Source organism: Leucopleurus acutus (genome assembly GCF_964270905.1).
Source record: "Leucopleurus acutus genome assembly, chromosome: 8".
NCBI lineage: Eukaryota > Metazoa > Chordata > Mammalia > Artiodactyla > Delphinidae > Leucopleurus > Leucopleurus acutus.
This window is the reverse complement of record NC_139151.1, coordinates 99911220-99978660: the sequence shown is the minus strand read 5'-3', so window position 1 is coordinate 99978660 and position 67441 is coordinate 99911220. Positions and strand designations below refer to the sequence as shown.

Here is a 67441-nt window from a genome sequence, read left to right as displayed (position 1 = left end):
TAGCTATGTGTGGCTGCGGTATTGAACAGTGCAGGTCGAAGGGTTTCCAAGTAATTAGCATCAAAGGCAGCATCAGTGCCAGATCCTGGCTGACTTGGGAAACTCCCCCCTCAATCATCCAAGAGGGTCCTGAGTGAATCCACCAGCCTTGTCCCTCTGCCTCCACTCCACCCCTGTGAGTGCCCCCTCATCTCTCTTCTGCCCAACTGCACAGCCTCTCTCCCCACCCAATCTCCTCTATCATCCTCCCAAATTACTCTCTTTAAAATGTAAATCAGATCATTTCACTTCTTTGCCAAAACCTGTGGTTTCCCTTTGCACTCAAAACAATATCTAGGTCCATCCATGTTGCTGCAAATGGCATTATATATGTATAACTGATTCACTTTGCTGTACAGCAGAAACTAACACAACATTGTAAACCAACTATACTTCAATAAACATTTAAAAACCAATATCTAAGCTCCCGCCCTGGTTTCCAAGGCCTTGTATGACCTGCCCCTGCCTGGACCGCTGACCTCAGCTCCTAGTTTTCTCTCCATTGCTCACTAAGTCACAGCCACCAAAAGGCCTCCTTGCCATCACTCACATGTGCCAGACCCACACCTGCTGCGGGGCCTTGATTTTTTTTTTTTTTTTTTGTCCACACAGCATGCAGGATCTTATTTCCCTGACTAGGGATCGAACCCGTGTCCCCTGCAGTAGAAGCGCGGAGTCCTAATCACTGGACCACCAGGGACTTCCCTGCCGCAGGGCCTTGGGACATGCTGTTCCGTCTGTCTGCAGTGTTGATCCCACACGCCTGGTTCCTTTGTAGTAGTCAGGTCTCAGTTCACTCATCGCCTCACGGACCATCCCATTGAAAGCAATTCCCCCTGCCTAGGCCTTTCTTTCTCCCCACATAAAAGAGTTGAATCTACGCTTTGTTATCATCCTTCTCCTCGCTCGAGAATGGAAGCTCTGTGAGGGCAAGGGATTTTTCTGGCTTGGTGACTGCTCTAGCTTCAGCACCAAGAACACTACCTGGCACACGATAGGTGCTCAATAAATATGTGATGAATGAATGGATGGTGACAGCTTCACACTGCAGAATCCTAGACCTCTGAAACCTTGGAAGCAGAGAATTCTGGGATCCCGGACCCAGCGAATCATCTCACTACAGAGTGGCTCAGCTCGCAGCCTCCCTGGGTCCTCAGACACAGCAGGTTAGAGCTGGAAAAACCCATCCCACCCCAGAACTGTTTGACAGAAGACAAAACTGAAACTGAGGCCCTTGGGGGGTGGGAGGACTCACTGGCAGATCAAGATGCCAGCCTAGCCAGCCCAGAGCTCTCAACTCTGCCCACCAGTGGCCCCCCAGAGGAGAGTGGGGTACGAGTTGGGCTGTCTGGTAGGGGTGGGGGTGAGAGCCTGCAAAGCGGCTTCCTCCCAGGCCACCCTCCCCCTCCCCAGCGGCCAGCCACAGGGGAGGGACAGCCAGGGCCTGAGCCCCAGATGTGGCCCAGTCAGCAGGCTTGCGGTGGCCCGCCGAGGAGGGTCAATGCCACGACAGTTCTGGGGCTGGGGGAGGGGACGCCCAGGCCGGCGGGCGCCTCACAATGAGGTTTTGTGCCCCAGGGGCCGCTCTCCGAGCTGTTGCTCTTAGATATATAGAATGGGATTTTGCTGGAGGCCCCAGCTGTGTGCGCTGATCAGTGCTGCCCCGCAGGGGCCGGGCCAAGCGGGGGGAGAGGGCCACACTGAGACGCCTATTCTTTTCCAGCTGATACACCCCAGAGGTTTTTCCCCCTCTGCAGCCTCCCTTAAGACAATTGTTATTCTCTGCTCTGCCCCCTCCCACACCCGGGTCAGGCCTGCCTGTGGACACAGTAGACACCGCCTACGCTGTGTGATATTTAAAAATGAATTTATTTTAGCAGTTGCCCAGGACTGGCTGGAAAACCGGCTTCTTTATAACCCTCCCCCACGAGCAGGTCTTTCTGCCACATCCCACAGGGTACCAAAAAGTCCACCATCAGAGGGCCATCCCGATGAGCTCTGTGTTGCCCTTGCCACGGGTGGGTGGGCTATGCATATTTTGGTCCCAACACCCAACTTCGCAGGCTGCATTACTATGTCTCTGGGTCAGCCTTGAAGTTGTGCGGGGTGGGATGCAGCCTCCTGTTAATCCCGTGGCAGCTGGCCTTGCTCGGAGGTTCTAGTCCTGCCGTCTCCCGACTCCACTGGGCCACTGAGCAAAGGAGCAACAGTCCCCAGGGATCTTCATCTCTGGGCTGGGGGAGAACGGTGGCTGAAAGGTCCCAGACTCCAGGGCTCAGCTAAGAGTCGAGGCTGCCACCCCCAAATCCATAATGAAGGAGGTGAGCCTTGCACAATCAGGACCTTGAGGGGCTCATCCGTGGAGAGGGGTCCCCATTGGTACCCCCTCCCCACCAAGCCACATGAGTGAGGGACCGAGACTTCAGTCCTGGCCCGGCAGACGTGGCTGTCCCAGCCATTCTCCAAGCCCTGTCCTCTGGTCCTTGGAGACCTCATCTCTAAATCAGCCCATTATTGCTACCTCATGGTGTAGGTAAAGTACCAGGGAAGTGATTGATAAATGGTGTTTTCTCTGATTCCAGGTCAGTTTCCAGTGCCCAGTGCTGGCCTTTGAGTGCCAGTAGGGCCAGGAGGAGCTGGCAGCTCAGCAGGCAGACCTGGGGAAAGGGGGGCAGGGACTTGAGGGTTAATGAGTAACGGGCTGGAGGCCAGCCCAGGAGAGGGTGGGGTTCTGTGGACAGAACCCTCCCTAGCGCAGCACTCCAGGCCTCCCGTGGGCCCACGCAGCCCTGGCATCCGCCCATTTTGCAGAGGAAGAGAGGAGGGCCCAAAGGGTGGTGGGTGTGAACCCAGGGAGTCAGTGAGGCTGGGGACCCTGCAGGGTAGCCTCTCTCCCACCTCCCTCCCAGTGGAGACGGAAGGGGACATCCGAGGGTCTGGGAGGCAGAGCGCTGCTCCAGCCCTTCCTGGAATTGCTCCTCACGAGGGGCCCTTCCCATTCCTCGCTCTGGCTGTGTGACCTTAGGCAAGTCACAGAACCTCTCTGGTCCTCAGCTTCTTCTGCTCCACTAATTAGATAGGATGATATGCACACCAAATGAGACTACAGGGTGTGAAGAACCTCTGAAAACCATGAGGCGAGGGTGGAGGCCGGAGTCCTGGCCTGGAGGCCTGGATTCTGGTCCTAGATCTGTCCCCAGGCTTGAGTGACCTTGAGCAAGTTTCCACCCTTATGTAGCCTCCGTTTCTTCCATTCAAAGAGGCCTAGGTGAAGACAGAACTGTTCTATCATCCCCTCCAACTCCCCATTCTGGACTCAGGGCTGGGAAGGTGGGCAGTGTGGGGAGGGGACGGTCAAGGTCCGGTCACAACTTGGCTGGGTCAGTGCCTGGGCTGCACGCTGCAGGTCCCGTCGGGACTGGCTAGAGGAACAGCGCCATCTGCTGCGAGGAGGGGGCAGGCCAGGGCATGGGGCTGGCTGGAGGCCCAGCTGCCTGCCCACCGTGGCCTTGCAGCCACTCCCCAGGCCTCCCTGTCCCGGGGCCAGGCTGGGAGGGTGTCCCTGGGGTGCCCTGGGCCTGGCCAGGTCTTTCGCACCCTCCTAGAGAAGCCCTCAGCAAAGACTTCCAGTGGGCTCTGCATTCCACTGCGACCCAGCCAGGGAGTTTTAGTGCCCTCACCCCACCCTGGCTCTCAGCACTGGGGGGAAGGGGTGGGCACTGTCAGACCTGCCTGGTACCCCATCACTACCTCTGTGGTCTTGGGCAGTTTACTTACCCTCTCGGAGCCCCAGACCCCTCAGGGAGAAGGGGCTAAGAAGCCCCACCTTTCAAGGCCCTAGTGAGGTCAGACGGAGCCCCTGGCACGTACCTCATGCAGGTAGGGCTCAACAAGGAGCTGCCCCCCATTCAAATGGGGCTCTGAGGGTCTTCTGGTCTCTCACTGCGACTCAAAGTGTGGTCCTGGACCAGGGCATCGACAGCGGTGACAGCCAACCTCAGAGGTCCCCTCCCGCCACTCTGCCACTCAGACCCAGCCTCCACCCCACCTGCGGGGAAGAGAGGTCACTCAAGGCGGCCAGTGTGCTTCTCCATCCAGTTTATACACAGCTCTATACAATGTACAGAAAACTTTTATATACAGATATATTTATAGAATAAGCTATATTAATTTGTCTCTCCTTTTTACAGCAATATTAGTTTGCATCTTTCATACATTAAGTACAAAAAAAGTCATGGGAGAATGGCACGTACAGTGCATGAGTGTCTGCGGGGCCCAGGAGCTCACTACCGATTGCATATGGAGGTCGCCCGGGCCCCTGGGAGGACAGGCCAGCGTACGGCCGGGAAACCTTGTGCTGCAGGTCTGGGGGACGGAGTGGGGGTCGGTCTGAGCCGAGCTGGGCTGAGGGGGGTGGCTCAGACCCCCCAAGTGTGGTGTGCAGAGGAAGGGAGAGACACGCAGCAGGCCCACCCTGCAGGGGAGAGGGGGGAAGGGGGCGGGTGAGATGTGGGCTGACACTGGGGCATCCAGGGCTGAGTCCGAGCCTGCCCCAGCCCCAAGACTGTAACCCTATGCGGCTGCAGCCCTGGGGGTGGGGGGGTCTGTCCCTGATGGCTCAGTCCTGGGCATGGGTGGGCACCACGCCCCCTCAGAGATCCCAGGCCCACCCTGGTGGAGGGGGAGTTAAAAGGCCAGACCCCTGGGCTTCTCTGGTGGCGCAGTGGTTGAGAGTCCGCCTGCCGATGCAGGGGACACGGGTTCGTGCCCCGGTCCGGGAAGATCCCACATGCCGCAGAGCGGCTGGGCCCGTGAGCCATGGCCGCTGAGCCTGCGCGTCCCGAGCCTGTGCTCCGCAACGGGAGAGGCCACAGCAGTGAGAGGCCCGCGTACCGCCAAAAAAAAAAAAAAAAAAAAGGCCAGACCCCAAGTCTCCCTGCTACGGGCTGGGGTGCTTGTTGGAACTTTACTCTGATTTATGATTTGTCTTTTTTTTTTAAAACTTTAAGAGACACTGTTTCCGTCTTGATTCTGCGGGAAAAGCGGGTGGGCCCAGCAGGGGCAGAAGCCTGATGGGGCTGATGAGGTTTGGGAGTCGCAGAGGGTGAGGGAGGCCCAGCTCCCAGGTCTCTGTCCCTATGGGTCAGGGTGGGCAGGGGTCCCAGGTACCAGTAATCACGAGACGGGGGTCTTGGTCAGGGGAGCCTAGCCAACCCAGGGAGGCCATGGGCGGGCCCAGAGTCGTGGGACCTTGCCTCCAAGGAAATGAAGGCACAAGCGGGCGGTCAACGCCTCGGCACACACCAGGTTTCCAAACCAGGGGTCAGAGCAGCCGGCGAGACGAGGGGGACGGCGAAGCCGAGCTCGCCCCGCGGCCCCCGCCGCGCGGTGCCCGTCATGTTTGCTGCCTGTTTTCTTGGCAGGCTGGGAGGGGCAGCAGGCAGGCAGAGCGGGCGGGGCGGGGAGGGTGCCCCAGCAGCCCCTTCCTCGGCACACACTCATGCACATGCACACACACTCCCTGCGCTGGCATGCGCCCCCTCCCCGCTCTGCCTCTGCGGACAGGCAGGGGCTCCACTTCCCCGCTGCTTCTCCAAGCCAGCAGGGAAGGAACCCTCCCAAGTGTGGGCTGTGGAGGCCTCAGGCTAAACTGGGATGGCCCCAGGGCCCCTGGCCCTCCTGGGTCTCTAGCCGGCTCCCACAATACCCCACGCCTGGCTCCACTTAGTGCCAACAGGACATTGTGGGTGGGAGGGAAGAGAGGCCCGCTCCCAGCAGAGAGCCCAGGCCAGCGGGGAGGGGCAGCTGTGCAGAGTGGAGGCGTGTTTGGCTGCAGAGCCCAGGGCCTGGCATGCCTAGGCCTGGGGGGAGGTGATTAAAAGGGGGTTTGGTGGGGCCCTCCTTCCCTCCAGGGCACTGACTCTGCAGGCAGGGGTGGTCACACCTGTGCCCTCCACCCTTTGAGTGGCCAGGATCCCCGGGGGTAGAAGGCAGGCCAGGAAGTAATGGGGTGCGCCTGGGCACCCAGGACCCATCGACAGAGGGATCAGCATGAGGGATATCAGGCAGAGAAGGGGCGGCCCTGACCACACCCTCCTGGAGGCCCCTCCAGGTCCCATGGCTGCCTTGGGCCCTGTGGAGGCTGGTGCCTGCCTGCCCAGAAGGGGGCTACTGAACACGTGATTGCAGCGGGGGTCAGGGGGCCTGCAAGCCCAGGACACATCCTGAGCCCAGCCCAGCAGCTTCTGTAAACATACACAGCACTGCGGGCCACCTTGGTGGGGGGGTCACCCCAGGGGGCTGGCCAGCAGGCACCAGATCTGGGGGTGGCCAGGGCAGATGCCAGCCTGGACCACAGATGAGAATACGTGGGGAGGGGGCCGCTCTCCATTTCCACCCTGGGAGAGCAGCCAGAGGGCAGTGACGGGGAGTCAGCGTACTCATGGCCTGTCCCGGAATGGGAGGTACCAGGATGGCCCTGTGGGGGGCACTCAGGCTGAGAGGGCGGAGTGTTGCCCTGTCCACCTGGCAGGCTGCCCCAGGCTTCTCCCTGCTCCATGCCCCTCCCCGTCATTCCCTATCTGGAGGGCCCAGATCCCAGCTGCCTTGGCTCTGGGGGTTCCAAAGCTGAGGTAGGGATGCGGACCCCCAGCTCAGCAGCAATGCCCAATGCCTGAGGCTACACTGGCCCCGTGGGGGCCTCTCCTCAAAGCTGCCCGGCCTGGGGGGCAGCCACCAGAAGCCTGAGGAGCCGCCTGCTCTGGCCCGGGCCTCAGCGGGCAGCAACTCCTGGGGTGCTAGCGTGCCGAGATGACCAGGTCATCCTGCTTGGCGGGGCTGGCCCCATGGCCGGTGGGGGTGGAAGTCCGGATCTTGTCCACTGCCAGACACTCCTGGCTGCTGAGGCCCGTGGGTGTCAGGTCCATGAGCTCGCCCGAGGAGCTGAGTGGGAAGGAGGGCGACAACGAGATGCCCGAGGAAGGGTCGGCCGAGCCAGCGAAGAGCCTTGGGGGCTTGGGCACCAGGTTGGGCTCGAACTGGGCGCGGAGCAGGATCTCTTGCTGGCTGGGGGACTTTGGGCCCTCGGCGTAGTCGCTGGTGGGGCTCTCGGGCACCACCATGCAGTAGAGGTCCTGGAAAGAGCTGCTCTTGCTGTCCAGGTTGAAGAGGCTGTCGATGAACTCGGCGAACTCCAGCACCTGAGGGCTGGGCGAGTCCCCCAGGCGCCCGTCGTGCAGCACCAGCTCCCCGCTGCGGGGGGCTGCCCCGCCACCACCCCCTTCTTCCAGCTCGTCGTGGGCGGCTGCGCTGGGGGGCCGCTCGGGGGTGATGCCCCCGCTGCCCAGGGTGGCCTCCAGGGGCTGCGTGTCCTGCGAGTGCTTGGACAGGCTGTCGGCCGCCAGCAGCTCGGTGCGCGAGCTCAGGGATGGGTTCTCCTCGGGGATGGCGGGGTCGATGTAGAAGAGGTGGCCCTCGTCGCGCTCCAGCACGGCGTGGAGGCTGGGCGAGCCGCGGATGCTGCGGAAGCCGGAGGAGCGGCGCGAGTCGAAGCTGTACAGCGACTCCGTGTCCGAGAGGCTCTCCATGGTGGCCAGCGGCGCCCGCCGCGCCTGCAGCTCGGCCGCCAGCCGCTCCTGGGTGGACAGCAGCAGCAGCTCCACTGGGTCCTGGCGGGCTGCCGCGGCCACAGGGGACAGCAGCTGCCCCTCCGAGAAGCCCTCCAGGCTCATCTCAGACTGGGACTTGCTCCTGAGGGGGCAGGGAGGGGTGAGACTCAGCGGGGCGGGGGCCCACCCCTAGTTCCCCAGCGGGAGGGAGCTTGGGGACGGGAGGAGGGGAAAGTGGTGGAGCAGTCTGGGGACAGGGAGCCCTCCTTTTTAAAAACCAGACCCCAAGATAGAAGACAAGAGAGTCGATGCAGGGCTGAGCTGGGGAGGGGGGCCCGGGGGCCTGCACTGGTGCCCATCACTGCACCGACGTCGCTGTACCCACCTGGAGACTGAGGCCCAGAGAGATTGGCTGCCCCAGGTCACTGGAGGCAGAGGTGGAAGGGTAGAGAGGGAAGGAGGGAAGGTAGGGAGGGAGAGAGCATGGCCCAGAGCCGCCCCCGCTGGGTTCAACCCCACCCCCGGGCCAGCACCCCCCTGGGCCCCTTCCTGAGCTCCTATCACTTCCTTCCTCACCCGGGGGTTCCTCCCACCTCTCCCATGGGGTGTAGCCCTCTGCTGGATGGGGCCCTGGAGCCCCTTGTCTCCGCACACCGGCCTGCAGGGAGTGAGTGAAGGGCCAGGGTGGGGGACGCAGCAGCCACTGCAGCTGCGAACGGACACTGGCTCCCCCATCTGGTCATGCAGCCGCTATGGGAAATGCTTGTGAGATAGGGAGAGAAGTCCGGGTGTCCCCACCAAGGGCCAAGAAGCAGCCACCGCCTTCTTTAGCAGGCTCTAGGCCAGATCTGTAACCTGGACCCAGGACCTGGGCGGGAAGGGTCCCAGAGAGGCAGGAGGATCCCCACCCACCCCAGGAGCCACGGCCTCAGAGCCCAACCCCCAAAGGAGTGCGTGTGAATGTGGGGTGTGTTTGCGTCTGGAAGCGTGTACACGTCTGTGTTTCTGCGTGCAGCACGCATATTAGGCGTCTGTATGTCAGTCGGCCCATGTATCTGAGAGGCTGGGTCTGGGTACAGGTGCATCCACCATTTACACACATGGCTGCCCACACAAGCGTGTCCTTGTGTCCAAGCGTCTTGGCCTCTGTCTTGGTGTGTGTTCTATATGTGAGTCTGTCTGTATGGGGCTCTGTGCACTTAGAGCTACTGTTTGTGAACACATGTATATACACGTGTCAGCTTTAATACGTGCGTGCGTGTAAGTGCCTGGGTGTCCATCTGCTTGGGTCTAAACAGCTATGAGTGAATCTGTGTGTTTGTGGTCCCTAGATGCCTGCTAGCCCACATGAGCTTCAGTGGTGGCGGGCTGGGGACAGTGGGGGCAGAGCAGGAGAGACCCCGAGCAGCGGAGGCAAGTTCAGTCCCTCCCGTGCACGTGTACAGAGTGGTGTGAACATACGAGGGCCCGGCGCGTACACAGAATGCACACGTGCACAGGCATTCGCGCTGGAAGCACGCGCGTGGCCACCGCACACACCCTCTGGGGCGGGGCTGCGGGGCGACGGCGCTCACCTGACACTGCTGTTTCGGTGGTCTGCGGCGGGCAGCTCCAGGGCCAGCCCGGCGGGCACAGGTGGTCCCGTGGGCAGCGGCTGCTGCTGGAAAATGAGCTCCGGAGTCAGGTCCACCTCTGTGGGGCTCACCATGACCTTCGCAGCAGAGAGCAGGGCCGTCTTCCCCTTGTTGTAGTTCTCCAGCACCTGGGGACGGGACGGGGAAGCTGGTGGCGGTGGAGGGGTGACAATCACGTGTGGAGGCAGGGCAGCAGGCCAGGCCTCTCAGGCCCAGCAGAGCTTCATGGGGTCAGCCGGGCCTGCTCTCCTCCCCACACGGGGCCCGGCTCCTCCGGGTAGGTCGGGGCCAGGCCCTGTGATCGTGCCTCACCCACCGCACAGATGGGACAGGTTGGACTTTTCCTACCCTGTGGTCGGCCCTTCCATGGCCGGGCAATGGCCAAGGCTGCCTCTGCTTGGCCATGCGTCCGCCAAGTGCCAGGTGGCCTTCAGGGTTTGAGCTCAGCCTGCCTCAGGGACAGGTTCCTGGGTGTCTCCTAGCCCCTACCCACCATGGGACCACACGGTGGTGTGGACAGAGGCGGGTGTGGAGCCCAGGAAATGAGTGGGCTCCCTGGCCCACTGAGTGTCCAGGGAGCGTCGCACCCTTGTGAGTAACATGGGGACGGAGACCCAGCCAGCCAGGCGCCCTGGGGCTCACCTTGTTGAGCCCCTCCATGACCACGTAGGGGAGGTGCTCGTGCAGCATGGCCGGTGAGATGATCACCTCGTTGAAGGCCTTGTTGTCGCCCCAGATGGCAAAGTACGTGGGCTCCTCTTGCTCGCAGCAGCTGAGGGGCACAGGGGCCAGAGGGAAGCTGGCGGGTGGGGGGCAGCTTGGCCTTGGCCCCCAGGCCCCTGGCCCTGCTCTCTGCCCTGGCTTGGTGGGGGTGGGGGGCCTTGGAGACGCCCTGCCCGGCTGGACCAGCAGGACTGTGTCCCCGGGCTCCTTGCTTCTGCCTTACCTCAGCCCTCGCCCCCAGCCCTCCGCAGCCAGGAACGTTTATGCCACGTGGAGCTGGAAAGCCTGACCTTGAGCTGTCACCTGCCTGTGGCCTGGGCCACACCTGCTCCACCCCAGGGAGGGTCCCGGCTCGCAAGCCGTTTGTCGAGGAGGCAGCCCAACCCTCTGAGAGTGCGGGAAGGGGTCGGGGGTGAGGTGGGAGAGGTCGCCGTACCCGCCCTCTCCCGGTCTCTCTCCTGCCCCCGCCAGCTGTCTACCAGCTCATCCCAGCCGTGATGCCAAGTGACAACTGAGGCGTGAGCTTCGCCAGGGCTTTAGGGTGACCCTCCCGGGTGTCCGCTTTTAAACGGATGCGAGTGGGGACAGCTGTCCTGGGGGACACTAGGGAAGGGTGACACTGGGGACGAAGACCGGGACCATCAAGAGAGGAGCCTGGAGTCCTGCTCTGGACTGGCCTGTCGTTGCACTTCCAGGGCCCGAGGCTGGGGCAACTCTGCTGTGGGCGCCCTGGGCCACCGTCAGCAGCCTCTGCACCTACGCCCCAAGGGTGACAGAATGAAGGCTGGCCCCACCCTCCACTCCCCTGCCCTGGCTGCCGCCACGTCCCAGCTGACCGGGCGCGGGCAGCACCTACCAGCACTGTTCCGCTGGGTGGTTGTGGACAACGTGGATGATACGGCCGGGGGGGTAGAGAGGGGTGCTGGCGGACAGGGCGATGGTCAGGTCACTGGGGTGGGTCCAGAGCCGCGTGCTGGCCAGGGTGGTCACCTCCAGCTCCTCGGGCAGCTCCGACTTGGGGATGCATTTTGTGGCCCCTACAATGATTCGCCACTGTGGGGACAGGGAGAAGAGGGGGATGGAGCTGAGTGGCGCTGCCCGGGTGGGCAGGGGGTGCTCAGGGGAGCTCACAGGGGACGGTGGGGAGCTGGGATGGCCGCGGGGCAGAGGGAAGGGCAGCGCCCAGTGGAGAGGCGGGGGCTGAGGTGTCCAGCGGCCACGATGGCCAAAAAGGTGCCGAGGACAGATGACGTGGAAGGGCTGAACTTCAGGGCTGCAACACCAGTCAGCCGCTCATCTAGCAGAGGGGAAACAGGCCCCTTGCTCTAGGTCGTCTCATAAGTCAGAGGCAGAACAGACCCCGAAGCTCAGTCCAGCTGCACCCACCAGGCCCGGCCACATGGGGGCGGCTCCCCGCCACTTGCCTCCTGGGCCTGACAAGCACCCAGGACTGGGTCTGAGTGGAGCAGTTCCATGTCCTTAGGCTCCTCCTGTGCCTTCGTTGCCCGCTCACCCCGGCACTTGGTGCCCTGCCTGCCAGATGGTCACGGGCACCGAGGCTGGGAACAGTCCCAACTGGGCTGAGAGGGTGAATGGGGTGGGGGCGGGCCTGGGGGCACAGAGGCCCTGCTGGGCCTGGCCGGCCACCCCCTGCCCGCCTCGGGGCGCCTGGCTGCAGCGTGCCCACCCCCAGCCTGGAACGCTGAAGGCCATGTTACAGGAAGAGCCCCCAGTGTCCTCTGCAGGCCTGAGGAGGGGTTAGGGAGGGCTGGTCCTCTCCTCTCAGCCGCAGGGAAAACCGGAACCAACTGCCCCCAGAGCCCCTCCCCCGGCGACCTCCAGCCTCCCCGAGCCTGGGGATCGCGGTGGGCTTTGGAGGAGGCCTTCCCGTCACACTCGGAGCACTGACCTCGGGACTGCTCTGTCCCGACTGCAGGCAGCTCTGTGCCGCAGGAGTCAGGACTCAGGAGCCCTCGGTTCCAGTCCTGACTGCGTTACGACTTGCTGTGTGAGCAAAAGCAAGTCCCTTGCCCACCCCGGGCCTCCGTTCCCCCCGTCTGCACAAGGACAGGTAGGGGGCGGATGGCGTGAGCTCGGAGATGCTGAGGGCCTGATGGCTTGAGGTCCCCAAGACATCAACCGTACTCCAGCCTGGCCTCACGTGGCGAGGGGGCCGAGGGACAGGTGGGGCAGAAGAGCAACGGGGAGCCCAGAGCCCAGGGCGCCCCGGTGGCAGGGAGGGGAGTGAGCTCACTTTGGGCTTCGTGCTTCGCTGCAGGACGTCCAGGAGCTGTCTGCGGAAGCCTTCCAGCTGGGAGAGGCCGATCCTGGAGAAGGAAGCCGTCGGGCCGTCAGCCTGAGCTGGCCCAGGACGGGGAGACGAGCGGGGTGAGGGGCAGCAGGGCTCCCGGGAACAAGACGACCAGGCCGTCAGGGTCACGGGGCGGGTGAGGAGCCTGCAGCTCGGCAGGGCCCAGCCAGGAAGGGGAGGCCAGGCAGGGCGGGCCGACCTTGCCCTCTCATCCTGGACACCTGAGTTGGGGGGGTTCTGGGGGTCCCTCGAGGAGGTGGGAATTTGAGTGAGAGAGACGGGGCACCTGGGTGAGGCCCCGAGGTGGCAGAACAGCCCAGGTCAGGCAGGTGGAGCGAGGGAGCGACTTGCCTGGGGACAAGGTCTTTGCCCAGGACCACAGCTGTCACAAACTCCTTGGAATACTCCATGGCGTCCTCGCTGCAAGGGAAGCCGAGGGGGTGCCAGGGCAGGGGAGGGGCGCGGTGTTCCCGAGCGGGCTCGGCTCCAGCACTCCAAGACCCTCTGGGGAGCGGGGCTGCCTGCTCCCTGCCTGCCTATCCCGTCGGCAAGGCTTTGCTGGGGCTAGATCCCAGGGTCCACCTGGCTTTTGCCAGAACCCCCGCCTCCACTCTCTAGGCCGTTCCCGGGTTCCCTTATGATTGGAACCCAGACTGCCCAGTCTAGCCCCCTGACCAAGCCAGCTCCCAGCGCTGTCCACCAGTCGCCCCCAGCCAAGTCTGAGGCCCCAGACTGCTCACCTCAGCAGGCCCCCTGGCGGGGAGTAGGCAAAGCACTTGAGGGTCGGGTACTGGGGTCGCAGGAGGAAGGAGAGGATGGCAGCGGTGCCTGCACCCAGGGAGTGGCCCACCACTATCAGGCCGTAGTGTTTGGTTCCGCGGCCCTGGGGACCGAAAGAAGCCCTGAGAGTCCTGCCCCGCTGCCTGCCAAGCTGACACCAGGGAGGCAGAGGGGGCTTCCCAGAGTCCTGGGATCATGTCTGTGCTGTGTGGCTGCTGGGGCAGAGGAAGGGCCAAGCTAGGCCCCCACAGAGCAACTTCTTGGGGAGACTATATAACAAACTCCTATTCATCCTTCAAAACCTTGCACAGAGGTTACCTCCTTGGAGAAGCCCTTCCTGATTTTCCAGAGAGGCTTGCTCCCTCCTAGATACTGCATCTGCACCTGGGATAGACCTTTAACTATAATGATTACACTCTATTATAATCATTTGGTCACCTGCTCCCATCCCTGTGCCCCAACCACTAGACTGGGGTCTCCTGAGGCCAGGGACTGCTTGGCTTTGGGAAGGGCAGTTAGGAGCACCTCAGGAGCTGCCTGCCTGCACAGGGAGGAATGGGCAGTGGGCAGGCCCAGATCGCCCTCAACCAGAGCAGCACCCCTTCTATCTGTTCTGCAATTATCTTCTGTGTTCATTCTGCTCAACATTTTAGAAGCCCCAGAACTGAGCCATCTTTAGCCTCCAGTGCCTGGCACCGAGCGGGTGCTCACAACTGCGTGGGGCTGAGCAGGGGTGTTCAGGAGGAGCTGGTACAAAAGAAGAAAGGGCCAGAGGGGGTGGGAGGGACTGAGCAAGTGAGGAGGGGGCTGGGAGCCAGGGATGGAAGGAGAGTGTAGGAGCCTGGCCTGCAGGGAAGGCTCCATCATTCACCTGTCCTGTCCCCAGTCTGTTGCCCTGGGGGAGGGCGCGCTGGGTGTGGCAAGGGCTCATGGCATGGAAAACGCCTCACCAGGTCTCGCCCGAAGGCCTGGGACAGGACCATCTCCTGCTCCAGCTTCTTTTTGATGTACTCAGCGGAGAGGACCATTCCCTGGGTGAGGAGGAACAGAAGTGGGCGTCACAGGGAGGGAGGGAGGCCTGTCAGGGACCAGCAAAACCACAGGGGTGTGAAGCTCACTAACCCTGTCCCTCCCATTTCCCCCTTTGGTCCTCACGACAAGCTGGCTGGGGGCGCTGGTGGACACTTAAATCACATCATTTCCATTTCACAGATGAGAAAACTGAGGCTCACGGGGATGGTGTGCCTAATAGGAACCAGGGAGATCTCTTCCCAGTTGCCTCCTTGAGCTCTTGTGGGACAGGATCTGCGCCGGGCAGGGCTGTGGGGGTCCTGGCAAGTGGGGGGCAGTGGACTTTCCAGACGAATCCGCACCTCTCTGACCAGTCTCTCCTGGTGAGCCCAGTGACCCCGGAGGAGCCCCCACCCCAACAGGACAGGCCTGCGTGCTGGCAGCGGAGAGGAGAAGGCCAGGGGCCGCCGGGGGAGCCCACGGGGAGGGGTACCTTGTGTCCCAGCCAGGTGCCATGGTGCCCCTCCACAGGGAGGCGCTCGGCGTCACCGGTCAGGTCCGTCAGGGCGTCCTTGTGGGGAGAGAGGACGGTGAGGGGTGGGACTGAGAACAGGAAAAAGGAGGCGGGCACCCTCGGGGGCTGTGAGGGGGTCCACGGGGTGGGCTGGGCCACTGGGCAGCGTACCTTGGGGGACAGGGTTCCCCGGATACTGATCACCACCTTCTTCTTGTCGTGGTCCACGGCCACGTAGAAGGGGGTTTCATAGACCTAGGAGAAGGGCGGCGCATGAGCCTGAACGGCCCCCAGGGTGGAGGCAGATTTGGGCAAGTGACGGAAGCCGGTCTCCTTCAGGGCCCGGGAATCTGGCTCCACTGGCCACTGGGCCCCTGACGCCTGCAAGGGCCACAGTAGGTCCCTCCCAACCCGGCCCACAGCCTACCCGGCCTTCCTAATTCCGCCGAGCCGGGTGCCCTGAGTGCTGCCGTCCTGCCTGCTCAGTCCTGAGGGGCTGCCCCCTCCCCAGTGCCTCCGGCTTCTTCCCTCTCAATTCCTTCCCCCAAAGGCTGGGGCCAGGAAGCCCCAGTGCCGGGTGCGGGGTTGGGGTCCACGTCCTAGCCCCGGAGCGGATGCAGGCCAGGACGTGGGGAGAAGGAGGCGGCCCATCTCTGGTCTGCCCAGCGAGGGGAGGCCTGGGGGCTTCGACCAGCCGTGCCAGCCAAGCCCAGGGCTCCTGCCGCTGAGGGGGACGGCGTACACTCTCCAGGCCGCAGCGCTGCCTGCCTCCTGTGGCCTGTGGAGGACCGAGGCTGGGGGGACGCTGCACCCGCCTGGCAAGCCCGCCCCAGTCCCTCACCGCATCATGGCAGGAGGTGTAGACGATGTCCACCGCGGTCATGTTCTCGTCCAGGAAGTGGCGCCGGATTGCGATGGCGTTGCAGCCGCAGCAGTTGTCTTCCTCGATGGTCACTCCAGGGGCAAACCGGGGCCGTGTGGGACACAAGCAGCACCTGGGCGGGTGGCAGAGGGCTCAGAGCCAGGGACCCCGACGGAGCAGCGGTCTCCCCCATCCTCTCTGGAACTGGTTCTTGCAGCCGTACCTCCTCTCCAAGGCCTCCCCTGCAAAGCTCCACCGGCCCGGGCCGGGCCCAGCCCTCATCTTACTTGGCCTCTCGGCAGCACAAGACCCAGTGGGACTCGCCCTCCCCCTTGAAACGCTCTCCCCATTCGGCTGGAGGCACCCTCTCTCCTGGGCTGCTTCTCCCTCGGGGCACCCTCCTTGCACTCGTCCTCTCACTGAGGACCCAGAGGTCAGCCCTGCAGCTCCTCTTCTCTCCAGCAACACTCGCTCCTGGGGCCTCATCCAGTCTTGGGCTTTAAATACCACCTACGCGCCAATAAGCCCCAGAGACCTGCTCACATTCAACTGCCTGTGCAACACCTCCTCCCAGATGTCCCACAGGATTGCAACCTTTCCAGGCCCCAGTCCCCGAGGCCCCGCCCCCTGTGCTCCGCAGCTCAGCCCCACGCTCGGCACCATCGCCATCGGGTCCTCACCCCACCCCACGTCCCACACCAGTCCGTCAGCACGTCCGCTGGCTCTGCCTTCAAATTCAGATCTGGACTCCGAACGCTTGCCCTCGCTGCCACCCCCTCCCCTGCTCCAAGCCACCTTATCCCTGCCTTGGAGTGTCACAGGGGCCTCCTGACTGGTCTCCCTCATTTATACTCGCCCCTACATTCTCAACATGGCTGCCAGAGTGACCCTTTAAGATATACGTCAAGCCACGTCACTGCACTCAACACCCTCAGATGCTGCCCTTCCTGTCCAGCATAAAGGCCAGAGTCCTTGCAAGGGCCAAGGGCCCTGCCCCATCTGGCCCTGGTCCTCTGGCCTGTTGCCTCCGACTCCCCTCGGATGCGTTGGCCATATTCCTGCCTCAGCCTCTTTGCACCGTGGTTCCCTCTGCCTGGAACATTCTTCTCGTGGTTTCTGTGTGGCCAGATCCCTCAGTCCTTCAGGCCTCTGCTCAAATGTTATGCTATGGGAGGTCCGCCGCCTGGGCCACCTCATCTGACATCGCTTGCCCCTGCCAAGCTTGACAGCACAGACAGCCTAATTTTTCTCCAAAACGCTGACGTGCTCCAATGGGCTGCATTTCCTTGTCTGTGCCTTGCCACCAGGCGGTGGGCTCCACAGGGCAGGGTTTGCTCTGCCGGGTTCACAGTTACGTCCCCAGCACCAAAAACAGCACCAGGGGCATAGCAGGATTCCCCAAAATGAACGGCTGAGCGGCTGAGCTGGGCACCCAGCTCGCGTGCAGCGGCTCCTCGGGCCACCAGAGGGGGCCGGCAACCAACAGATGGGGCCCTGGAGCCCCGAGAGCATGTGACCTGTGTCTGCCTGCTTTCTTGGCTTGACGGCTGAGATTTTATTGATACTAAGAATCCTAGATCTTGGTGATGCACAGAGGTTTGTCTTCACTCGAGCAGCGCCTGAGGGACTGATACACACCCCTCAGTGGGAAGAGGCCTCGCTGAGAAAACCCAGGGTCGAGCCAAGTCTCGGAAGCGACCGGGCTTGGGGTGGGCGACCATCTCCATTGACTCTGGGAGACCCCCACGCCCCTCGCCCGCCACTGCTGGGCCAAGTGGGGACAGGGCTGGGCCTGTGGGCCAGGCTCCCGTTTTCAGGCAGCTGTGGCCCCTCTCCAACCTCGGCACCGCCCTCTAGCACCGAGCAGGTGGCTGCCGAAGTGTGCGCAGTCTTCCGAGACAGAGACCTGGGCTTGAATCCTTGCTCTGGTGGCCCTTCCTGACCGCGAGGGCCTGGTGGGCAGGTGCTGATAGCTACTCTACAAGGCTGGGGTGGGATCAAAGGCCCAAGATGCAGGAAGCACCTGGCGTACAATAGGGACCCAACCTCTCTCCAGGGAGAAGGCTGCCCCTGAGTCAGTGATCTGAGGGCCAGGGGAACCGACGAGAGCAGCGGGGCCGGCAGCCTGGAAGGGAGGGGCCTGCGGCACCGTCGAGGCCAGCACTCCCGCCTAGAGGAGGCTGGGGCGCGGAGGGGCTCAAAGGTCCCGGGAGCCTGAGGACCCGCTTGGCCCATGGCAGGGCCTCTCCTGCCCACAGGAGACTGACCACACGTCCAGGGCAGGGCTGGAGCCGAGTGGGGTGTCCCCAGGGTGGCGGGGCCATAGACAGGCATGGCCTGCCATGCTCTCTGTGGGACGGCAGGACCACTCCAGGTGAAGGGCCTGGGCCTGAGGCAGGTGGGCTGCCCTCCTTCCTCCAGCCAGTGCTGGGACTCTGGGCTGCTGTGGACAGGCTGGGACTCAGAAAAGGGAGCCCGGCCCTCTGGCCTCCATCCTGACACCCTTGGCTGTAGGCCGGGACGCCAGGCCTGCCTCTTCTCCGCCCCCCAGGGCACTGGGCTCTCACGGAGCCCTCACGGGGTCTGAGGTCCTTCTGCTTCCTCTCCCTGCAGCCTTGAGAAGCTGCTGCAAGTGCAGCCTCGCTCCTGTCTGCAGAGCCCCTCAAGTGCCCAGGCTGCCAGTGACTCCCCGGCTTCTGAAATACCCCACAGCTGGGCAGGACGAACACTGCCTGTACAAATGACGTCCCCACTCTGCCAGTGAGAAATGGAGCAGGGCTGTCGGAGCCCAGGTCTCAGGACTCCTGGCCCAGGGCTCATTTGGAGAAGCCTCTCAGCCGCTGCAGGGGCTCCAAGGATGCTGGGGGGGAGAAGCAGTGTGCGGGCTGGCAAAGACGGGGAGGGGCGTGGGGATGCCCTGGTCGGCTGTGTCAGTCGCCGGGGGATGGTGAGGACAAGCCTGAGAGCCGTCCAGCTTTCTGGGAAAAGGACGCTGAAGGAGGGCGTGGCTACTTGTGCCCCAAGGGCGGTAGTGTCGTGGAACAGAAGCTGCCCGCCCAGCGTGCCAGCCTTTCCCGGATCAGGGAGCCCAGGGAGCTGTCCTCCTTCTGCCCGGCCCGGGCAGAGCATGGAGACACCAAAGAAGGGGAGGGGCCCTCGTGGAGCCGAGCCCTCCTCTGGCCCACTTAGGAAAGCAGAGCCCACCCCGGCCCCCGGCGGTGGGCTAAGGGCGGCACCCGGCTGAGGCCTTGCCAACTCCTTGTGAAGAGGGCTGGAGCCTTTCACAAAGGGCCTTCTGGCTGCCCTTCCAGAGGCTTCTATGGATTGGGGCTCAACCGGGAAAGGCCTTTCTTCCAGAAAGGCAGAGCACAGGAAGGGAGCCGGGAGAAGGAAGATGCGGGCAGAGGGGAGTAGTTGAGGGGGCAGGGAGAGAGACGGGACAGGGGTAAGCTGCACAGCCAGATGCTGGGCGACGTCTCATTTCGTCCTCTCAAACATCCCCATTTTACAGATAAGGAAACTGAGGCTTGCAGGGGTAGACTGACTTGCCCAAGGCTGCCAGTGACAAAGCGTGGATTCAAACCTGATACCGTGTGATTCCAAAGCCCACACCATTCCCCAACCAGGGATAACACCGAACTAGAAAGGCTGAGGCCCAGAGATGGTGCGGGACAGAAGCAACGCGGGCCGCGGCGGGCAGGGTAGCAGGTACAGTCCGTTTAGGGAGAGCCCCCCATGGGCAGGCCCGGCATCGTGACCACAGCCCCTCTGCACATGCCGCTAGCTAGGGGGACGGGCCGGTATACTCACGAGCAGGACCGGGCCAGCTGGCAGAGGCCACAGGCCGGCTTCCGCATCAGGTACATGGGCCACCCGTAGGCAGCCAGGGCAAAGAGCATGTAGTAGCAGACCTCTTTGTAGCGGAGCATCTCTTGCTGGAAGAGAAGAGGCAGAGGGCGGTCACCTCCTGCCCTTCCTGCCTGTAGCCTCAGGGCCCATGGGCTCCCCTCGATGGAGGATGGAGGCAGGAGCTGCCCTCCCAACGGGCTGCAGACCATCCCCACCCCCACCTTGGAGGACCAGCTCCTCCAGATAATTGCATTTCCCTAATTATCTCCATGCAACCAGGGCACGAATCCTCCTAAGACCTGTCCCATTGCACCAATCTCAGAAATTAATGATTTGGGGACAGAAAAGCACTCAGAGCACTGGATCGATTTCCTCGCCCGTTTTCCCGAAAAGGGAAGAGAGGGGGAGGTTACCGCGACCATCGCCCACCTCGGCAATCAGGCCCCCGGGAAGGGTGATTTAACCCTGAGAGGTCCGGACCCTCCAGAGGGGCTTGCCCAGGCCACAGAGCAGCAGGGCGGGCCCTGGAGACATGGACATGCTGGGGACCAGACCAGTGGCCCCCCGTCAGGGCGTCTGGGCAGATTGGGATCTCTGAGAAAGGCGCCCGTTTGAAAGCTGGTGTCTGAGGCCGGTGGCGGTTATCAGCCTGACCGGCTGCAGGAAGCTAAGGAGGCCCAGGTATCCCAGCAAAGCGGCTTCCGGTGTCCCGGGTGCCCCAGGCACTGGGGACTCCTGCACTTAGAGGGAATTAGTCACCTTGTAAAAGGTGAAGAGGGTGATTAGTCATCTTGTGAAGTGAGATAAACAGCACCTTCATCAGGGCCCCGAGGTGTCTGCTCTCCAGGAAAGCACTGGAGGAGGGAGGTATCCTCTTCGGCTCAGGAAGGAGGGCGGGGCGCTGGCACCTGGAGGCTCAGCTGCCCCTCCCCTGCCCCCCACAGGCGAGAGAGGGCGTGGTGAGAGCGGGCCTGGGAAGCCCTGGGAGGCTGCTCTGGGCACACGCTACGGACAGGCTCTTTTTTTTTTTTTTTTTTGCAGTACGCGGGCCTCTCACTGTTGCGGCCTCTCCCACTGCGGAGCACAGGCTCCGGACGCACAGGCTCAGCGGCCATGGCTCACGGGCCCAGCCGCTCTGCAGCATGTGGGATCTTCCCGGACCGGGGCACGAACCCACGTCCCCTGCATCAGCAGGCGGACTCTCAACCACTGCGCCACCAGGGAGGACAGGCTATTTTAAGAAAGGATACAAATGCCCATTTTGGGGAGTGGGGGCAAACGGAGAACAGGCTTTTCCAGGGGATTCAGATTGTGAAGGATGAATCCTTTCTAACGCTGTCCCGACTGGCACCACTGGCGCCGTGCAGGGAACGGGGCTCAGGATGGCTCATCCCCTCCCCACCAGGGCTCTGGGTGAAAGGCAGGCCCGGCACCGTTTAGGCTGCTGCAGGAACAGACTCAGAGGGGTCAGGGACTTGCTCAAGGTCACAGCCCCCGGCTACACTAAATCGGTTTGCTTCTGGGGCAGGGCCAGCCCTCCGGCTGCAGCTTCAGCCCTGGGTGAGGCGCTCCTTTACTGGGACACACACACCGGATGTCTCCTAAAGGCGCTTAAGAGGTTCTGCTACTCAAAAAAGCTGGGAAACCGAAGTGCTGTGTCCTGCTGCCTTTTGTAACAGTAACAACCACGGCAATAATAGTAACAGCTCACCCTCCCGAAGCCCTTTATCATCTCAGGAGGCCAGGACCAAGCATTCTGAGCACCGAGAGGCCGATTCAGGGGCCTTTTCTGCAGAACCAGCGTGACGCAGGGGTGGGGGTGGGGCCGCTGGGGGGGACTCGGGAGGAAGGGGGCGTGAACTGAGAAGGGGGGCCGCCTGGAGGGCTGAGGGGGGACCCGCACAGAGCAGGTGTGCCCAATGCTGCCAGGGCAGGTGGTCTGCTCGGGTCGTCCCGGCAGAGGGAGAGGAGCCGGCACGGGGTGGAGGCGGGTGGCTCGGACTCACCGAGTTCTTGAGGTCGAGGTACTTGGTGTTTCTGGTCACCGGCATCCCAGACAGGAAGGCCAGGATGTCATTGTTGGCCTGGAAGATAGGCGCGTTAGGGTGACTGCCCCGGGCCCAGCTGCACGGCTGAGAAAGGGGTCCAGGCCCCCAGCTCTGCACCCTGCCTGCCTCCCCAGGGCCTGAGAGCCCAAAGGGGCGTGTGGTTTCTAGCTCTTCCGTGACCTGGCCAGTTTTCCGAAATCTGAGGTCTCCTCATATCTCCAGTTGCTCGCCTTCCACCCAAAGCATCAATCCCCTGGGACGTCGCTAGCCCAGGCCGGGAGAAAACGTATTTTGCATGCGATGCCGGGAGATCCCAGCTAGGACTGGTGTGTTGGCTGGGGTAGGGCGGAGAGGCAAGCGCAGAGGCTGGAACGTGGGGCTGGATGCTTCATTGGGCCCCTGTGACTAGACGTCCCCTGGGGCCCTGGAGGCAGCCTTGCGGCCCCGCAGAGGGAAGCCACTCAAACAAGAGCCATGAGTGGTGAAGGGTGAGCTGGGGAAGGGAGGGGAGTGAACGTCAAAGGGTGGCCTCCTGGGCCAAGAGGGTGGGCGGAACCCGGGGGGCAGCAGGGGTGGCAGGGAGGGCCCGGCAGGAGGGCGGTGCGGGGAGGTGGCCTGAGCATGGCCGCGTGCTCACCTCGTCCAGCACGGCGTTGCGCTTGGCTCGCTGCCGCTGCCGGAGCAACACCAGGCCAGCGATGATGTCGGAGGGCACGATGTCCAGGTCTCGGAAAAACTCGGCAAAGAGGTAGGCGATTTCCGAGTAGGCGTCCTACGAGGTCCAGGGAGGCAGGAGGCGGCGGCAGGGGAGCAGAAGAGAGGACGAGACACGGGGCGTGAATGTCCGGGGCTGGGTGTCTGCTCGGGGTCCCCTGTGCAAGTTCCCCCCAGCCCCCCACATGCGGCCCTCTGCAGCCGTGACCCTGAGGGCCCTGTCCTGGGCTCCGGGCCCCTGTAGACCCGGCAGAGGCTGTCCCAGACACGGCTGACCCTTCTCCTTCGGCGCTCACCGGGCACCGTCTACCCCGCACAGATGCCCCCGGGAGCCGTTTCCTGTTCTTTCCCCAGGACTAGGAATCAAGGCCTGGGCCTGGCCTGTTTCTCCTTCAGCCTTTCTCTCTAGCAGAGGAGCCAAAACTAAGCTCCTGGCTGCTTTCCCCACACTGAGTTTCTTCCCACCTCCCACCAGCTGTGACCTTGAATGCCCTGCTAAGGGCTGTACGGAGCCCTGGGTCTCAGGCCCCCTCCCCGACCTGTCCACAGTTGTAGGCTCAGGGACCCCCACCATGTGCCTGCAGAAGGGGCACGTGACCTGGGGCCACTGGCCCCCCTAGCTGTCCTGCCAGCTCTGTTCTCAGGACAGCCATGCCTGCGGCCTGGGGGCGGGAGGCAAGGCAGACAGACGCAGCCCTTCCAGCAGAGTGCAGTCTGCCCTGCCCCACGACAAGCTGAAGTCTGGAACCCCTTCCCTAACTGGTCAGGAGAGGCTGCGATGGGAAGAAGCTCATGGCAACTGGTTTCCTCTCGCTGGGTTTCACCCTTGAGTGTGTGGCGCGTGCAAGAGGGAAAAAATCAAGGGCTGCAAACTCAGAAGCCTAACGGGGCCAAACAGCCTGCTGCCGCTCTGAGAGGCCCGCCTTGGGCAACTCTCGGAAGACTGCACTTTCCCTACCCTCTCCTGATTTTTAAAGGTTGGCCACCAATTCAAATTTTTAAGCAACACAGCATGAGGTGATCAAAACGTTCTCTGGGCTGGACCTGACCTGACCTGACCCCCAGGCCGTCAGTGTTTGATGGGACCTAGGTTCCGGGGAGCCCCGGCCTTTTTGAGAAAAGACGTTCTGCTTTTTCCCCAGGCTCCAACGCCAGCCCTGAAGCTGTCTGCCAGGAGGGGTGGGTGTGTCCTCTGCACGCCCTGAGCTGAGACCCCTCAGACTCCCCCAAGAGCCCCGGGGTAGGGGGGGGTGCTTCCCACCCACCAGGGAACCTCTGGGGGTGGGAGGGACTTTCTTACGCTTGATCACTCACTCCACGGCTCACCAGGGGCTGCTAGTGGGTAGGAGCCACTCAAGGCTTCCGGGGGCTGCCATGCAGGGCACCTGCTGTCTGGCTTGGGGAGGAGTGGTCTCCTGACCTCACTTGCTCTGCCACTAACTAGCTGTGCAATGCTGAGTAAGTCACTCCACCTCTCTGGGCCTCAGCGGCCTGATCTGCAAAACGAAGGGTGGGACTAGATGACCCCTAAGGGCCCTGCCTCCCCTCCCCAACCCGGGGGCCACCCACCACTGACCCGCAGCGCCCTGGCGGGTGCGGAAGGCTAACAGTGCGCATCGAGGGACGGATCTTCCAGAGGGACCTGCAGCTGCTGAGATGCTGCTTTTCTGTCTTCGGGTTGCCCTGATATTTGAGTATCTCTTCTCCTAAACTAAACTCTTGAGTTCCAAGGGGGTGGATAAAAGGTCTTCACATGTTTCTGTCTCCTTGACAAAGCAAGGGGTTGGCTGTCTCACATGCTGGAGGGAGTCCTTCAGTGAATAGTAACAGGTCCTCTTAGGAGCAGGCTGTCACCTCACTCCTGCCCCACCCGGCAGGGCTGCGGAGGGAAGCCTCCTGAGTCGCCGACAGCAGGATGTGAGCCCCAGGACGGCGACTTCCCAGTACTTACTGACTGGGAGTCCTTCGTCCGAGTACAGCAGAGGAACACTTTGAGCCGGCGCGACCAGCTGGTGGCCTGACCCTCTTCTAAGCGGTGCCTGCAGTGGGGGAGAGTTGGTATGTGTGAGGTCAGGGGGCCCGGCCAGAAGAGCTGGGCCTGCATTACAGAAACAGGACAGCCTGTTCCCAGGACCCCAGCAAAGGGCTCCCCAGTAGGAGGGTCTAGGGGAGAATAGGCCTGGGTCCGGCCAAGGCTGGCTGGCCAGTGACCTGGCTATCAGCCAGCAGGACTCTCCCTGGGGGGCTCCTGATGGCCTGAGATGGTGCACTGTTGGCCGAGGCCAGGGCCTACGCTCCCAACTTCTGGCAGACTGACAACAGCACACTCTGGGGTTTTCAGAGCTGGCAGCCCGAACTGGGGGCTGCCCTGCGGTCCACTCCAAAAGCTCAAATCAAGAGCCCTGGGAGATGGTGGCAGGGTGCTGGCCTCTCTGCCGCCTTGTTTCCTGGCCTGGAGCAGACCTGCCGGAGAGACCTGTTTCCCCTCTCAGAAAGGATTTCTCACATTGTCTGCTTGGGGAAGTTTAAGGGGCTGAATGAGGCTCTGCATTCAACTCCTTGGATCTGTTGCATTAGAGGGGAGAGGGCCCCTGCCTTTCAACTGCATGGCTGGCCCCTGTCTGTTCCACCCTCAACCCCAGCCCCAATGGGTCTGGCTGCTCTGATGGGGAGTCAGGGTACCCAGGAGTCTGCACACGGAGACCCTTCCAATGCTGGGTGCCCAGAAGTCAGTGTGTTTTGAGCATAAAGATAACAGATCCAATATTAAAAATGTAAATTTCCAGGGCTTCCCTGGTGGCACAGTGGTTGGGAGTCTGCCCGCCGGTGCAGGGACGCAGGTCCGTGCCCGGTCCGGGAAGATCCCACATGCCGCGGAGCGGCTGGGCCCGTGAGCCATGGCTGCTGGGCCTGCGCGTCCGGAGCCTGTGCTCCGCAGCGGGAGAGGCCACAACAGTGAGAGGCCCGCGTACCGGAAAAAAAAAAAAAAAAGTAAATTTCCAGACTGAGCACGAGGGGCTGGCTTGCTTTCGTGACATGTGCCCTCCCCTCAGCTCCTTCAGAGCCTGGCGCTGGGTGGTCAGGAAGGGCAGACACGGGTGGCCCTGGGTGCCTGCAAGGCACTTAGCATCCATCAGGAGTGACAGACCGGGTCCCCACTCCCCTGCCTCTCGGATCTTCTTTGCAACTAAGGGCCGCTTCCTGCGCCCAACCCTGGTTCCACAGGCCATGGGCCACAAGGACAGGGAAAGCCACAGAGCCTTCCAGGGCTACAGGAGGGGTTAGGAAACGGTGCAAGGGATTTGCTATTTCTGGGACCTGCCAGCCCTAAGGGACTTGGGCAGTCTCACATCCTAAGCCAACGTCCCCCCTACTGGGGACTTGATGAAAGGACAGCATGCTGGCCAAGCTGAGTTCCCAGAGCATCACGTTCTTTAACCCTTTCTAACCAAATTGGCTTTTAAACATTCGAAGAGAATTTCCTCCCTTCCCTCCGGCAGATGTTAAGTGCTGTATACTCTACTGCAGTACCCTTTATGCCCACCAGGGGGCAGATGGAGCCAATGACACATTTGGCATAAAGCATCAGTTAGGCTACATAGACCAAGACAGGGAGAGACACACTCAATCTGCACAGAAAGTGGGCTTCTCTGGTGGCACAGTGGTTAAGAATCCGCCTGCCAATGCAGGGCATACGGGTTCAAACCCTGGTCCGGGAAGATCCCACATGCTGTGGAGCAACTAAGCCCGTGCACCACAACTACTGAGCCCGTGCTCTAGGACCCGTGAACCACAACTACTGAGCCTGTGCTCTAGGACCCGTGAACCACAACTACTGAGCCCGCATGCCACAACTATTGAAGCCTGCGCACCTAGAGCCGTGCTCTGAAACGAGAAGCCACTGCAATAAGAAGCCTGTGCACCGCAATGAAGAGTAGCCCCCGCTCACTGCAAATACAGAAAGCCCACGCGCAGCAACGAAGACCCAACGCAGCCAAAAATAAATAAATAAATTAAAAAAAAAGTCTGGACAGAAAGTTCATGGATCCAGCATCCCCCACCCTGGGGCTCACTAAAGCGAAGGGAGGGCAGACACTCCTTCCGCAAAGATCCAAGGTCAGGCTTCCAGGAAGTAGTGGTGGGAAGAACCCACCCCAAACCCCAGCAGATTTCACTGGAAGGAGAAAGAGCAAAGGACTTAAACAGCTCCCTGACTCCCAGAGACTAAAATAACCCGTTGGTGTGAGGCCGTAGGGCTTGTGCACAGCCCCAAACCTGGAAGCGGATGAAGGGTCAGCAGGCTTGAAAACGGCCCTGTTAGAAAAACTGTCTGTTGGTTTCAGAGCAGAGGGAGGGCGAGTGGGGAAGAGCCTGAGAGGTGGTCACAGCCACCCAGCTGTGGCCTGGGCTGCCCTCCCAAGCCCGCTCGAGAGCTGGACAGACCACAACAGGTGGGGACCTGTGAGCTTGAGGACTCTCACTACCCGCACAGGGCCCGGCACCGCTGGAAAACGTTCTAATTCAGATGACAGCCACCGACAACTCCCAACGGCAAAGGCTTTGGCTGCCCTGGGCCCCAAAGGCAATTACCCAGAGTTGGGGAGGGGAGAGTTTTTTCCCCAGGGCCCCAGGAGCCCAGAAACCAGGCCAGGTGGGGGCATGTGATTGGAATGAGCAGAATGGTACTGGTGGTCGTGGCCAGCTGCACCCGGAGGAACGACAGGCTCCGGGGCCTTGGCTCCAAAACCTGGCATTTGGGGCTGGGAGGTGGCCAGCCCAGGCACGGGTGAGGCTCTGGCTACAGTGCCAAGCTGACGCGGAGGGCCCAGGGGAGCTGGGACACAGAGGTGCGCGAGGGTGGGGTGGGGGCCTGGGCAGCACACTCCCCTGGCTGAGGGCTCCTGACCCTGCTGCCCTGGGCTGGGGATGGAGTGCCAGTTCCACTCCCCACCAGCCTGGCCTGGGGCAAGTGACCTGCCCGCTCTGGGACTTGGACCCCTCATCTGTAGAATGGGTGTCACAACCGCACCAGGGTTGGCAAAAGGGTTAAACAGACGGATGGCGGAAGGGGCTCCGTGCAGGGCCTGATGCAGAACAGAAGCTCGATACATAGGAGTCACTGTGACCCACCCTGGAAGCACCCCCTCTCTTTTTCTTTCAATAAACAGAAACCCTGTGAATGTGCCTGGACGTCCTCCCGCATTTTCTCTGCCATGGCACGGCCTCCCCCGCTTCTCCAAAACACTGTGCAAAACATCTCCCCTCCAGGAAGCCTTCCTTGGTTAACCTCCTCCAGCCCCCTTAACCCTAGAGGCAGCCTCGCCGAGTGCTTAAGAGCAAGGGCTCTAAAGCCAGGCTGCCTAGGCTTGACCCCAGCCCCACCATTTACCGGCTGTGTCACCTCAGACAACTCACATAAGCTCTCTGTGCCTCTGTTTCTTCCTCTATATTACGGGGATGACGCTAACAGCTACCTCGGCGAGCTACTGTAAGTTAATACATGCAATGCTTGGCTCGCCGTCCGAGCGCTTCCTACCATTACTCTCGTGTTGTTAGCGCTGAAGATGATGACAGTGGCTACCATTTACTGAGCACGAACCTCCCATGAGCACGGTGTTAATCACTCCGTTAAACCTCACAGCGGAGCACGAGGCAGGAATTACTGCGGTTCCCACTTTACAGACCAGGAACCTGAGGTAAGACTTTGGCCGGCACCCGGGGCTCACACAAGTTTAGACCCCAGGAGAGAGGCGTGGGGCCGGCCTCTGTCCACCATCAGCAAACCCCGCGGGGGATGCCCGCCCGCCCGGCCCACTGACCGCAGGTTGTAGGTCCGCAGGTTGCGCTGCCTCCTCTTGGTGGCCCTCAGCTTGACGAAGGTGCGGCCCGTGGGGTCGAAGACGCAGAGGACGGTGATACAGACGCTCAGGATGACCACCCAGTTGCAGACAACCATCCCTGTGGAGGCGGCCGTGGGAAGCCAAGGGTCATGGTGCTGGGGACACCTCTCTGGCTCTGAAGAAGGGGCGCTGCAGCCTCCCTACCCCCAACTGCTTCTGGGGCCCAAGAGCAAGGCTCCGAAGGCCCTGGCCCTAGCCTCTGGCCACACAGCCGTCCCCCCTGGCTGAGCCGTGACCCCAAGGCCCATCCTTGGCACGAGCAGACAGCTGTGTGGGTTTCTGGAGCCCTGGGCAGCGCTGTGCCTGCTGCTGCCCCCGAAACCCAGGGTTCCCCAAGGGGGTATGGCAGACTGCCTGGCGTCCTCATGGAAACTGTCTCCCTCTCACAGTGCCTGAGCTTCCTATTCTCTAACCTGACCTGTTCCCTCCACCCCAGGGCTGCCCTGTCTAACCTGGCCCTGTGCCCTCCACGCCAGGGTTAGGGTTAGGGTTAGGGTTAGGGTTAGGGCTGACCCCGTCCCCTCCATCCCGGGGCTGCCCTGTCTAACCTGGTCCTGTGCCCTCCACGCCAGGGTTAGGGTTAGGGTTAGGGTTAGGGCTGACCCCGGCCCCTCCATCCCGGGGCTGCCCTGTCTAACCTGGCCCTGTGCCCTCCATGCCAGGGTTAGGGTTAGGGTTAGGGTTAGGGCTGACCCCGGCCCCTCCATCCCGGGGCTGCCCTGTCTAACCTGGCCCTGTGCCCTCCATGCCAGGGTTAGGGTTAGGGTTAGGGTTAGGGCTGACCCCGTCCCCTCCATCCCGGGGCTGCCCTGTCTAACCTGGTCCTGTGCCCTCCATGCCAGGGTTAGGGTTAGGGTTAGGGTTAGGGCTGACCCCGTCCCCTCCATCCTGGGGCTGCCCTGTCTAACCTGGCCCTGTGCCCTCCACGCCAGGGTTAGGGTTAGGGTTAGGGTTAGGGTTAGGGTTAGGGTTAGGGTTAGGGCTGGCCCCGGCCCCTCCACCCCAGGGCTGCCCTGTCTAACCTGGCCCTGTGCCCTCCACGCCAGGGTTAGGGTTAGGGTTAGGGTTAGGGTTAGGGTTAGGGCTGACCCCGTCCCCTCCATCCCGGGGCTGCCCTGTCTAACCTGGTCCTGTGCCCTCCATGCCAGGGTTAGGGTTAGGGCTGGCCCCGGCCCCTCCACCCCCGGGCCGACCAACGTACCGAGCGTGACGTTTTTGGCAGTGAGGTCATTGCAGGAGGTGTAGTACTGGGTGAGCCAGACGATGCCCACGATGGCGTAGATGAACTCGATCACCAGGATGGCTGCAAGGAGAGGAGGGCCCCAGCTGAAGGAGGGGAGGCCCTGGAACCTGGGCCCGGCTCCCCGTCACAGGATGCCTGGCCAGCTCGGCAGCAGACTGCCCGCCGCCCCTGCCACACAGGCCTCGTGGCGCAGAGGGCCCAGGGGGTGTGGCTGTCCCACCACCGGTTCTACTCATGTGCCCTCAGGCCCCGACGTCCCCCTGAGAAGGTGACTGCAAAGGTGCATGACGAAGAGGCGTTTCTCTGTTCGTTCAGGAATGAGGACTATATCCATGAACTCTGGGATCAGACGCATCTTAGGCAAGTTACCTAATCTCTCTGAGCCTCCGTTTCCTCGTCTGTAAAATGGGGGTGACAAGGTCCGTGGTACAGGGCTGTGAGAACTGGGTGACGGGGTGTTCATTTCATGGAAACTGCTATTCCCAGGAGGAGGCCTCTGGCACTTGAGGCAGGAGAGGGAAAGGGCCCCAGCAGCCAGCTGCCCAAGGTGCCCTGCCCAGACCAGAGCAGTGGGCCCAGGGCTGAGATGGGGTTAGGGGGGCAGGTGGGAGAATTGACGGCCCCCCAGGGGGCAGCATCGGAAGCCCCAGCTCTACAGCCATCCCAGTGTGGCAGCCGAGAGCCCAGGCTTTAGAGCCAGACAACTTGGGCTCAAATCTCAGCTCTGACACTCATATGCTTACTAGCCACGTGACCTTAAGCAAGCAAGGTAACCTCCCTGGGCCCCAGATTCCTCATCTGCAAAACGAGGCCAACAGTGGCTCCTCCCTGAGTTAACACGCGAAGAGGACTTAGCAGAGGCCACAGGAGCACAAGAGTATCCACCAGGAGTGACTGGGAGAGGCGGCTGGGACCCGAGCCCAAGGAAGAGGAGACAGGCGGGTCCTCCGGGAGCTGGTCCAGGCCCCTGAGGGGCTTCGCCGGGAGGGTGGGGGGCTGTTTGGGGAAGGGTCACAAAGCAGCTGAAGGATATGCACAGCCTAGACGGAGCAGCGGTCGGCAACCTTTTTCTGTAAAGGGCCACAGAGTAAATAATATTTTTAGATGTTGTGGGTCATAACATCCGTCACAACTTCTCGGCTCTGCTGTGGTCATGCAAAAGCAGCCAGAGGCAATAAGTACTAAATGAATGAGTGTGGCTGGGTTCCAATAAAACTTTATTTAAAAAACAGACGGCGGGCTGCGCTTGGCCCTCAGGCCGCAGTCTGCCCACCCCCGGTCCAGAACCGGGCCCAGTAAGTCTGCCTGTTCGCTGCTGGCCCTGGTGCTGGCACAGGGCCCAGCCCATCGCGTGTGGCCGAAAGAACGCTGGGCCCAGGAGGAGGGAGGGGGTGGGGGTGGGCCGGAGCGGCCCCCTCACCCACGGCAGGGGGCCCTTACCCAGGCGCACGTAGAGCACGTACTGCATGGATTCGCGGGGCTCCGTGTAGAGGATGCCGCCGCGCATGCTCAGCCAGATGATGGCCATCTCAGCGATCATGCAGCTCAGCAAAATGCCCAGGTAACCGCGGCCGTGGTCCACCAGGTTCAGGGAGCAGGCCTCGTTCGGGTTGTAGACCAGGCCGAAGAGCACCACGGACAGGATCACAAACCTGGGGGAACGTGCACATGAGAGGGGCCGGGCGGCCCACGCACCCCCCACGGCCTCCGGCGGGCAGCCGCACGCAGCCTAGACGCGGGGTGGAGGGCTTCACTGCTCCGGGAGCAGGACCCCTGTCTACCTGGCGGCAAGTCCCTCTGAGGACACGGGCATCCAGGGACAGGGGAGCGAGAGCAGGGAGCCCAGCCGCCAGCCGTGGGCAGACAGCACAGCGGCTCCGCCCAGTGCTGGGGTCAGGTCCGGTGGTGGCCAGGCGGGGTCTCTGGGCTCCACGGGGGTATTGCCCTAAAGGCGTAGCCGTTTCAGCACCAACTCCGGGGAGCTGGGAACACAACAGGGTTGGGACAGATGGCCAGCAGGCCTCCTTCCAGGCCTGTGGCGTGGCCCCGAGACTCACCAGGTGGTATGGAGGAGGAAGAGGAAGATGGCTGGCAGGACGAGGTCATCGCTGCCCACAGACCAGCGCCGCCGGAACACCACGATCCCGGGCATGGCTGGCAGCTCTGCAGAGGCTCAGCGGGCCTGGCGCTCACCTCCTGAAACAGAGCAGAGGACCCTGAGGCTGCCCGGACTGCTGCGGCACCCAGGGCCACCACGCTCCTGGTCAGGTGTGACCAGCAGCAGAGGCATCTCTCCCAGGCCCTACAGCCCCAGGGCTTTCAGGCCCATCCCTGGGCAGGATCCACCTCCCACAGTATCCACCCCCTGGAGCCGATATCTAAAACTGTAGCAGCCAGACACTGGCTTCAGTCTTACCCGTGAGGACTCTCCTCCCCGCAAGACTGGCACAGACCCCTTGGGATCAGCTCTGCCTGGGGTCATCCCAACAGGAACTGCTCAGCTCCCTTAAAGACCTGGGCTCACCCCTGCCTCCCTTTCCATGGGATCAGGGAGCCCCCTCACCCACCACCTGCTGCCCAGTTCATTCTGTCCTTGGGGTTGGGTGAGGGCTTCCCAGGCCAAGCCTGAGCCTGTCTCCCGGCATGCGCCGAGCCGGGCAGGTGGAAGGCTGAAGGCCTTGGGGAAGGTGGGGGTGAGGGCATGCGTGGGGCTGGCACACATGGAGGATGGGAGCGCCCAACACATAGTAGGTGTTCAGTAAATATCTGCGGAATGATGTCTTCCGTTTCGTGCTTTGCTGGAATGCTGGGAGCACGCTCCATGACTTGATTTTGCACCCGTCAGACAGAATTCCCAATCACAGCTATGCCTCTTGGCAGGGAAGGACGTGGTTGAGACAGGGGGTCAGGAGTGTAGCTGGGGTGCCCAGCCCCTCTGCCGGAAGGGCAGTGGGCAAGCCCTGCGGGTATCCCATCCTCCTGGCGACCACCGCTCCCACACCCACCCTGGGCCATGCAGCCTTTACCGCCCAGATCTCAACTCCCTGAAGTAGCTGAATTCAAGTTAGCTACAGGCAAGCTCAGGGAGGAGGGCCCAGGAATCCGGGCCTCCCCCGCTCCCTAGAGCCCTAGGAACCAGGGCAGGGGCGCCGGCTGGTTGGCTCCCCACAGTGGGGGGGCCCGGGAGACACGGGTGAGGGGCTCCGGGGCAGCCCTGCGCTCAGCTGTGCGGAGGAACCCCTGCTGCGGGAGGCTGGGTGCTGGTGGGCAGCTGCCCCCAGGCTGGCAGAGGCTTACATGGCACCTGGTCCAGAGGTGGGCGGCAAGTCCTCCTCTCCCCGGTGACGGCTCCAGGGAAAAAGAGTGTCTGCGGAGACCGGCATCACTCGGGAAGTGGCCAAGTCTCCCCGGCCGGTGGGCGCGGCCCTCAGGGTGGGCGACGGGGTATGCAGCCAGGTGGCCGGCCAGCACGTCCAGCCCAGCCCGTCTCGGTCGCCCTCTCCCTGGTGCAGCCGCTTCATCCAGCCGCTGCCCGGCTGCTCCCAGAGAGGTGGCGGCCTGGCGGGCAGGCTGGCGGGCTAGCCTGCTGGGGTCGTGCCTACTCCTCCCCCCACCCTCAGGAAGTGACATCATCCCACTCTCTCCAAGGAGGAGTCGGAGCACGGATTCTGGGAAGCAGGAGAAGGATGGAGAGCGCGGAGCTGCGTGGCGGGGTGTCCGGGGGGTGGGGGTCTGGGACTGCAGGAGGCTGGGGCTCCAGTCCTGTGTCTGTGACAAGCGGCTGACCGCAACGGCTCCGGTTTGAAAGGACGGACGGGATGGGAGGGGCTGGGACTCCATGGGTGGCAGCAGGGCTGGGAAGGGCAGAGCTGCCAACAGCTGGTATTTCAGCCGCCAGCTCTCTACAGCCCTTCCCTGATCCCAGGTGGCCCACGGAGGGTGAGCTGGAGCGTGGGGTTGGGCTCAGGGGCCCCTCACACAAATGAAGTGACTGAGAGGTCCCAGCAGGTGCTGCAGCACCGCTCTAATCAGGCCAGACCCCGGCAGAGGAAGGGGAGGGCTGTCCCAGAGGGGCTGGCGGGTGAGGGCTGCCCTGCCAGGAGCCTAGAACATCTCGTGCTCAGGGATGCAGGGTGAACCCTTCCCAATCGCCTGCTCTCACCCCCGCCCTTCACCTCTTGGAGTCTAGAATGGCTAGAACTCCCTCAACTCACACGTATCATTCACTTAACAACCTCAGGTGCACGCGGTCCCGCCCTACCTGCTCTCAGGCAGGAGAGGTGGGGTGAGCCTGGCTCCCCTGCAGAAGTGGCCGAAGATCTGTCAAGACCCTGGAGTGATACGGCCAGTGGCAGCCTCTGTCCCCCGGCTCAGGGAGTGCCCAGCCGACAGCTGTGGTCAGTGCCAGTCCCACCTAGGTCACGTGGCAGGGCTGCTGCGGGCTGACCCCACCGGGTGCCCCATTACAGGCCTGGGGACCACACCCCGCGCCCTCCAGCCTGCACCCGGGCCCAGCCCCCAGCTGGGCAGAATCCTAGGCCCAGCGCTGCCTGGCTTCCGACCCGGGCTCCATCACCCGCTAAAGGTATGACTTACTAGTTGTGCCTCAGTTTCCTCATCTGTAAAGTGTCGATTATCCCCACCTGCTAAGGGTCTAGTGCGGACCATACGAGAGGGCCCAGCAGTGCTGGACAAAGCCAGCGACGGTCTTAGCTCAGGCGGGCGAAGCAGAGGGAGAGTGCGTGAAGCCGGTGAACTAGCGGCCTGGGCTAGTGGATTCTCCAGCTGGTCACCACCAGGTCACGGTGTGGGCTGGGGGGCGACAGCGCCTGTGCTGCTGCTGGGGGAGGATGGGCCACTCTACTCCATGCAGATTCATACATCCCAGGGCTGCTATTTTTAAGGGCCTGAAAGACGCCCTTTCTCTCGAGACCCCAGCCCTTCACAATGGGGGCCTGTTCCCCTGCTGGGGATGTGAGTTCATCCGGAGGAAATGTCTCAGGATGGGGGAGGGCAGAGGCTACTTCCTGGTCCGGGGCTGCCACAAAGCACCACCTCTGGCTCTCCTCCCCTAGGGCACAGGGTCCGTGCCCTTCAGAAACCTCAGTGGGGGCAGCGCACAGCCTCCCTTCCTTACCCAGACCAGGGGCACTTCCAGGGGAGGTGTGGCGCCCCCGCCGGTGGGCGGGGGAGAACAGGGGCACTGCTGGGCACCTCCCATGCCCCTGGCTGGACACCCCCCCAACAGAGGCAGGTGTGAGGGGAGGCACCAGGACAACCCCACACGTGGATGGAATGACTTGAGTGGCACTCCGAGGCCCCCTTCTTCCTCCACCCACAAAGCCCAATTTCCTTGATGGAGGTTCAGGCCCCCGAGTTAAGTATTAACCATTCTCAGAGTTCCTCTCTCTAAAAATGCAGAACTGTTTTCTAAGATGCACATGCTGATCCCTACTTTAAAAACCTTCCATGGCTCCAGTGGTCTGCAGGATAAAGCCCAAGCCTCTCAGGCAGCAGCTAATGGCCCCAGTAACTGGCAGGCAGGCTGTGCAACCTTGGGCAGGTGCCTTGCCCTCTCTGAATCCTGGAGCAGGAAGATACTCCCCAAGCCCTAAGGATCCCAGGCATAGACAGGCACAGGGCCGCCTTCTGGCTGGGGAGGCACTCCAGCCCCTTCTCACACTGCCTCACCCTCCTTTCCTGACCCCCCAAACTTGCTGCTCCCTAAAACACCTCACTGGAACCTGTGCTTTGTTTACCCCAGTTCCTTGGGCAAAATCCTACTCATCTTTCTCGGGCCGACCGAAAGTCGGCCCCCTTTGAAACCCTCCCTGGCAGCACCCCGCACTCCTCTCATTCAGAACAGGCTGCACCCTTATGGGATCCCTCATCCCAGCGTAGCCCCGGGCACCTGCTGATTCCTTGCTGCCCGTCCCTGTCCCAGCTCACCCGAGAGTCCCGGAGGGCGGGGGCCTTGCAGCATTGCTCTCCTTCACACCCCCTCTCCCCCTGGGCAGCCCTGGCCCCTCCAAACCACCGCTCCATCCCCCTGAAGCAGCTGCCGTAAGCGCTGGGGGCATGGCTCCTTCCGTCTTCGCTCAAATCCTTCAGTTTTTGGGGAAATGTCGCTCCCCAGCGCTCTCCCTGACCATCCTCTCCCCTGGCTGTCTTAACTGTGCTAGGGCTTTGGTTTCTTCAGCTGCAAAACGGGGACAACAGCACCCCCCACGGAAGGCTGCAGCGAGAGCTGGCTGGGATGAGGTCACAGAGGTCTGCATAGGTCCTGGCGGAGCCCAGGGCTCCATTCACAGTAGGTGGGTGGGGGGCATCACATCAACAGGGCTCCTGAGGGGCTTCTGGGGACTTCGTGGCAGGGTGATCTGCGACAGGTGCTGGGGTTTGGGCAGGTGCTGTGGATGCCCATGATTGGCTCCAGCTGACCAGCAAGGGCCAGACTGAGCACATGCGAGCCCTGACAGGGGCCTTGAGCAGGGGCGCTGCTATTTCAAGTGCCCTGGGCTGGGCCTCACCCCTGATCCTAAGGTCCCCTTGGGCTTGGTCCAGGGAGCAGGTTTCAGGGAGAAGTGCCCCTTGGCGGTGGGTCCCAGCTGGTGGGGTGCTGAGAGCTCCCAGGGAAGGGAGGAGGGCACGGGCTGCCTCCGGGACAGAGAGTTCCAGCTCGGGGCGGGTGGGACATGGGAGTTCACCTCGTTTGCCTGCAGGGGGGCCAGGACACCAGAGTCAGTGTGAACCACAGAGGACAGGATGATGCTGTAGGAGGCCCGTCCAGTGTCACCAGCAGCCTCTAGGTCAGCCCATGAGATTTCCCACCTGGCAGAGGTGGCTTCAGGCATCCGGGCCAAAAATGGGCTAGAAGTTGAGCCTGAAGGAAGGGATGACAGCCAGGTCCAGGCCACCGGGATACATCTGACATCAGCTGAGCACCTCCCATGTCCCGGACTAATCACCTGCCATCCTCACAGCAGTGATGCAGGGTGACAGCCTCGCTCTCACTCCACATGCTCTAAAAACAGGCTGTGTCTGAGTCCTGGCTCTGCACTTACTGGCGCTGTGACCTTGGGCAAGTGACTTAACCTCTCTGTGCCATGGTTCCTTATTTCTAAAGTGGGGCTAAGAACAGTAGCTGCCTCAGAATTGTCACAAGGGTTAAGTGAGTCGTACACTTAGGCCAGCACCCGTCACAGACTAGGTGCTCAGGGCATCTGGCTCTTCCGCTAAATATTTCTATTGAAGAACGAGGAGGCTGAGGCTCAGAGACTCTGCCCCACACCTTCAGAGGAGCAACAGGCTGAGCAGGCAAGGGGCACGGGTCCTTCCCTCTGCCGTCCAAAGCCCACACCCACTGCAGGAACGCCAGGTTAGAAGGGGCCTTGGAAACAGTCCTGGGGCCCCCTTTTACGGGTGAGCAAGTCAAGGCTCAGAGAGGCCCCAGAGGCTCCCAGCTTTCCCACCTGGTGCTGAACACACAGTCAGGGTCCCCAAGGTGGCCCATCCCTTCCCCTTCCTTACAGCACGCCCTTCTCGAACTCCCCGAGAGGCACTCCCATTAGCAGTGTCACCCCAGGGAGCCTGGGCTGAGATCCTCTCTTTTGCACTCTTGATACATAACTCTCTTGGAAGCCAGCAAAATCCACACGAGCTCCCTCGCTGGAGATCAACCCGAAAGAAGGCATCAATCATTTGTACGGATTCACGCAGAGTCATCAGTGGCTAGCTCTCCACCTTCTCGGCGGGTGGGGTCCCCATCACTCTGCAGCTCAGCTGGTGAAGAAGAGGACACCTCAGCCTCAAGCCCACCTTCCCTAGACCCCGTTTAGCCCTACCTGCTGAGGCCTGGTGACTGGGCCAGAGCTGCCAGTCCCAGACCAAGGGCAGCACCCCCGGGCCAGAAAGTCACCACCCCTCCCGACCTCAGTTACGTCTTCTGAAGAATAAGGAGCCTGGACTAAGGGGAGCCTTGTACTTTTGTATTTGTTAATATTTATTTACATCCACAGCTAAGGCTGCAGGTGCCTATACAGGAACCACAAACAATGAAAAGGTGGAATATAAATGTAGACACAAACCTCAGAACAAAAAGTAAGTAGATTAAAATAGAAGGTTGGGGAAATTGTTGTACGTGTGTAAGGCATAAAGGCCCTCACAGGAGCTACATGCAGAACTATCATTAGACTCGACGCTTCCTGGTGGCCAAAGTTAAAAGGGAAATTGGGTAAGGACCCTTCTAGCTTTTAGTAAGGTGTTGCAATCCTTGGGGCCCTGAGGGGAGGGCCCAGGACTCCCATTCCCATAATGAATGGGATGCCCCATGTGACAGGGCTTTGAAATGAGAAGATGCTTCAAAAACAGTGAAAGGGGCAGGTACCTGCTGCCTGCTAAACCCTCTGGGGCTGTGTCGGGCGCTGGAGCTTGTCTAGTCTTGAGGGGTGCATCTGACTGCAGGGAGACTGGACCCCGGGCAGCCTGCAGGGCAAGTGGTGGCCCCCAGAGGTTCTGTCCCAGCTGGGGCGGGCTCACCAGGGGCTGCCCTCTGGCCTACGTGGGCTGGCAGACGGCTCCTGCACTCTTTAGCCGTGTCCAGAGCACGGGCTCCAGGGAGGGTCAAATCCCAGCACCTCCACTTCTCAGCTGTGTGGCTAGTTAAGAGAGCTAGTTCATCTCTCTGCTGGCTTGTGAGGCTTAAATGAGGGAGCACCTGCAGAGAGAGGGGATCCGCACGTATTAACTAGAATCATTTCACGAGGGTGCAGGGCGGTTCCAGGGCGATGGAGGAGAGCTCAGCCCACCTGAAGTTGGGGACCCAGGTGTTCTGCTCCCTCCAGCATTTGTCAGTTGCCTACCATGTCTTGGGTCTTGTCTAAGCCCTTTGCAAACATAACTCACTTAATGCTCATAGTAACTGTGAGGTAGGCACTGCTATTACCATGTTTTACAGATGAGATGAAGTGACTTGCTCCAGGTCACACAGCCTAGTTCCAGAGCCCATGTTTTAACTGCTGCTTCTGAGGAGCAGAATTCAGCTAAAGGCCTGTTTCTGAACCCAGGAGCAGGCGTCCCGTGTCCCCCACGGAGTGAGGGGCCATGGCCTCGGGGACCACAAAGAGCTCTCCGGGTCTTCCTGTGGCTCCAGACTCCTGGTCACACCACCACGGGGAGACTGTGGGCATTGGCCCCACTCTGCAGATAAGGAAAACTGAGCCCGGGGGTCGGGGGTGGGTCCACGGGCTGCCTGGAGGTGCGTGGGTGGTGGGCCCAGAGCTAGAAACTTTATGTGTCCTCTTATTCCAGCCTCGTCAGACAGTAGGGGTACCACCGCAGCTTTACAGATGGAGAAACCGAGGTCACAGAGGGGCGATGGCTTGCCCGAAGATCCCATGACAAAGACGAGGCAGGGCTGGGATTTCAAAGTAGCCTCCTTGAGTTACTTAAAAGGAAAACTCTCTGCCCCTCAGTGCGATTCCTTATTCCCACATGTTCCTTCGGCCCTTCGAGTCCCTCTCCCTCCCAGGTGTGGGGTCCCACACAGAAGCTGGGCTCTGGGAGGCACGGCGAGGGGCAGGGCAGTGAAGGAGGCGACAGAGAAGGAGCGCGCGTGGGCCGGGGGCCACGTGCACAGCCAGCCTGGGCCTGGGTGTGTGCAACCCAAGTTAGGGGCCGGAAAGCTGCTGCTTTTCACACGTCAGCTGTGCCGAAGCAGAAGGTAGAGCCGAGCCAGCCCGGGGCTGAGGCCGGATTTCGGCAAGAGGTGGGTCCTCACACGCCCAGGCCCTGGGACTGAAACGGTGGGGGCGGGGGGGGGGATGCTGCCGCCTCTGCTCCCCTCCCCCCGCAGAGTCTCAGACTCGCAAGCCCCTTCCTGGCCCTCCCCACCAGGGCAGGCTGGAAGGACCAGGGGAAGCACCTCCTGTGCCCCTCACCACGAGCCCATGGGTGGGTATAGCTGTTCTCATGTCACAGATAGGGAAACCGAGGCTCCAAGGTTAAATAACCCGGGGAGTGGGAGGCCAAGTCAGGCTTTGAAGCCAGGCCTCCCTGCTGAGTTCTCTCCACATCCACGTGCTTGCTGGCCACAGCCCCTCCCCACGAAAGAGCAATCTGGGAGCTGGGCACAGAGTTCAGGGAAGAGGATGAAAAGGAGGGGCCCCAACTACCGGGGGCCACGGCTACGGTCATGCTGGGCTGGACCCGGAAATAGCCCCAACCATTATTCTATCACCAGTTATTTAAAAAAAATTCTTACGTGTCACCTACTACACGCCAGGTACCGTAGAAGCAAGCCACTCACAGATATTACCTACTTCAATGGCGTCCTTGGAGCAACCCTACGAGGTGAGTGCTATTGTTAACCCACTTTACAGATGAGGAAACAGGCCCAGAGAAGCTAAGAAACGTGCCCAAGGTCACTCAGCTGGCGAGGGCCAGGCCGCGAGGCTCCAGGCTGTGCTCCCAGCCCCTCCCGAGCCCTCCTCAGGGCTCCCTTCATCACAGAGGCTCCAGCTCCTCGTTCTCACGCTAATTATTTTCCACTCATCTACAACAAACAGAATTTACCATCTGCCACGGGCCCTGTCACTGACACCAGCCAGCTCCCCGGGAATCAACTAGCTGTTCTGGGAGAGTGGCTGGCTGCTGGGGGACGAGGACGGAGGGCCCGGGAGGCAGCAGGACCCTCCCGTGGCTACTCCGCAGCCCTCCCCGTGCTCTCCTTGGGGGCGGGGGGTGCGGTTACACCAGGGCTTACTTAGTTCTGGGCCGGAATGGACCTGTTTCCCATCGTGGAAGAGGTTCCCCTCTGGCCAGGCCAGGTTGTATTTCTGAATTCTTCCTTGGAGACTGTTTATTTTCCTGAAACTAGGAATGGCCTTTGTCCCACACTCATTCTGGTGCCCGGGGAAGAGGCAGGCTCTGCTGGCCTCCTGCTGGGCACTCGCGGCACCTGGGTTTCCCAGCCCCTGGCCAGTTCCTCCCGTCTGTCTGTGGATGGATGCAGGCGCCCAGCCCAGGTTTGTTTCTGTCCAGGCGGAGTCCTTTCTGCGCTGCCCCTGTGGTCTTCTCAGGTCCCTCACGTGCTAAATGTCTTTACCCCGCCTCGCCTGGAACCCACCCTCTCAAATGCGTGCGCCTGGAGGGTGGCGGCTCGTCGAAGGAGCCTGCCGCCGCCTTCCCTCCGGCCCTGGGGTGGGGCAGCCCCGAGTCTGAATCTTGGTTCTGTCACTCCTAGTTGCCCGTGACCTTCATTTCTCGGAGCCTCAGTTTCCTCATCTGCAAAAGAGGACAGTGGAGGTACCCGCTTCACAGGGAGTCGTAAGGAGTAAGTGAAATAAGGCATATGAAGCGCTCAGCTCTCGGGAAGTATTACTTGATATCAGTATTATCTATCCATCACCTCTCCTCAGAGCGCTCAGACCTCGTCCTCACTGCCCGAGTTGTGGCAGGGCCGCTGATCTCCGTGAGGGAAGTCAAGCCTCCCACACGGAAAGGCCCTGCTCCCAACCCCTGGCACCAGGCTGACCCATGCCTGCCCTCACCCGTGCCAGCCTACACAATGCCCTGACCTACCTTCTCAGGCAGGGATGGCAGCTTCTCCTAGGAGCCCCACCTGCCAGGCTGAGGCTTCACTGGCTCTGCCTCCTTAATCCACGAAGAGCCACTGAGATGGGAATCACCATCCCACGGCTCAGCTGGGACTGGGGAGCTCCGGCCCAAGGCCACACCTGTGCTCCTGCGGAATGCCCCTGCCTGTCTGTGTTCCCAGCTCAGTGGCTCAGTGGCTGGATGCCCTGAGGGCTGGATGCCCAGTTCTGCATCCTACCGGCAGTCCTCGCCAGGCCCTCTCGCCCCTCACCTCCCCCAGGGCCTCTGCTCTCCTGCGAGCCAGTGCCTGGGGGGCCCCCAGAAGGCAGTTCATCTGCAATGCTCTGGCCGGCTTCCCAAGAGCTTCCGAGAAAAGACTCCCCATTCCAGGTGCGGCAACACCTCTGAGAGGAATTAGCACCCTCCACTTCATGAGGGGCCCCCTAGCGAGGCTGCTAATGAGGATGTTAAGTGGGCACACCTAGCCTGACACCTCCCCTCTGGGAACCCACCCCCACGCCCAGCATACCCTGTGCCATCACGGTCCTATCGCGCCTGCCTCCTGTGCCCGCACTGGGGGAAATGCTCTCCAGACTCCGGGAGGCTGCATGGGCCACGGAGGATCGGCGGAGGGGCCACCTGCCCGGGCAGCACGGCCATCTAGGGCATAGGCCCGCACTCAGGCTATTGAGTTTCACCTCAACCATTCCCTGGGCATCGCAGAAGCAGGCAGGGATCGAGTGACTGCGTAACACAAGCTCTTTCCCGGGGGAGGAGGTCTGCAGAGTTCCCGCGTGTGACCGGAGGGCCGGCGTCCTGTCCCGCCACAGAGCATCGCTGGAGGTGTAGGTGCTGCTTCCAACGGCCCTCAGGCCTCAGCCCAGGCCCTGCCCCTCTGTGGCCCTCCCCTCCTGTGCCCAGTGAGCGGATGGCAGTGCTCTCCCAAGTGGGTTTCTGGAAACCCTCAGACACCCCCAGAGGAGGGAGACGGTCACAGCAGGCGAGGGTTTGCAGGCTACATGGTCAGAGCGGCTTTTCCATATTGGGGCTGCTGGTAACACTGTGTTTGAGCTAAACGGCCTCAGTGCTTAAAAACGTTTGAGAGGCCCTGGACAGGATGACCTGTCAGGTCCACTCTGGCCTTGAGTTCTAGAGTTCTACTTGCTATTTTGGTGCAGGACGGCTCCACCCAGGAGCCCAAGCTAATTCGACCATCACACGTGTCTGCCTGGCCTGAGCCACACAGGGCCAAAGGAAACACTGAGCCAGGTGCTCAGAGGCTCCTACAGGCCCCTCATCCCCTCGCACCTCCCCAGGCACGACAAAGCCAGACCCAAGCACGTGACCACAGGCCTCCGGGAAGCGGTGCGGGCTCGAAGGCCACTGGATGGAGGACAGGGCTGGACCCGGCTTCTGTCCACTCAGACGTGCACTGAGCTGTGACCTTCAAAGTACGGTACGGCACGGAGTCACTCCCCAAGACGAACCAACCACTGCTTCCTCCTCCTCGGTAAAACGGGATGGTGATGACAGCGCCTCCCTCGTGGAAGAGGACAAAGTGAGTTCAAAGCTGTGAAGTGCTGAGAGCCGGGTCCGGCACAGAGCGGGGGCTTGGTAGCAGTAGCTAGGCGCACACACGTGTACAGTTTTAGTTAAATCAACCCCCTCCTCAAAAGTGCATTAGGGCTCCCGACTGCCCTTTAAATAAGATTACAACTCCCAAGCATTAGCTACAGAGCTCTCCACCAACAGCTCCTCCGGCCCTGCCACTGGGCAAGCCTGCTTCCTGCTCCCATGTCCATCTCCTGCTCATCAATGGAGCGGGCCCTGCCCAGCGCTTCCTGCTCTCCAGACGCCCGCTCACTCCAGGGGTTCCTCCCCGGCGAAGCTCAGGGCCTGTCCAGCTGGCCTTAAGCCCCAGCCCTGGTTGGTCAGCCTGTGGCTAACCAGTGAAGTGGCAGCCCACCTTCCCGCAGGCTCTGGGCGCTCCCGCCTCACCTTCTCCGCTACACTGGAGGCCCCCAGGGAGGAAACCTTGGCCTCCCCCTGCTTCTCTCCTGGCCTGGGGGATGCGCCCAGAGGCTCGGGGCCACATAGACTGGAAATGGGGGGAGCACTGGCCTCCACAGTGGGGGCCACCCCATCAGGCACCTGACAAAGGTCAGCCTTCTGCCTCCTCACGCCCTTCGGTCCTGCCCTGTATCTGGGCAGGTGAAGGCTCGGAGAGAGCAGGGCCCGACCTCCGGCTCCGGAGCTGGGTGTCACTTTCCTTCCCAGAGGACTCACCCTCAGGGCCTGGGGCCCCAGCCTCGTCACACTGTCACTTCTGTGGCCTCTGCTTCCTGGCCTCCTCCCTGGGTGTGGCAGGAGGTGGAGCCGCGGCCACTTGCCCGGCACAGCCCTGGTGACTGAGGGCTGGACTGCTGCCCGTCCTTCCAGCCCTGCGTGGCACTCCATAACCACTTAACAAGGTCACAGCAGGGAGCTAATGGGCATTTGGCGGGGCCTCTCCCAGTCAACCTGAGGCAGGTGCCCATGGCCCCATTAACTGCCCACTACCAGTAGGGATGAGACAGGCCTTTCACTGCACCTGCCGGCCCTGGGGACGTCGGCAAAGCTGCTGGTGACTCCAGGGGACGAACCTTTCAACAAGAGCTGACGGCACCGTCGAGAGAGACCAGCAGGGCCGTGCACTGAGTGCTAACGGGATGCCCGCCTGGGGTTCAGGAGACGGACAGGGTCCTGGCCAGATGGGCTGAGGCCGAGGCTCCTGCCAGGCAGAAGGTGGCACCTTGTCTCCTCTGGGGCTCGGTGGGGAGTGCGGCAATGCCTGTTCCCTCGGCAGGCCCAGCCCTTTGCCGCTTGCCCAGGAAGGCTCTGGAGTGGGGCGGAGTGGGGGTGAGGGAGTCGGCGAGAGCTAGGGGACCAGAGGGGGGCGGCCTGCGTCACGGCTCCTGCTGACTGCCCCACCCTCAGCGGCTGCTGGCTGCTATAAATACCACTCCTGCCGCTGGATGGTGCAGGAGGTGACCTAGAATCGTGGGCTCAGGGGCCTCCCGGGTGCCCCTCCCTGCCAGCGTCAGATGGAGCAGCCCGACCAGAACGTCCCTGCAGCCCGACAGCCCATCCCCACCTTGAGCGGGGTCCCCGCAGGGCTGGGAAGACCCTGACACTGAGGGGACGGCTGCGGCTTCCCAGCCCCGAGTCTCCCACAACCTTTCTACCACCTTGGCGGCAAGCGCCGGGGACACTGGGTCCCCAGAGAGCGAAGGCCTGGCCGACCCACAGAGGAGACAGGAGGCGAGGCCCGTAACCACCCACCACAGCCTCCATCCTCAAGCCCGAAGGCTCCGAGGCCCCTTGACCCCGGGCCCCCGGCCCCCTCCTCAGTCCACGGTTCCTCGGCAACCCCACCTGGCTTCCAAACTTGCCATCTCCCCAGAAGCCTCCCTGGATGCACTCGACTGTGACTGTCCTTCTTCTAATCGGTGGCAGGCGTCTGAGTGAGCCCTTCCCTCCTCAAGAGACCGCAGGCGGACCCGGGCCCCAAACCCCAGGCTGGGCTGACCCAGGAGCACAGGACATGAGGTGGCCCCGGGCCTGGCAGCGGTGAGGACCCTAGCCCTCACATGTGGCCAGAGTTTGGTTTCAGACTCCCGGGCTCAGGGTGGCGCCAGGATGTGAGGCGAGAAGAGGCTGGGAACAGCTCCCCAGGTGGGGCCTGGGGGTGTGAACACAGGTGAAGCCTAGTAAAAATTAAGTTCACACATGCAGCCACCCTCCACCCTCCACCCTCCACCGCAGGGAGTGCCCGCTACATGCCAGGGGCCATGGCAGTAAATAAAGGCCCAGGTGGGTCCAGCCCTTCCGGAGCTGACAGGCTAGAAGGAAAGAGGTTTCAAGCTAATCTTCACACACAACGGTGAAAAATTCTACGACCTGTGCTCAGAAGAGGGGTCGTGTCAGAGCCTGCGCAGGGAGGTGAGGGGCAGCTGTCTTAAGAGCTGGGAGCTGGAGCTGAGATCTGAAGGATAAGACGGAGTAAGGCGGCCACAGAGAGAGGGTAGCGGGGGAACACATGGAAGAGGCCCGTGTGCAGAGCCTGGAGGACGCGGATTAAAGACCAGACTGGCCAGACGGGAGGGCCAAGCTGGAGACGCTCCTGGGGTCTTGTGAGCCAGGCTTCATCCTGGGAGCAGTGGGAAACTCCGGGCCAGGGTGGGCACGACGGGTGTGGGGAGAGGAGCAGGGCTCAGACTGAGCTTCAGCAGACAGTGGTGACAGACGGGACGGGCGCTGCCGAGGATGCCGCAGCCTGACTGCCGTGCAACTGGACAGGCGGAGGGGCTGGCACTGCAGCAGCCCTCGGAGCCCTGAGACACCGGGCCGGCAGGCTCTGCTTCCTGCAGTCCGGGAAGGATGGACCACGCCCTGCTTCCCCTGCTCCTGGGGGAACGCACTCCCCAGAGCTTCAGCTCGGCCCAGTCCTGCCCTCGGGTGTGCCACAGGCCAGGGTGTCGGTCCAGCAGGCACCCATTCAGGGGTGGTCCCTGGGCTCTGCTCCCACACCTGAGGGCTCGCCACAATGAGCTTGAGGTTGGAGGCATTTCTCCTTCAACGTTCAACTCCTTACTCTTCCGGCCACTGGCTCTGACCACGGATACGGCCACGCGGGGTGGGGGGGAGCGTAACTCAGGCAGAGGAGACCTCAGAGTTGATGGGAACCCCCTACAGGAGGGGAAACAGGCTCGGGAAGAGGGTGTCTCTGTCTGCTGGTCAACCACCACCCCAGCCCCACACCCCACTGAGGGGCTCCACCGCACTGATGAGCTGGCCTGTCCGTGGGGGGGTGGCTTATAGTGCCCACCTGCCATTGGGGGGCGGGCGCACATCAGCGGGGAGGGCACTGCAGGCCGTGCTCTCGGGACGCAGTGGGCACTCGAGTCCCCTCCCAGAGACAGGGTCCCTGAGGGACCCATGTGCCTGCAGCCCGGGTGGCCAGGGGGGCTCCCCAGGATCCTGGGGCCCGCTGTCAGCAAGGAGGAAAGGGAGCGCCTGGGGAATGACTCCCCTCTTAGAGCCTCAGCGATCTCCCGTTTCCCCAGGACTCGCTTTTTAATTCCCCTGAACGCTCAAGTGCCAAGGGCCCTCGGCCTCTGCCTGGGGGACACAATCCCAGGGAAGATGCTGAAATACCGATGCCACTGAACGGCTGCCCTGGGAGGGAGAGGGGCCAGGAAGGACCACTCTAGGCACAGTGTGTTAAATCAGACCGAACCAAGGCCCAAACCTAGGCCGTCAGTGACTTGCCTGTGACCCTCTAAGGCCTCTGAGCCTCGCTCCTCTCCAGACAATGGAGACGGGAACAGTGGCTGCCTCCTGGGCCGCTGGGGGACGGGAGACGACTTGGTGAAGGGCCTGCCCTGCACATCCTCATTCTGCCTCCTCCCCGTGACCCTCATCTGCTCTCTGCCAACTTCCTAGGAATGTGAGGAGAACAAACAAGACAGAGCGGAGGCTTCTTAGAAGGAAAGCACTATAAAAAGCCTCACAACGAGATTACTTCCCCTTAAGCCAGAGCCCTGGGCTTCGACATCCCCCCCACACATCCCCCCGTGGGGCCCCATCAGGATTCTCCCAGCGTCCCTTCTCCTCCTGGCTCACACCTGCACCATCGGGAGACCAGAGGCAGAGCACAGGCCCACCGGGAGACACGTCCCCGCCCCAGCATCTCCCCTACCAGAGGCAGAGGGCTAAAGGGGGCCTGGACAGCGGGCAGGCTGGTTTCTAGGCCCCGTGGCCCGCTCTGTGCGGCCCTTCCACCACCCTCAGCGCCTGGCCTCCTCTCAGCTCTTCTGGGCCTTGGGAGGACACATGAGATCACGTCTGGGAGGGGCTCAGAGTTCCTCAGAGAAAAAAGGCCAGAGGGATCCCAGGTGGGATGAATTATGTATCGATGTGCTCATTTATTAGCACTTTGGTTTCAGTCGGGGGCAGAGGGGGAGACGCACGGGGCTCGCTGGCAGAGAATCCAGGCTTGGTATGGGCTCGGCTGCTACTAACTGTGGGCAAGATGCAACCTCTCGGAGTCCCGATTCCTGTAAAAGGGGCTCGAGCACAGGGTACGTTAAGGAGCCTCCTTCTGGATGAAAGGCCTGACGATGGGGCTGTTTTAAAATGCCTCCCGAGCTCGCAGACTCTGTGTCCATCCCCAAGCGGGCACCCATCCCTGACCAGCAGCAGGAGAGAGGGCTGGGCAGGGCCTGGCGGCCACTGTGACTTAGAAGGAGACTCCCCTCTTCCATGTCAGCCTTGCTCCCCAGGTAAGAGGTGGTGGTGGAGGGACCAGGCTGCCTCCCCAGCCCCAGCACACAGCCGGCCCCCCAAGGGCCAGCATGGGTGACTGCACAACCTCTTGCAGCTGCGCCCACCCGCGAAGGCTGTCCCCAAGCCTGAGCGAGGACGCTCTCCTGGCTCCCCTCTGTGGACGGAGCTCTTTGCCCATGCTGGGTGCAGCACAGCCTCTTGGCGACAGCCTGCTATTCCTCACCGCTTGTCTGACAGCTACCAAGTGGTGGAGTGACCACAGGCCACAGCAGTGGGCTTGCTAAAGGCCACAGTGCAAAGCAAGGTGGGCACCCTGCAGGGAGGCGAGATTCCTCATTCTCCCAGGACCGGAGCCACAGGCAAGACTGCAGGGAGGGAGGTGGCGGCTCCCTGCCCAGCTAATGCAGGCGTCTCCCTGGGGTCCCAGCTCCGGGGAAGAAGGGGCTCCCTCTCCCCTGGGACACCAGGCCCTCCCAGCCTCTGTTTACCTGATCTGTTTCCCTTGGCCCCGAGGACCAGGCCCCTGGCCTCAGGGAGCCGCCAGCACATTCGGGGTCAGTGAAAGCCACTCTCAGGAGGGCAGGCAGAGGGGAGGGCCCAGGGCCAGGGAAGTTCCTGGGGCTGATTCTTCTGAAAGGGGGTGAGGGCAGGCCAGGGATTGGTTGAATCCAGGCAGGCTCTCCTCGCTGGGAGGAAGGGCAGGGGCCGTGGACAGGCGCAGCAACCCCAGGAAAGGAAGGGACAGAAGGGTCTGGTGGAACGCTCCTGGCTTGGGCCATATGCTCCTCTGACCCTGGCCACACAAAAGTCCCATTGATGCCACCCCTCGCCTCCACACTGGTGCCCTGACACAAGGGCTCTGGGGACCTCTCTTGCTCCTTGCTGACTGTCCAGCTGCCGCTGCGACTGCTGCCCTGGCACGCCAGGCATGCCAGGCCCAGCACTGCAAAGTCACATGCTCTGCGTGGGCGAGGCCAGGCACTGCTGGGGCAGCATCGTGGACTGCAGGGTGTGGCGCTTATGGGCAGTGCAGCCCTTTTCAGTTATGCAAAAAGGCTGGAAGCCCAGAAGCAGCGGACCACTTGCCTGCCACCCCCGTCCAGCCCCACCCATCTTCCTGGAGGACAAACCCTTGGGCAAACAGTCAGCCAGGTGCTGGCGGCGCAGCAAAAGCAGGGCTGGGAAAAGCAAATACTGTGGGTCACCCCCACCCCGCCCTGCACACCGAGACTTCTCTAGGGGACAGGGTACGTAACCCCGCAGGAGGCGTGCAAGGGGAGGGTCAGGCTGACCTGGGCCTGGAGCTTGGCCACGTCCTGGCTGGGTGACTCTGAACAAGTCTCAGGACCTTGGGGTGATGCCCACGTGCACCGCTCTCGTGAGGGTTAAATGGGAGGAGGCCCGCGTGGGAGCACTTCGTGCAGTTTGGCTTAGACTAGGGTCTCGATTCATGGGGGCTCTGTCCAGTGCCACATGGATGTGGGGTGAAGCTGGGACAGGTCACAGAACGAGGGGCAGCACCGTGGAAGTCTGCACCACACCCTCCGAGGGCATGCTCGTTCATCGCCTCCTGGCCTCAGCCCCTGGGGGAGACTTCTAACCTATGGCTCAACCAGCAGGGGCTGCTTCACCAGTAGGGGATGCTCCACCAGCAGGGGATGCTCCTGCTGGTCCCAAACTCAGGGCAGCCATAAGTCAGATCCCGGAACTCCCTCCAGCTGCTTAGGACCCCACTGGCCCCCATGCAGGGCTCCTGCTTCAGGCTGGCCCTGCCCCACAAGCAGCCAGAGGGGCACTGTCTGCCCCTCCTCGCAGACCCCACCCTGGGGTTGAACGGCTCACGCTGATGAAGTAGCTTGCCCTTTATCTGCTCTACCACTCACCACAGTCGAGCGCTCTGCAGGGTCTGAGCTCTTCATGCCTCCGTGCCTTTGCACAGGCCCTTCTCGCTGCACAGGATGCCTTTTCTAATCCTATTCTCCTGGGAACTCCTCAGCCCATCAGGGCTTAGCCTAAACACCACCTCCTCAGTGAAGCCCATGGAAGCCTGCCAACCCCGAGGCAGACCTGATCAGCGCCCCTCCATTCCCGCCCCAGGTACCCTGGTTCCCCACCAGGCTGGGAGCTCCTAGAGGGCGGGGCTGCACCTTCTGCCTGTGTCCGTGGCACTCAGACAGTGCCTGGTGCCTAGCAGCTGCTCAAGAAAAGTCAAACCAGGCCCAGGCCCTTGTTCTTCTGAGATCACGCTGCTGGCCTGTTTGGCCAAAGAGACTTAAGACGGAGTGTGGGAACCTGGGCAAGACGGCTTCCCTGACGAGGCAGATGGGGGCTCAAGGTTTCCCCTCCCTTGGACACTGTCCACGCTCTGAGCACCAAGCTTCACCACAGTCAGAGGCGGCTTCGGGGGCTGCAGGCTGCCTCTCCACCTCCAAAAGCAGAAAGCAGAGTTAACAGGAGGGTGAGCGCAGGGAAGGGAAGTGCAGCCGGAACTGCAGGGAGAGAGGGAGTTGTGGCTGCCATCTGCTGTGAACAAGATGTTTGGAGAACACGCACTCCTCAGCTCTGAGGTCTCCCAGCCAACTCGCGGAGGGCAGGCCGCCCCTCTGCAGATGGGAGTCGGTGGCTCAGCCACGCCTGAATGGGGACAGGACCCCTCCCACCTGCCCAGACCCTCCAGCTGCCCCCGTCTGACCTCCTGCTTCTCAAGCAGACTGGGGGCCTGGATGCCAGCCCAGGGCATGGGCCACACCATCCCTTCCAGGGAGCCCCCTGCAGGCTCTGGGGAGCCAACTCCACCACAATAATAACATCTCAAACGTAATGATAATAAGGGTGACAATACCAACTACTATTTAGCGAGAGCCCAACGACCTGTCAGAGGTCTTGTACTGGAAGCTTGTGGCCATTATCTCACTTTAGCCCATCACCCCAGGGAGGAGGGAGGAGACATGGAGAGTCCAAGAGAGGACCTTTGCCCTGCTCCACGGTGCGGGCGCACCTGGTCACCTAGGCGCATCAGGAGAAGGTCCTCGGGCCCTCCCTCAGTCTCTAAGCTGGGGTCTCAGTGAACAACAGGAGAACATCGGGGTGGGAAGGAACCTTCTGAGCCACTGAGTCACACATACTCATTTCAGGGAGGAGAGTGAGGGCTAAGGATGCAGAGACCTGCCCCAGGCCACACCAAGGTCAGCAGCAGGTCGGGGGCAGAACATGACCCCTGGCCTGCAACCCAGCTCCCGGGGCCTCTGCAGCCTCCTGTGCAGGGCTGCCCTCTGGTCTTTAAAGAAAGCTGCCCTCGGAGGGCTGAGGTGTGCTGGCCCTGTCTCGAGGGCCCAACCCAGTTCAGGCCAGGCCTCCCTCGTGCCCTGCCGGCTCGGGCTGCTGTGAAGCAGCCTCCATGCCCGACAGCAGCAGGGGGCTGAGCTGAGAGCCGGGGAGGGAGAGCCCTGCCCTCGTGGCTGTGCCTGCAGCCCCACTGCTCTGGAGGCTGGGCCCGCGAACCCCATTCATTCCCCGGGCCACCCTGCCCTCAGCCTGCTCACAGAGGGACTAGTGTGGCCAACAAGGCTGGACATGCTGGCCAGGGGGCTAGGCAGCCCGCTCATCAGAGACACTGGAGCTCCCCACCGGCACCCAGCCAACAAAAACCGCTGCATCTCTCACCAGACCAGGAGGGTGGGTAGGGGGCTGAGAAGCCTGCCCACCTAGACTGAACTGTGCCAGGGTCCTGAATGTCGCCCAGGGACCTCAGCCCCGGCAGCCTGGCCCCCAGGGCGGTGGGGGGCTGCGGGCCCTTGCCATTCCAGCCTGGAGAGGTCAGGGGGCGACTCCCCCTCGCTTCGGCAAGGGGAAGGCAGGAGCTCTGGGGCAATCACCCAGAACTGTGCATCCCATCCCACCCCCAGCCCGGCTTGCCCCACGCGGCCCTGCTGCTGCCGCCCCCACAGGCCCGCTCTCCAGCCGTGCGCTCCACATTCTGTCTGCTCGGTCCTCCCTAGGCCCCCACACACCGCGACTGCGACACCTTCGTCCTACGGCCTGCTCTCTGGAGGGCGGCACAGGCCGCTGGCAGCCCGGAGGGCCGAAGCTGTGCTCCGGGGCATCTGTGGGCCCGGAAACTGCGCACAGGCCTGTGTGAATTCTTCTGGAGGGGAGCCGACAATTTTCACCCTTTCTCCAAGGGTCCTTGGCCCCTGGGCTGGGTCACTGTGCCGGCCCCACTTCCTGCCTCTCAGTACCCCCAACGGGCCGCCCTGTCTGTGAAATGCCTGGGGATCAAGGGAATCAATGGCTTCTCTGTTCTTTGGAAGGAAGGCGTTTCATCACCCTTGGGGGACTCTTTCAGGGAGGCAGGGAGCGGCCAGGCCCGCTCTTTGGGCTCAGGACTCTCCATGCCTCACGGCTCCTCCCGTGTTGGGAAGTGGGGTCACTATGCATGATGGAGGTGTGGGGTTAGGTGGGGAGGGGCGGGGGGCGTGCCGTGGGGCAGGAGGGAGGCCTGAGGGCTCCGTGGAGGGAACTGCCCCCTCCCCCCGGCCCCCACTCCCCCGGTTCCCGGGACTCCCTTTGTGTGAGCCGCTCTCGCTACCCAGACACCTTCACAAACAGCTCCTGCCTGGGCAGAGGCACAGCCAGGCCGGGGTGAGTGAGTCAGCCAGGGAAATCCCGGCACCAGTGCCGCTGACACCTCCGGAGCGGGGTGCCCAGCCCCTCCCGGCAGAGGGCGAGAGAACGCCCCCATTTCCTGCTCCCTGAGAGGGGAGCCTGGCTGCGGGGCAGGGAGGAGTCAGGGCTCAGAGGAGCCCTACAAGTGAGGGCTCAGGCCCTAGGCCTTGCCCTGTGGCCTCTTCGGGGCTCTGGTCCCTTATGCTTGACGCAGCAGTGGGGAAGGGGGTAGGAGCACGGTCGCCAAGGCCACTGCCAGCTCCGGCCCCGTGCCTGTCGTCTCCCCAGCCACTGGGCATCCTGCCTCCCAGGGTCTCAGTGCCTCTAGGCCTTCACGGGCCCACCTCGTTCCTGTGGGGCCCTGGCTAGTCTCCTGCCTGGGCACCTCCACTAAAGGCTGCCCTGAACCCCAGAAAGGGCAGGGTCAAGGCTCTGCCCAAGAGGAGGGAGGCGGGGCCAAGAGGAGAGCAAGGCCAGGAGAGGAGCAGCCTGAAAGGGTAAAGACAGAGAGGACAGGCACAAAGCCTGCTCCCAGCAGGACACCCCATCCCTCAAGAAACCCGGCCAGGTCCCCACAAACCCGCCAGACCGGTTGGCGTCTGGCATTAGCGGTCACCTCACTGCTTCCGGCTGCCTGAGTGTGCAGGGGGCCTGGTGGGCAAGGTCCTGCCGGGCCGGTGCCTCACTGTTGAATGCCACCTACTCCATTACTCCCATCCCTTCCAGCCTGACACCTGCCCAGGTAGGACCACCTTCTGGGCATAGGTAAGGGGAGGGTGATGTTCTGAGTCCGCCCCACCCACTGCCTCAGGTGGGCTCCAAGACCAGGGTGGGGAAGCAGACCCGCCCAGCCGAGGCTTCAGACGCGCTCAACAGGATCTGAAGAAGGAGCCTCTGGGGGCTTCCCTGGTGGCGCAGTGGTTAAGAATCTGCCTGCCAATGCAGGGGACGTGGATTCGAGCCCTGGTCCAGGAAGATCCCACACGCCGCGGAGCAACTAAGCCCGTGCACCACAATTACTGAGCCTGCGCTCTAGAGCCCGTGAGCCACAGCTACTGAGCCCATGTGCCACAACTACTGAAGCCCATGTGCCTAGAGCCCGTGCTCCACAACAAGAGAAGCCACCGCAACGAAGAGTAGCCCCCGCTCACCGCAACTAGAGAAAGCCCGTGCGCAGCAACAAAGACCCAATGCAGCCAAAAATAAAATTAAAAAAAAAAAAAAAAAAAAAAAAAAAGAAGGAGCCTCTGGGGCTATGAACGCGAAGATGACAAGCCCCAACCTTGAGGCACTCACAGTGCAGAATGAGGAGGAAATCCACACACAGGTCAGTGAGTACAAGGCTCTGATGCCAGGGACCCCACAGCAAGGTCAGCTGCTTAGCCCAAGGCAGACAGAGAAGGCTTCCAGGAGGATGCTCACAGCTGAGCAGGAGTTCACCACCAGGCAGAAAGAGGGGCGAAACCAGGCTCACTCTTTCCGCCACCTCCCCCTGCCCCCCCGCACACAGAAGCCTCCCAGAAACCCCGGGAGCCAATGCACCTTGTGCAGGGGCTGGGCCCCAGCCAGCACAGAGCCTGTCTCCCTCTCCTCTGCCCTGGAAGCGCTCTGTGCTGAGCACCGCCGTTAGCTCCCAACTCCTGCCTCTAGGTTGCTGCCAGGCAGGGGAGTTGGTGGTTGGAGAGACCCAGAAACCCACCCATTTCTTTGAAAGGACATTGAAAAGATGTAACCACAAATCCCATGAGTTTACTGAAATGTCTTTAAAACAAATGGCTTGAATGGATTTCTCCCACCCCTTCTCTCCACTGAGCCACTCATTGGAAAACAGCAGCTCAAAGGGCCACACTCGGGGCTGCTGGGGCCTGATGGAAACTGGGTCTCAGCTGCAAAGCCAGGCAAGAGGCACTGGGATAAAGGCAGCTTCGGTCAGGAGAAGATGAAAAATGACACACGGGAGGCCACTATATCAGATCCGGGAACGCTCAAATGCCCTCAAGCCCTCTACTATTGGTGGCTTTCTCAGCACCATGGGTCTCCCTTCTTCCTGCTCCTCCCTTTGTCTCTTGCCTTGAGGGCCCTGCCCTGAGCAGCTGTTTTTGCACACACTCTTACTGGGCAGCTGGAACGGACAGGTGGGGTCTTCCTGGACAACACAAATTGCTTAGAAAATCAGGCAAAGGAGCAGGAGTGAGAAGGCATGTGACCCACCAGAGAGGAGAGCTGGAAGGGCCCGGGGAAATCAGAGTTCAAGACTCCCTGACTCTTAGCGATGAAGACTCTTAAGCCCAGAGAGGTGCGCTGATGTGCCCAAGGTCACACAGCTATGGGTCCTTGTCCTCTTGTTGGCTGCATTCCAAGTGTCATTCATTCAACCATTACTTCTCAAGCACATTCTATGTGCCTAGATTCTGGAACTTAGGCTTAGGCTCTTAGGCGATGCCCTGATGAAAACTGAACTCTGCCCCAGAGGCTTGCAAGCCGGGGGGGGCCTCCCATCCCTCGGCTCTCCCCTCCCCACTCGTTCCTCTTGTGTAAAGAGGAGGACGTGCCCCGCCATCACCAGGGAAGACTCAAAGCAGAGAGGAAGTGAAAAAGTGGGAGAAACAGCAGAAAGGACTGTGGAACACTGGGCACAGCCTGCAAAGGAGGGACCAAGGTGAAGGATACCCCAGCGGGGGTAAGTCGAGCAAGAGAAACACTGTCCTGGGAGTCTAGGGCTGCCACTGGCACCTGTGTCCTGAGGACCCTGGACCAGACATGCTTATCTATGCCTACTTTTTCCTTCTTATCACAAAGTACATGTTCTCCACAGAAAACAGAAACCAAAAAAAGAGAAAGAGAAAGGGAAAGAAAATAGAAATCATGCATGATCCCTCTAGGAAAATTAACTATTAACATCTGTCTAGTTTTTTTTTCCCTGTTCAAATATGGGATCATTCCGTACCTACCGCTTTTTTTCACTGAGCTAGAGAAGGTGAACATTTCTCCTCATTTAACATTTTTCCAGCCCTACCTTCCCTCATTATTGTGGAGCAGTCCATGCACATGGAGTATGTGAGTTTATTCAACCAGTTCCCTACTGGTGGCCCTTAGGCTGTTTCCCTCTTCTCCCTGTGAGAAAAGCCCCACAGCTGGGCCCCAGAATGAGTGGCTCCAGGCCCCCATGGGGTGGTGCTGGAGCCCGGGGCTCCTGGCTCTCTCTAGGGTTCATTCTCCCCCAGCAGAGGCGGGGCCTTGTGCAGAACGTGGGGAGAGGGGTAGGGATGGGGGTCCTGCCCTTCTCCACAGCTCTCAGACAGTCAGTGATTTCCAGTGACTCTCAAACTTGAATCGGCAGGGAGGAGATGGGAAATGCAGGTTTCCAGGCCCTACCAGACGTTCTGAAGCTGTTGGTCCAAGGTAGGGCCCAGGAGCCTGTGTCTGAGCAACCCCGTCATGGCCAACCCCAGGAGATTCTGAACCTCCCTGCACTCAGAGAAGCCCTGCTCTCGAGGATGAAGCCCACCAATGCTCCTCCTACCTAAGCAAGCAGAGGCAGCACCTCGGAGCTGGTTCAACTGCAGAGTCCTGGGCCCCACTCCAGAGATGCGGATTCAGTGCAGGGAGGGAGGGGCGCCCTGAGATTCTGCTTTTCGAACCTGTTTCCAGGTGCTGCGGCTGGCTCATGGGCCACGCTCAGGAGCGCTCAGCTAAGCCTGTGTGGGTGCCCCGTGTGGGTGCCGGCGACGGGCACTGTGCCTGGAGGGGCGATCACAGCTGGCACGTAGCAAGCACTTCCTAGGGGTCGAACGCTGTGCCCTGGCTGCTCAAGGTGTGCTCCGTGAGCCACGTCCTGAGGAGCAGATCTGGGGTCCCATCCAGCCTCCACGGGAATCTGCATTGGCAAGCTCTAGGGATCTGTGTGCCCATTAAAGCAGCACTTTTTAATTTTTAAATTTTTTTCGGCAGCGCCTCGAGGCTTGCAGGATCTTAGTTCCCTGACCAGGGATCGAACCCATGCCCCCTGAAGTGGACGCTCAGAGTCCTAACCACTGGACCGCCGGGGGAGTCCCTAAAGCAGCACTTTGCTGAGACCTTAACCCCATCCTAACACTCCTCAGACGCAGGTCAATTATTCCCCTGATTTTCCAGCTGAGACTCTGCAGCTGCGAGGTTAACTGACTTGGTTAAGGTCTCACAAGTGCCGCCCGCAGGAGCTGCAACTAGAAGCGGTACGGTCCAGCTCCAGAGCCCCTCACCCCAAATCACGACACCCCCCGCGGGTTCCTGTTCAAGTCCCATAACCACTGTGAGAGGCGGCCTCCGACTCTGCACTTTACAGATGAGACCTCGGAGACGGCGGTGGGGGGGGGGAGTCAGACCAACCGCTCCCGGGAAACGGCTGGCGGGGGTGGGGGCGCCCTCCCTGTCTGCTGCGTCTACGCCTGTGTTCTTCCCTCCCGGCCCACTCGCTCCGCGGCCGGCGTAGGGGTTCCGCCTCCTAAGCCCGCAGGCTCTGCGGACACAGCCGGGGGCAGGAAGTGGGAACCGGGGCGGAGCAACCAGGAGTTCAGTTTGGTCTGAGGACATTCTTTCTTCGCAGCCAGACTCAGCTCCGTGGGCCTTTTGAAAGGCGGCAGAGAACAGCCGTGCTCAGCCCAGCGAGGCCGGCCCCTTTCAACCTTCCACTTGCGCCGTTTCCAAGTACAACTCCAGACGGCTCCTCTAATTTATACGTCCCAGGATGCACTGCTGCAGCTGCTTTATGATGGGCGCTCGTTACACCATTAAGGTTAAAGTACTGAGCAGGTGGTGGGCTGGGCGCCCGGCTTAGTTACCGCCGCCGGAAGCCTGCTGAATGGGGTTCACCTGGGGTGGGGGTGGGGGTCAGGCTCTCTGAAGGGCCCAAGAAATGGAGAAGGCGGCCCCAGAGCACGGGGGCCCTCTGTTAGCCGTTTATTAAACTGCACGGTAGAGTGCGGCAAGGAGGACAATCTCCAGCAGCTCAGCACCGCTGGCAGGGGGCATGGGGGTGAGAGGAAGCCTCCTGTGCTGCCTGCCAGGGCCTGCCAGGGTGGCGAGGTGCAGGGTCTGAGCCACAGACGGGCCAACACACGGGCAATGGCGAAGGAGTGGGCAGGCTTGTCTTCTCAGCAACAGGGTGGCCATAGGGGGCCTTCCTCTTGTAGGAACCTGTCTGTCCTTCCTGTGGTTCATGGGGTCCCCGAACCTGATGCGAGATGGGGGAGCAAGAAGGAACACCCTGAGAGCAGGGGCCAGACAAACGGGGGTCCGAGGCCCAGCCGGCCAGCTGCAGGTACACGGCCTCTAGCAGGTCCCTTCAGTTCTCCAGGGAAGCTGAGATCCTCAACCTGTCCCTCAGCGGTCAAACACACGTGCCTCCCTCCCAGGGCAGTGCCCCAGCACAGAGCACGGTGAGCGCCCACCGCACGAGAGCGGTCACTATCCTTCGCATTAAATGAGTTACGGCACATAGAGCACTTAGGAAGGTGCCTGGCAGAGAGGACTCGCTTTGCTATTGTTGCTGTTGTTCCATTTGTCTGTTTATGTGTCAGTCCTTGACCTGGGAACTCTCTGAGGAAGCGGTGGTAACTTTTCTTATTCCCAGCTCCAGGCACAGAGTTAAGCGTGCAGTAGCTGCTGGACAAGTGTCCCTGAGAACGGGTGGACGGGAGTTTACAAGTGGCAGGACTATTCCCTGCTCCGCAATCTGGCCCCAGTCCCAGGGACGGTGTCGGCGGAAGACCAAGTTCTCTCAAAGGTATGAGGCTGAAACCACCTCTTGAGAAAAATTCCTTGGCTTCCCAGGAGGAAAGAGACTCCAGATGCGGCTGGTTTTTCTGGCTCCGGGACACTGGGGTTGACTCTGGCCTTCTCCTTCCACACGTCTCTGGAACCGAGGAGGACAGGGAGGGTTTGCTGTCACGGGAACCTCCAGCCTCAGGTGGGGCTTTGCGGCCCTGCAGGCTGGCCTCCTTCTCTAGTCACTGCCCCAACCGACCAGCTCCCAGGGCTGGAACGGACCGGACGGGACTCTGGACTTGTCAAGGTTGCCGGTGTTCTTGGCTGTGAGGCCAAGTCATGACTGCCATGCTTGGGACGCACAAGCTCACCCACAGCTGAGGGGAGCGGGAGGGGCTGGGGGCTGCCACTTGGCACGGGGTGGGGGGTGGTCAGAGAGTGTCTAAGGAAAGACCTGGCTTCCCCCAAAGGCCTCAGGGGAGGAAAAGGTGGACCAAAAAAAAAAAAAGGCAGCCGGATGGAAGAGGCGCCAAAGGAAGGAAACCAAACTAGGAGAGGGACCAAAGAAGGACGGGCAGCCTCAGAGAGTGCTGGGGCGGGAACAGGGTCAGTGCCAGAGGGACAGAGAGACCCTGCCAGCTCTGAGAAGTGCTAGGGGTGGTGCAAGGGTTGCCTGGCTGCAGGGCGCAGCCTCAGGAAAGGGAGGGTCCTCTCAGTTTAGCACTGCCTGCGGGGACAGAAGAGTGGACAGCAGGTAACACTGACAGTGCTCTTGGCATTGGGTGGAACTTCCAAAGAGGTAGCGTCTCATTTGATCCCGACGGCTGCCCGGCGTGCCACATCCCACTAGATCCCCCATTTTAGAGATGAGGAGGAAACCGAGGCTCTGAGAGGTTAAGTGACTTGCCCAAGTAGTAGTGGACTCGAATAGAGCTTTATGCTAAAGTCCATGTTTGCAGGCCTATGTTACACTGAACTTAAAGAGAAAGAAAATGAATCAGAGGTGGGTGATGGGAGGAACGAAAGGGCAGCATCGTCTTGGAGACTCGGCAGTCCCGAGTGAGCGAGGTGGGCAGTGCCACCTGGGAGGTAGCGCATCCAGCGAGACTGCAAAGGCCAGGACAGTGTCCTCGGCTGCTGGGCCCAGGGCTGCCGGGAGGTCCTGCAGCCGGCCTGAAGCTGCAGCAGGGCAGCTGTCCCAGGGCAGTGCAGGAGCGTGGATGAAGTGGAGCCTGATGTAATCCCCGCCTGCAGAGGGTGGAAACTTGGGAAGTGAAACCAGCTGTCACCTCACTGCAGCCCGGCCACAGATTTCCAACAGTCATGCCAGGCAGGCCTCGCCCCTACCCACAGTCTGAGGCCTCTGCCCTCCTCTCCGGGGCCCGGGGGAGCCCTGAAAGCACACGCTGCGCTCCCCATGCCCAGCTCGGCGCTGAAACGTGCTCGGAGTAAAGCTGACGAGAAAGCAGAGGGTTTCTAGCCAACGCCCTGGGAAGCCTGCCATCGAGAGGCTGACAGTCTCACCGCTTTCCGGAACAGACGCAGGCTCACCTCTTCACCAGGCTTTCCGCATATTTTGATGGGTGAGGAGAGGTCCCGGCGGCTGCGTGGTGAACTATCCTCCTTCCTCAACAAACCCTGCCTGAAGCGACCTGGTCAGGCTGCCCAGGCGTGTGGGAGACCAGAGGGGTGGTGAGGCCCAGAACCCCAGGTGGGCCCCACGCACTTCCACACAACCCAAGGCCCCAGCGCAGGTGGGGCGGCCTCCAAGGGCCCAGGCACTGGTCAGCCAACCGGGACACCAGACTGCGGTCTGGCCCCCACTCTAGGGACCTCCTGCCCAGCTCTTGGCCCAACAGGGTCCTTGAGCAAGGCCTTCCAGCTGGCAAACCATGGAATTCGCTAGCCCATCCGGGCAACTCAGAGGGTGGGTGCAGATGCCCCGGCCCGGGACTATGCCCCGGCTTAAGCGCTCCTGGCCTTCACGCCAGCTCCTGAAGCTCTGAATCTCACACACAAGCAATTCTAACCCTTGATCAGTACAGTGTCTTTCCCATCCAGCATCACCTCTGAGCATGGGGACAGCCCATGAAGGAGAAGAGAGTATCATTGTTGCTCTTATACAAACGGGGCGACCGAGGCTTAGAAAGGCTGAGTGACTCATCTGAAGTTGCCCAGCAGAGCCAGGGGCAGAATCCAGGCCCAGCACCCTCCACTTGCCTTGCTGTCTCCCTAAAATCACCCATCCTGGGATCCCAGGAGTAGATACTCCTGGTCCGCATGGCAAAGGATGGCGCCCGACACATCAGGCCAGACAGGCAAAAGGTTTGAGGGGTTGGATAAATACACAGATATCTGATACACAGGCCGGAGCAGATGGAGAGAGGTGAGAATTACAGGAAGATCGAGACAGCACCCTGCATCTCAAGGCCGCTGGAGTCCAGGAGGCCCTGCCCTCTACTAGCTGAGTGCCTAGAGCACATCTCTAAACCTCACCTATAAAATGGGTTAATACCACCTGCCTCTCGCGTGGTCACGGGGATTAAATGAGCGAACGCATGTAAAGTGCTTAGCATGGTGCCTGGCGTGTGCGCTCAGTAAGTGCTATTTGCCATCACTGTTAGCCTTCGATGAGGACATGGATTAGCGAGGGGAACAAGCCACGAACATTTAACAACACACGCTCAGAGGGGCGCCGGCGCTCTGCCCCCTGATCACGTCAGGTAGGACAGTCCCGGGGTGCAGTGGGGCTGGAAGAAAGGCGTCACGGGAGGGGGGGGCTGTGTGGGCCTGAAGGAGAGGCAGGGCTCACAGAGCAGAGGGAGGGGTCCTGGTTTCAAACTCTGGCTTCCCACCTACTTGCTGTGTGTCCTTGGGCAGGTAACTCACCCTGTCTGAGCCTCCTGTAAGACAGGGGTAGAAGGATGGGGGGAGTAGAGGGATACCTATTACAAGGAGTAAATGGGATCTCGTCTATAGTGTATGTTGTGCCAGGCTGAGTTCCCCGAATTCACAAAATGGAAACGACTGCTATCATTACTGTTATTTTGTGGCTGGGCAAAGGCTCCTGGAGACACATGCCCTGAGGCCTCCCGACCCCCAAACCTGAGAGGGTTTGGCAAAAGCCAAGTACAGGGTGCTGTCCCTGGGGTGGGGGTGGGGGTGGGGGTGGGGGCCAGAGGAGCAGCCCCACCCAAGCTCACCCCACCGTGAGGCCTGCCCAGCCGGGGCAGCCATGTGTTGGGAGGTGCAGGGTAGATTGTCTATAATGAAGAGACATCAATAATAAATTAACCTCAAGTAAGTCCAGGAACATCAATCATAAATTAATTAAATGGCTCCAGGAGACGCGAGGACAAGATCAATTAGAGGCAGCATCCTGCCTCACGTTACACGGCACAGCCCACCCGCTCTGGCCCCGGCCTGCAGGCTCTGTGGCCAGGAGCATCTCCAGGTGGAGGAACTGGTTCTCAGGAGCAGCTCCCAAAACACAGGTGAAGATAAGCCCCGCTCTCCCCGCTCCCCTCCCCACCCCTCTCCCCTCCCCACCCCTCTCCCCCTCCCCACCCTCCCCCTCCCCACCCTCTCTCCCCTCCCCCCTCCCCTCCCCCCCACCCCCCAGGCTCAGAGAGCTCTCAAATGCCCAGAGGGATTTTGATGAAACTTCCTAGAATAGTAACCTCCTGGGCTGAACTCAGGCAGGAGAAATTTCAAGGGGTAATTTGGTGAGAAAATGACCAAACGCCTGGAAATAAGTGCTAAGAATACTGGAACCCCCTCAGTGGGTCCTCAGGGACGAGAACAGCCTCCTTCAGGGGATCCCCAACAGCCTCCCACTCCCACTCTGGGCCTGGAACCCACCGGAGTCAAAGCAGCTGAAAGTCAAGCGTGGGAGCTGCATCAGAGGCAGGGAAGAGGCCCTGTTCCAGGCCCCGGCTCTACTGACCAAAGTGACAGACCTTGGGGCCTCCACCTCCCCTCCGCAAATCAGTAAGGGTGGCCTCTCCCCGCCCTCCCCAGGGCGGCCCCTGCCCCAGTTCAAGCCCTCCAAACCCGGCACCCGCCCGAGACGCCAGCTGGCCTCCCCACTCCTGCCCCCGGGTCCCGCCGGCACCGGCTGCCAGGCTCTCGCTCAGAACACTTTAGTGACTGCCCACGTTCACGGGCCAAACCTTCAGCCTCGCTGTCGTGGCTCTTGGGGACCCAGCTGGCCCCAGCTCACGATTTCAACCTTTCCTCACTTCCGTTTCCGGCGCCCATAGTCAAGCCAGACCACAAACGGTCAGCCCCTCGCTTTCCCAGCCATATCCCCCGTTGCTGCCGTTTCCTCTACAATCACCTGGCTGGCCCAGGTTAAAGGTCACCAGCACTTAAGTCTCCCCTGATCTCCTTTGACCGCCGGTAGCACCCGCCTCTTGACGTTACAGCGTAGACCTCTGTGTCCATCTCATATCTTCTCAATAGATTGTGAATGCCCGAATCTATACCGTAGAGGCGCTAGTGTGTCCACTTCATCTTCATGGCCCTCACTGACCCCAACCCTCGGTGGGTGCTCAAGAAATAACTATCGACTCAGTCGGAGTGGAACCGTTCCCCAGGGGCCAACACATTATCTTGCATGTGATTCTATTAACAGATAGGCCAGATTCCATCCATGCCAAGGGTAGGGTGGAGCTAATTTTTCTTTATCGAGAAAAGGGACATGACCTATGATATCTCCCCTGCTGCTAATGTATGCAGATGATGATGTAACTGCTTTTCTGTGGAAAAGATCCTGCCTGCAGGAGCAAAAACATAAACCGAACGTGCTTGCCTCCGTCATGATCTCTCCACTCGTCAGGCATGGGATTCTTACAACCACCCCTGTGGGAGGTTTTACTGTCCCCATCTTACAGATGGGGAAACTGAGGTGTAAAGAGATAGCAGGATTCAAACTCGAGTCTGACTTCACAGTCCCAAGTCGTAAGGCCTCTGGGCTACAGTGCTCTCTTCTGACACCCGGGCGGACTGTCTCCGGCTGACTTCGCAGTGGGCTTGGGGAGGAGGTGGAAGCAGGCGTGTGTGAGTACATATGGGCGTCACAGAGCCACACCCCCAGCCTGGGCGTCCTTCTAAGGAATACTGAGAAAGCAGAAAGGTTGCTCTCGTAAGAATCACATGGAGACGTTAAACTCACCCTCCTGGAGCTGGAAGGAGACCTCCCCCTGACTCCCACAGTTCTCTCCTGCTTCGTGGGGCCCAGCAACACCCCACTGCACACACCCACTGACACCAGGCCAGCCAGACACAGGAGCCCACAAGCTCCCCCGCCACCAGGCGCTCCACACCCCCTCAGCCCTCACTTCCCACAGAAACGCTTGCTTACGGGCACACGCGGCTTTGCACACGTGCAATCGCCCGGCAGCCGTGCAGTGACGACAGCCCCACCCCTGCCCGTCTCCACCGTGATCCTGCAGAGGACTTGGGCACTCCTGCCCACCGCCCTCACCTGTGGCCAAACCACTCCCCTCCACATCACCTCCCTGGACCCCCCTCAGCAGCCAGGAGGACCCCACAGGGCAGGGGCTTTCCTGGATCCTCCTCGCCTACACACCCAGTGTCCTGTCCACCCAGGGAGATCCAGTCCAGCCAAAGTCGGTAGCAGAAAGGAAAAAGGAAAATCAAGATTAACAGTCTTTAGCCCTACCCGCTGAGATGTAACCACATCCCACAATGTCCTGGGCTCCACGGCTCTAAAAGATTTATCGTCCTCTGACCGCACGCTCGTTGATATGTCCCCAGCGCCACTCACCCGGTCCACTAGAGTGTAATGTAAAGCTATTCCAGGGAGAAACTGAACTCAGATGGAACGTGGGCCAACAGGCGATTAAACCCTAAGGGGGGATCCCTTTCTGGTCCCGGAGAGAGGGACTGCGGGGAGGGTCCGGGCCTTCAGCTGTGGCCCAGGAAGCCTCTGTCCGAAGATGCCCGATTCCCTGGCACCCCTGAAGCTGAGCCGCTGGGCACCATGATGTGTGAGGTGGCTGAGGAAGGAAAGGTTGCCAGGAGCTGAGTTAAGCAACTTTTGGAGAAACACGGACAAAGAAATAGGAATAGGACTGAGGACCAGAGTTGAAAACAATCTCAGCTCCAGACAGCCACTTGCCCTCGATGGCCACTCCTGTGTTACCAGCCCCCTGCCCCCGCTGGCATCTGCTCAAAGTCAGCAGCTGTGCAGCACGACGAGGGGTGGTGGTGACCTGGCTGGGCTCCCTGTGGCCTCAAACCCTGAGGACTCGGAAGAAAGCCCTGCTCTGCTTTTGGGAAACAGAGGCCAGTTCCTCCTGTCGACGTCTCCGAGCTGCCCCGCCTGCCACCCAGCTCTGCTGTGCAGGGTCCCAGCATCCCAAGCAGATGGCAAGGGGTGGCTGCAAAGGGGTGGCTCCTGGGTCCCCAAACCATGAGGCTGAGCCACAAGTCAGAACAAACAGGCGGAGGTGTGGTGGGTGAGCTGAGGGGATATTCACATCAGGGAGGCCGGAGGCTTCCTCTTAATGGACTTGCACTAGGAGAGCTTTCCAAGCAGGAGCTCAAGTGCTGGCAACTCCTGGGGAGGCAGCCAAAGGGGCCCAGGAGCACGTGGGACAGGCCTCGGACGCCCCACCGATGACCCGGGAACAAGTAGCCGAGGAGGCGCTTGCAGCGCCAGGCAGTGTCCAGGCGGCAACCCCTGGGCAGGGGCCTGGGGGGCCGTGTCCTCTTTCTCCCTTTGTGGCTTGACACTGCAGCATGGACACAGGACAAAAACTTTCTGCCTCGGGACCAAGCTCGTGAAATGGGCTGCTGTCTAAGGCAGACACTCACATGGAATGCTGGAGAAACCGGGCCTGGGTTCACGGAATCGGGCCTTCCAGTGCAAAGCCTTCTAGCCGTGGGGTATGTAATCCAGGCTCTGCAGCCCATTATCAGGAACTAGGCCCCAGTGGCAGAAAGTAAAGCAACTGGCAGCCACCCTCAGCTTCTCCACCTGGGAAGGCCCTTCAGGCAGAAGTGGGCCCGTGTCCTGGGGAATTCCTGCTACACCTGTCTGCCCTCAGAGACCCCCTATGAGGGTGCCCATCACCCCTTCTCCTTGCCCTGTGTATCCGAGGGCGTCCCCCATGGGCCCCAGCCTCCTGCCAACCAGCCTCAACCTCGCTCACAGGACCACCCAGCCCTGCATCCCTCTGGTGACTCTGACCCACTGGGCTCTCTCCAGGCCACAGCCCCCAAAACTCTGATGCAGCTTCTCCCCACCCCCATCCTCTGAACCCAGAGCTAAAGGAAATTCTCAAGAGAAAGTGCACACTTCCAAGTCTCGCTCCCACCCAGGTACCCCAGATCTGTCAGCCAAGGACACCTCCCAGCCCTGCGCGGCCACGAGCACGTCTGCAAGCCCCGGTGAAGCGCTCCCTCTTGCTCTGGCCACTCCTGCAGGATGCTACGGTTGCTGCAGCCACGCTCGGACAGTCCTCGGGAGCCCTGGGGCCTGGTTCCTGTTCGGCAGCTGACTCACAGTGTCAACAGATCCCACTTTCCCCACCAGGAGCCCTTACGCTCAGGGCCTCTAATTCCCTATGACAGGCCCTCGACCTTCCGGCTGCTTTCCTCCCCAATCACATTCCATGCCTCCATTTCCTCTGCCTCCTGCCTTGGTCTCTTTACCTGATGATAATCCCTGACCTTTGGACATCCTTTCACAAAGGGTTTCCATGGGCACCATCTTTCATCCTCTGCGACCACCTTCTGATGTGTCTCTGAGAGATAAAGTCACCTGCTCAAGGTCACACAGGCAAGGCTGGAATTCAAGTTTTCTGGCTCCGTACGCACTGGACAACCTCTAGCTTTGAGGAACCTCAGCAGCATCTCCAAGCACCCACTTTGGCAAGTGAGCTGCCGCCCCCACCCTAGTCTCCCATACCCTCCACTTGGTCTTTCTGGACTCCTAAAGGTCTTCTCCAGGCCCGGCCTCATTTATTCTTCTATCCCCAAGAGAGCCACAAAGACCTAACAAATTCCCCCACATCCTAAGACTTCTCTGGGGGTCGGAAATTGCCCTTCTGTGAAGTAGAACACAGGTGACGCTGACTGTGACCCTCGCCCAGAGCTTCTCAAAGGACTGGTGAGGGCAGACGCAATCCTAGCACACTCCTGGTGGCTGCAGCCTCGTCTTTCAAACATCACCCAAATGAGCCTCTGGACCCAAAGGCTTCCAAGCATCATAGAAGAGAGGCAACTCCCAGACACCCAGGAGCGAAGGAAAAGGCAGGGCCCGGGAACTACGGATGGATGCAGCAACACACCTCCCCCCGCCCACCAACGTGGCCCACCTCTCAGCCCTGCCCATTCCTCGGGACGCATGTTCAGGAAGAGTGAGAAGAGCTGAGAACTGTCCACCTCTCCTCTCCTCCCCAAAGCTGGATGAATTCATGAGCCCAGGACAATGCTAGGACAGGTCTCCATCTGGGTCACCAACAGCGTCCTCAGGGTAGACGCATCTCCAGGCATCGCTCTTTCACGTCCATTATAAAGGACACCAACCTTCTCTCAGCTTTCTGCCTTCCTCAGTCCAGTGCACGCAACAGATATTAAAGGTGGGCCCGCAGTGCCAGAGGCAATGCCCCTCATCATCACCACAGTGGGAGGATGGGCATTTACCCTTCCCATCCACCAGGGTCTGAGGGCCATGGATTCTCCCCTCGCAGGGCCAGGCTGCCCCGGCACCACACTGTGCCAGGGCCATTTCTTACAGTCACGCTAGGAACTCCTGCCATGCTGAGGACACAAATTCTTCAAGCCCCGGGTACCATCCCTCCAGACCATGTCAAGGCCAGAACCATCCGACACCTTAGTAATGAGAGCACTTCCTCACACCGCTGCCAGGGGCACCACCACGCGCCCACAGGCTGCCCACCGCCACTCCAGAACCAGTCCAAGTGTGGTGCCCGTCATCAGTCTGCACTGAGGGCTGCGCCCGCCTCACACCTGGGCAGCCACCACCGCACCAAGGTGGGGGTGAGTCTTCTGACACCCGTGCCGGGAAAACCACGCTGCCTGTGCCAGACCCACGCTGCCCACGCCCGTGCCACGGGTGTCACCATTCCCACACTGGCGCCAGGGGCTCCACGGATCTCACACCTGCCACACCGCGCGCCCTGGACACTGCCCAGCTGCCGCACCGCTCACACCGCGCCCGAGTCCGGGGCCCGGCCCGCCGCGCCCGCGGCCCCCCTTACCTCCAGCCAGCCGCAGGGCTCGGCCCGCCGCCGCCACCGCGACCGCCACCTCCATCCTGGGCTCCCCAAGGCCCCAATTCACTAACGCCGCTTCCGCAGGGCGCCGGCGCCGGCGCGAAAGCCGCCTCCGCCCCCCGGGGGACGCTGCGTCCTTTACGTAAACCCCACTCCGCCGCCAGCGGTGACCATGGCGACGACCGCGGGGCGGCAGCGCCCCCTGGTGCCAGGGAGGGGAGCGGCGCCGAGGCAGGAGTGAGCGGAGTCTTTCGCGGGGCTCCACGCGTGGGGGCGGTGGGCGCAGGACTCCAGCCGCCGCTGCAGCTTCGTGGGCGGCCGGGAGGGGCAGGACCGGCCGCACTGCATGCGGGGAAGGGAGCCGCCTGGGTCCCCCTCCTTCGGGCCCCGCGTGACCGGGTTTAGCGTGGGAGAGAGGCAAAAAAGCATGTAGGATCACTGGAGAACTGGTTCATTTGCGGGGAGGAAAGAGAGAGATGGGTTCCACCTCCTCGGGGTGCTGAGCGCTCCTTGGGGCGGGGTGGTCAGAGCACATCATAATCATCTGTGTCCTCCCCTCACCCTCTACCCCTGCAGGGCCCAGTATCGTGCCTGGCATCCAAAAG

General features: G+C 61.4%; 1 protein-coding gene across 1 annotated transcript; it reads right to left on the bottom strand.

Moving 5' to 3' along the window:
• Nucleotides 1–6836: 6836 nt before the first annotated feature.
• Nucleotides 6837–31387, bottom strand: DAGLA (diacylglycerol lipase alpha; the record flags this gene model as incomplete). Its single annotated transcript, XM_082844046.1, has 19 exons — nucleotides 6837–7788; nucleotides 9221–9408; nucleotides 9923–10052; nucleotides 10860–11056; nucleotides 12258–12330; nucleotides 12666–12734; nucleotides 13055–13197; nucleotides 14045–14125; nucleotides 14599–14676; nucleotides 14791–14874; nucleotides 15461–15614; nucleotides 19292–19416; nucleotides 21337–21414; nucleotides 22016–22150; nucleotides 24044–24131; nucleotides 27912–28050; nucleotides 29194–29295; nucleotides 30676–30887; nucleotides 31293–31387. 19 exons carry the CDS (start codon nucleotides 31385–31387, stop codon nucleotides 6837–6839), a joined length of 3123 nt encoding a protein of 1040 aa, XP_082700172.1.
• Nucleotides 31388–67441: the final 36054 nt, after the last annotated feature.